Raw genomic sequence first — 53,317 nt, 5'->3', positions numbered from 1 at the left:
TCCCCACAGACCTATTGGCCAGTTGGCAGCATGGGTCCCTAATAAGCTCCCAAGAGACCTGGCAGGGACCACCGCTTCCTGGAAGCCTGTCCTGAAGAGTCCCGGAAAGGCGAGGTCCTCAGCTTCCTGCACGAGAGCTTGGCCCTGTCCGCACCCTGGTCCGGGGGCCCAGGCAGCAAAGGTGGTGCTGAGCTCCGGGCCTGGACCCTAAGGGCCCCAGACTTGGAGTTGATTTCTGCCTCCCCTAGCCTTGGGCTAGGAGTTCAGGGTAAGGGAGAGGGTCCTGGCTAGGCCATTAAAGTTCTGGTGCTCCCTTGAGGCCCAGCGAGGCCTCCCCTTTGCATTCCTTTTTATAAATTCACTGGCCTGGACATCCGAGACAAGCATGAGGGGAGAGGCTTTCTACCTGGAAGACCCATGAGCGTTGCTGTCCTGCCACGGGGGATGGCGAAGACGTCCTCAGGGTGGACCTTCTCTCTCCGACAGGCTCTGAGCCACACTGTGCAGAGAGGAAAGATGGAGGCTGGCGGAGGAGTGAGGGCCGGGGCTGGGGTTGGAACCCACGGGGCCACCTCCCAGTCCGGGGCAGTCCAGCGGTTGGCTCTGGAGAGAGAGTCCCTGGCCCTACCTATACCCCATGGAAGCCCAGGGCTGCTCTGAGATAACCACCTCTCGCAAGTGCTATCTCCTGGGCGCCCCTCAGCCCCCTGGAGAAGGTTCAGCACCTTCTCCCTCTGGTTTCTGTGGGGCTCCAGCAGGAGCGGCCACACTGAACTAACTCCAGAGTTCCTTATCCGGAAGGGCTTCCTGGAGGTGGTGGTGATCATGAGGCCAGGACTTTCATAGGATGGCAGGAAGGCAGCTGGGTCTGGACAGGATTCCAGTGGCTGTGTTTGTCCAGGTCACCCTTGCCATATGCCTACTCTGGGCTTGGCTGTGGGGTTGGGGTCGGGGGGAGGAAGAGCCGAGCGGGAGATGAAGAGGGTGGATGAGACATCGAGCTGGCCCGTGGAGGGCTCAGCCTAGGTGGGGAGACAAGCTCAGGCACTGAGAAGAATGACAGGGGTGCCATCCAGCAGTGTTCTGGGCCCCAGGAGACCTGTGGGTCTGTGGACTGGTGGGCCCGAGGGCAGGTGGACACTTGTGATTTGTGTATATGGAGGTGTGTCTGGAAAGGCTTCTTGGCTGAGAGGCTGATGCATAAGTTGAACAAGGCTTTGAAGGTAGGAGTGGGGGCATCTTTCCTTGGGGTGGGCGGAGTTTTGCACAGGCCAAGATGGAGGGCCTAGGACAAGAGGCATCCAAGCAGACGGGCTAGCATGAGAAGGAGCCCGGAGGGTAGAAGATGCCATGCATTTTGGGGGAGCACCCGCGGTGGGGGACAGTGCCTCACATCAGTGCCTTTGGCCTCACCCTGCCAGCAGCAGCTCTTCCGTCCTTGGAGCCCCTCCCTCTGCTCCCCGCCTCCTAGGCACCTGCCTTAGTGACTTTGAGGGTACTGGGGGAGCTCAAGATGCTGCTTCCACCTTTGACAGGAGCTGCCCTCCAGGCTTGCCCCTTCCCCCACCCAAGCTTGGAAAGGATGTGTCGGGGAGGACCAGTGTCCTGTCTTGGGTGGAGGGAGGCTCAGCCCCATCTCCAGCACATCAGTCATGCTCTGAAGGCCCAGGTTCCCTCCGCATCCCCTGGCTGTTCTGCAGAGGGGGCTCCTGGCTGTACTGGCAGGACTTCGGTGTCCAGGGTAGACCCCCCTCTATGGAGGAGTGAGGTCCCAGAATCCTGAGGGGTCCCAGTCCTCTGCCCTGCACGGATGCGGGCTGATGGCTCTCTGGGAGCCCTCTACAGATCTATTTTTATATGGAACTTGTTCACTGGACAGAGGGAGGTGGCCTGCAACCCTCCGGCTCCCGCATCTGAGCCCATTTGGGGAGGGAAGGGGCTGGTGGCGGGGAAGGGGTGGTTCCTTTGACTAATTCTGGAGATGTTTTTATATTTCGTGGGTTCTATATGCAGAACAAAGTAATAAAAATTTGTCTGTGATATGGTGTCTCTTTCAGTGACAATTGCTTACCCATTAAGATTTTATGTGGGGGGGTTTCCACCATCCCGCACCCGCCGTGGGGTGTCTCCAGAGTATGTGTATGAGGTCTCTCTGTGTAGACATGAACTGAACGGCCCTTGGCCATGAAACGTCTCCCAGTCTAGGGAGGGTGGCCTGGGAGCAGAGAGAAGGAGGTCTCAGAAGTAGTAAACCAAGGAAAGCTTCTCCCTAGCAGGTAGCACTCGGGCTGTGGTGCTGTTTTCTGAAGTAGACAGCACACGGGGAGGGGAGCAGGCTGGGTAGGCGTTGGGGCGAGGAAGGCGGGAAATGACGCACTTGGTTTTAGATGTGTTTGAGGCATGCAGGTGGAGAGATGCCTAGCAGATGGGTGGCTGCTGCCTCTGGAACTTGGCACCGACGCGGGCTAGAGACGGAGCTCTGAGAGCCACGGTGAGAAGGAGGTCGCCCTGGGCCAGCCCAGGGAGCAGAGGGAGCTCTGGGGCGATCTCCGGGTGAAAAAGAGCAGGAGACAGAGCCTGAGGGGAGCCGTGGAGAGATGCCAGGAAGCAGTCAGCCATCTAGGCGAAGGAGCACTGAGTGTGGATGTGAAAATCAGAGAAGCCTCGGGAGCCTGGCTGGGGGCAGCCGTCAGGGGGCTGTTATCTGAGGCTGGGCTGTTCCCAGGGAACCGCAGACTCCTGCTCCCCACCTCTGAGCTCATTGTCCCGAAGTCCCCGGGGCAAGAAGTCAGAGATCCAGGTGTTGGCATGGTTGGCTCTTTCCGGGGACTCAGGGAAGGACTCGTCCCAGGCCTCACTGCCAGGCACTCAGCCGGCTGGCTTCTCCCTGCACAGGAGTCGCCCCAGACTAGCCCATCCGAGTGACCACCCTTGAACTCGACGAGCCCTGTAAAGACCTTGTCTCGGAATAGTGACTTTCGGAGATCCCAGGGTTAGGACTTCCACACAGGAATTTCGAGGGGACATAATTCAAGCCCTAACAGTGGCCTTAATGGTGGGGGTGGGGGCAGAAGCCAGGTGAGAGGGTTGAGGGCTGGAGTGTGGGAATCTTTTGGGACCAGTGGCAGAGGGAGGAAGGTGGGTTAAGACCGTGAGGGGGTCAGGGTCAGGGGAAGCAGACTGAATGCTGGAGCGCTGCCTGAGGGCTCACACGTGTGAACGGTCGGGCACGCACACACACACACGCACCTGTACCTCGGAGCCCTTGCTGTTTCCGGCTTGCTAGTGCTTCCACTCTCCCTGGACCGGGCTGTTTGTGTTCACAGCTTGGAGGTGTTATATTTATTTGCTTAGTCAGGCCAGGGGGAGTGCTTGGGGCTGTGGCTGGGACGGGGCGGGGTGGGGGGATAACCCCCTTTTCCTCCATTGTTCCTGTGCTCAGAATCAAGTGAGTGCCATTCCCTGTGACCGATGGAGCACACGGTCCCGGCTCCTTGATAAGGCTGACTGCAGAATGTTGCTTACCACGTTTCTTCGAATCTAAGATGCCGTTGAGTGTGAGATGCGCCACGAAGAAAACATCACAGCCAATTCAACGGTGTCACGCCATCTGGTCGGAAGATGCATCCCAATTTCCGAGACGTTAACGTGTATGAAATGTACATCTTCGCTAAGTGAGTTGTGCTGTACTGGGATCCAAGTGCCTTTCCCTGCATTAGTCCCATCCGGTCCCAGGCGGATCCAGGACGCGGCCAACTTGCCCTGCCCCAGCAGCTCTGCGGGGACCCAGCGTCCTGTAGGGTGGGGAGCAGACCAGCCGGCACCCTGCTCTGAGCAGGCGCACCTGTGGGACAAGCCAGGGGGCGCCAATTCAAGCAGGTTATCCTGTTCAGTGAGTCACTTCTTCGCCAGCGTGCTGGAGGGAGTCAGTTGGGGCCGTTCAAGGTGTGGCTCTGTGGAGGGTGGCCTCAGTGGAGGCAGAGGAGGAGGAAGGGGGCCCCCCACCAACATTTCACACTGCCCGCACACAGTAAGTGCTCACTAAAAGTATGATTAGCAAGCTGTAAGGCAGCGGGTAGATGAGCAGTATGTGTTGAGGGGTTGGATGAACATTCCCGGCAGCAGGGCTGCTGACGCTGGGACCCGCTGTCTGGCCATTCAGGGAACCTAGCTCCTAATCTGTAGCACACACTAGGAAGTTAGGACCTCACGGCCTCATGGGGGAGTCAGTTAAGTAAACAGCAAGAAAGGTACAGCCATAGGGGTAAATCCTAGGTGTTGTGGGAGTTCAGTGGCCTTCCGCCAGACCGAGTCCCTGGGGAGATGCAGGAGGGCGCAGGGTGGGGCAGGGGGAACCATGAGATGTCTTCACTGCCCTTGCCAAGCATGACTGGGTTCTGGACTCAGCTCTTCCCCTTGCCCCCTTCACGCCGCTCAGGACTCTGGTCAAACTGCTCACTGTAAGGAGTGCTCCCTTTCAATTCCTTGGTGCCCTTCGCCATCTTGACTCAGGCTTCTGCCAGTATCTTGAAGGAACCCGGCCGGTCTCCTCAGGGTTCCTCCCTGATACCTACCAGCATCTTGCGGGCAGAGTATAGTTATCTCAAGCCTCGCTCCAAGCAATGTGCACTAAGACTGCTCGTGGACGTTGAGGAGAAAAACTAGAAAACCAAAATGAGATGTTTTCCCACAGCAAGTACCTCCCACCCCCTCCCGGACAGGCTGCACTTTGCCCCTTCCCCTCCCTTGACAGTCTGCTGGGGCGTGGGGAAGAGACCTGAGACACCGGACCTTCGAGGCCCATTTTAAAGGATGTAGCTGTGGACAGTGTCCTCTACCTCCACCCTGATGGCCCTTAGCCCTTGGTGGCGTGGGGTCCTGAGAGTTAACAGCTGGGGAGCTGGGCTTTCCCCAGGATCTTGGTGCGAAGGGCGTCTTCTGGCCTCCACCATCTGCATCATCTGTGGATCGGAAGATGCCTACTATAGAGACCGAGAGATCAACTAAGGGAAAGTCGATGGCAGAGTGTAGAAGGCAGATGCAGATTACAGCAGAGGGAGGGAGGGAGGGGATAACCGGCGAGGTGATGCAGGTGGGGGAGTGGGGGCTGGGGGGAAATGTCTCATCCTGTGATGGGGGAGGCACCCGAACCAAAGCAAATTGGATTCCAGACTCCCCTGGAGCACAGAGCCCAATGTGACCCCAATTCTGATCACGCTCTCTTCTAGTGTCTCCAGTGCCTCCCATTTCTGAAGCCTCAGGGATGATCTGCTAGTAAAACCTTCAGCAGGTGTGTCATGTTGCATTTTAGGTGCGGGTCAACAGCTGTCAGTGTGTGAAATTAGAAAGGAAAACACTTCCCAGAGCTTGTGCACGCGTGGGCACGGAGAGTTTTCCATCACACGCAAACTCATTGGTGGGAATGGGGATCGCAGGTCCTTTGAGCTACAAAGGGTGTCTGACGCTGTGAATGAGCAACACTTAGGTGAGGTCCTACCATTCACACCGCAAGAACTAGCTCTTCGTAAGAATAATTTAATCTAACTCTTTGTAAGGCCGTACATTTGGAATTCTTTCCACCAGAAGCCCCAGGTAGGGCTTCTGGAAATATCAGGAAGGATGCAGGGCAAAGAATGAACCCGGTATTTATCAGAACTCCAGGGCTCTTCGTGGCTGCCTCAGGTGCCCTAGTGAAGGGGAGGACTCGGTGCCCCATGCTCCCTTCAACCCAGAGCAACTCTGCTTTTCTTCCGAATACTTCATCTACACAGTAGCGGGTACAAAGTAAATTGTCTTCCCGGGTGAGGCATGTAAAAAAAGGGAAGCGATCTAGCAGGGGCTATTTTGAACGGGGAGAGGATTCTTCAAGGAAAGCTGCTCTCGGCTCCAGCTGGCTGTGTTACCAGATCTTATTTTTTTGGAGGCTAGCAATCATTTTTGTGAAATCTCATAATTTTAAAATTGTAACTAATTTGAAAAAACAAAATCCAGTGAATGTATATCTGTTTGGTTTGTGCACTGGCAGTAGAATTTAAATTTTCTTTGCCACATTACCCTCCATGCTCACCCCTTATATGGGACGAAAGACTTTTTTTTTTTTTTTAAGATTTTATTTGTTTATTTAACAGACAGAGATTACAAGTAGACAGAGAGGCAGGCAGAGAGAGAGAGGAGGAAGCAGGCTCCCTGCTGAGCAGAGAGCCCAATGCGGGACTCGATCCCAGAACCCTGGGATCATAACCTGAGTCGAAGGCAGCAGCTTAACCCACTGAGCCACCCAGGCGCCCCGGGACAAAAGACTCTTGATTTTCATCGCATGACTAGCATCTCTAAGGCACCTGCTGCATACTACACATGGCCTACACCTGGGTTCATTTCGGCGGTGGTGCTAGTGGGACAAAATAGGGTGAGGATGTCTCTGGCTCAAGCAGGTTGGGTCCTAAGTGTTTCCTTGATGCCAGGCTCTTCTTTTTTTTTTTTTTTTTTTTAAAGATTTTATTTATTTATTTGACAGAAAGAGATCACAGTAGGCAGAGAGGCAGGCAGAGAGAGGGAAGGGAAGCAGGCCCCTGCTGAGCAGAGAGCCCGATGTGGGACTCGATCCCAGGACCCTGAGATCATGACCTGAGCCGAAGGCAGCGGCTTAACCCACTGAGCCACCCAGGCGCCCGCTGCCAGGCTCTTCTTGACACCGCCCAGAGGATGAAGGAAAGGGGAGAAGCCTCAGGTTTGGTGACGAAGTCCCTTGAAATGAGTAACCTTTATTTCAGAGCTGCCACTGACCACGGGACCCCTCCCCATCCATCAGTGTTAGTGCCAGATGAAAGGGCTAGATAATGACCCATTCTGCTCTTCTGCCATCAGGTCCATGTGGATCATTTTCAGTGCAGAAAGAATTTTAGGCAGGCAGATCTGCCAGATCTGGGAAGTGAGAAGCATGAAAACTGTATTATCTGTGCTCCTGCTTTGTTCCTGACCAATAAGCCTTGACTCAGTGTGTGAACCACGCATAGCCTAGATTTTGTCCTCCCATGTGTCAATTTCTTGTGAACAAAGGTGTCGAGGGAAACCTACTTGGGATAGGTTACCTATGGCCTGCAGGCTGGGGTGAGGGGCCCCTTCTTCAGGTGTCACAGAGATTCTGCTACGGGAGAGGTTTCTGTATCTTCTGAGGGAAGCAGCTGCTCAGAGGCCCCACTCCGACAGCTTCAGCTCCCCCTAATTCCAGGTAGTGCAGCTTGCGGAGGACAGAGAGGCTGAATATTGATTAAAAACAAACCAACCCACAATTTATTGAAAAGGGGTACCTTTCAGTAGCCCTAATTACAACAGCTTAAAAGATGCCATTAATCAGGAACACAATATGCACAAAAGTCTCAGGAAAGGGAGAATAAAACAACTTGAAAGGAATACAACTGCGACAGGACTGGATTGCTAGGAGGGTCACAGAGCAAAGTGACACGGAGTGGAACACATAGCCACACAGGAGAACACGGGGCCCTCGAGCGTGGGGCAGGAACTCCTTGAGTTTCCATACTTTTGGACCACATCTCATGATTCGTTGGGGCGGAGGTGCAGGCTGGAGCACAGGGACCATGGGGCGGACTCTGAGTTAACTAGCCAATGCCTGGAGCACAGGCCAAACATGTGGAATGAGGCCACCAGGCAATTCACACCTGCCCCCCTGTGAACCCCGTAAGAGGAAGTGCTCTCTGTGAAGTCTGTGGACCTGGCAGGGACCACTGGACCACGGAAAGCTTAGATAGTTTCTCTGCAGCTGGTCACGTAAAACCCTAGACTAAACTAAGCCCTAGAATTCTCTTATCCAAATTCCTACCATCTAGAGAGGTAGAGGTGCCAGACATGGAAGCTGCCTCCAAACCAGTTTTTGGTCTTCAGTAAAGAGATAAATACAAACCCCGGTTCCACAGTCAGCTTGGAAAAACTACTGCGCACAGCGGGTGTAAGATCCTGAAGCCCCACTGAGTATCCACCACCGCAGAAAGCAAGGCTGGGGCTGGGCTGAGATGGGCTCTGCTGTGGCTACTGCTGGGACACGTCCCATTCTGCCGTCCTGTCCCCATTTGCACGGTTCCTCCCATGGCCCAGAGCTCTCACGGTTTTGAGCCTAAAACTCCCAGCCTCAAGCAACACAGAGCAGAAATGCCAGATGCAGAGGGTACTCTGAGGAGGGCAGGTGGTCTTCCTGGGAACCTGAGGTTCTCTCCCGTCACCTCCACTGAAGTAACGGCAGGATGGAGAGGAGGCTGGGTTACGGGAGGCAGACGGCAGCAGCTCTGAGAGCAGGAAGGAGAATTCTGCCAGGAGAGTGACAGGAAGTTTCGACTGCATGGATGCAGCAGGCAGTCGGGTTGGGAGGCGTGAACAGCGAAGCTTAATCTAACCGATGGGGGAGCAGTGTGTCTCCTCGCTTCCCGAATTCTCCCAGAACACCAGTCCCTGCTCTGGAGCTTCACACTCAAACAAACAGTAAGCCGGAAGGGAAGAAGTCTCTTCAGGGTCCCGGAAGGGCCCGCAGAAAGTCCATCCCGTCAAGCTCGGTTTCGTGGGACAGCAGCCTCATTTGTGAGTCCGTATGCTGCTGCAGATCTGGGCTAGGCGGCTCTACAAAGGAAAGGGGCAGGTCACTGAGAGAAAAGGCCACTGACCATGTGTGCCTGGTAGCCACTTGATAGTCACCTCGGGAGACCCGGGATTTGGGGTGGGCAGGTCTGAGTGGATCTCAGCCCTCCGCAGCTCTAGCTGGATCACAAACTAAGTAACTGTTCTGAATGCCCACTCCTCATCTGAACGCGGGAGTAAAACAAGACCTCAGATGAGCCAGTCGTGCTATGGGTGCACACGAGAGGATGAGCGTCACTGGATCTGGGCGGCTAGGTATGTGTGGGCCCTTGACACTGGGCCGTGTGCCCTGGATGTACCCTTCACAGATGCCCCCAGAAGGGGGGTCCCATCCACCGCCCGAGACGGTGCTGACTGGACCACGGAGACCCATCTGACCAAAGCTGAATCAATTTACTTTCCCTTCTGAGAACTGAAGGGGCGACAAGAAGGGGACAGTCAGTGCTGGGCATCAGAGCAGCGAAGTCAGAGTTGGGAGTGCGGCTGCTAGAAGTCACAAGCAAGCCAGTATTGAAGGAGAAGGAGCAGGGACCCAGGGCCCCCTGGAGGAGGTTCTCTGCCAAGAGGGAGGGATGGAGGAGCGTCGCAGAAGCGCATGTGTGGGCTTCAGACAGAGGCTACGGGAGCACCAGAATGAAGCTCCACACACTGTCACTGCCGGTCCCATGGCTCCAGAGGCCTGACTGTTCCGCGGTCTCGGATTCTGTGGGACTCCTCGGAACAAGCCCCTCCCTCTCTCCCTCCAAGAAGCTTCCTTCCCTGGCAGTCAACCACGTCCTTGCATACGGCACAAACTGCCCCAACTGAGGCAGAAGTCTGAGTCTGCCGTGGAACTGCAGCCCGGGAGAGACTGAAAGGCAGCATCAGTCCAGGGACGGAAGTGCTGCGGGGTAAGGAGAACAGCTACAGTCCCTTGGGGGAAGAAGACAGCACAATGCTAAGTGTGAAGCCCAGGCAGAAAGACAATCCTAAGTACAGCTGAACTGAGCAAGCGGAGAGACTCACAGAGAGTTTCTTGATGTTTCCCAAGGCCTCGGGGTCCAGCTGTGCGATGTCCATCCTCTGCAAGTCACTAGCCAGCAATCGCATGCTCTGTGTGGAGAGCGGGATGCGCTCAGTTGCCATGTCCCCCGGGGCAGGATCCTGCACTCAAGGTCCCACTGTGCCCCAGGGGTCCCCTTGATACCCTGCACTTTGGGCAGGGGGAGCGGGGAGGGGGCAGGCAAGGCAGGCTTGCCCTGAGGAGATAACAACAGCAGTGTTTCTCACTGGCCCGAGGCTGGCTCACCCAGGCGGGGACTAAGGACAGGGACATGAGCTTAGAAGTGCCCTGCAGACACAACTGAGACACACCTTCCCTCCCTCCTGGGAGCTGACGTCTGCAACTTGTTCCACTCAGCTCAGGGCAACTGGGCTCAGCCCGAGTCAGAACCCCTCTGGCTTTTCCAGAGTGGGAGACACAGTTCATGCTCCCCTTTCTAGAATGCACACCCTGATGCTGCCTTCCTCTGCACTCCCTTTAGGGTGTCCCTTACTGTCCATGTCACGTGCCACTAGACTTGACTGTGAACCTATCTCGGCTACTGAACACATTCTCAAGAGCAGGAAGCACGTTGTCTACACATGGGGGGAGCCACAACGCAGGTGGGCAAATGTCAGCTGATGAACAAAAGGAACACGGAGCCTGGCAAGGAGCCCAGCCTGGGCGAGAAACCTGGTTCTGAGTCCTGTGGAAGTGTGCGCATCAGGACCCATGCAACCCAAAGGACTGTGGGGATGAGGAGTGGGTGATGGGCCAAGGAAAGAAATGCCCAGGGAGCTGCTCATGGTGGCCCAGCCGCCCTGTGAGACGCTCACCTCTCCACCGCCCACCGGCACCGTGAGGAAAACCTCTCTGCTGTCAGCAAGGGGGCTGCCATTCACAGAGACGTTGTAGATCCGCTCTCTGGCTGCTGGGGTCCGTAGGCCCGGGGTCTTGAAGACCCTGTGAAGTGGGAAGATCTCTGTCAAGATGGCTCGGCAGAGTGAGTGACACAAGGCGCCATGAGCTCTTCCAACCCCCATCTGGCCTCAAGCTGTAGTTTTCAAATCCTGCATTTCTAAGAAGGCGAGTTCTAAATTTAGGGCAAAAAGTCTTTTTAAACAGTAATGACTACACACAGCTGGAGAAGGGAGCTTGTAATGATCAAACACGCATCTAGCCAAAGTCAGTTCTTATCCATGGAAATCTTAGGTCCCAAGCTCTGCATGGACACCAGTCATCCATCCATCCAGAGCCAGAAATAAACTATGGTTAATGCACTTCCAAGAGTGGCTAAGTGCTTCCAGCAAGAGGAATTTTCCAGGGTCAAAAAAAGAGGATTCAGGGATTACATCATTATATTAATTCCCAAATGAACTTTCTCAAGACAGTTAAAATCCTGCTACCTGTTTTTCTCTAAATGTCTTTTGCTTTACGTGCATATGAAAAAACAGTTCAAGACTGGGAATTAAAAGAAGTCTTTCTCCCTCCCTCTCCTCACCCCAGAGATTCTGACTTTCAAATCCTTAATGCCTTCCAGAAACATCCTCTGTATAAACACAAATGGGATCACTTAGGACACGTTGTCATACAGCACGCTGGGAGGTGCCCGTGGCCGTGGCGCTGCTCCGTCAGCACATAGAGTCGCCTCTTTCTGGCCCCAGAGCATCTCCTGTCCAGTTGACCAGCCGGTGGAAGAGATTGGCTTCCAGCCTGGGTCACGTCAGTTTCCCCAGCGTGACGTGGTGCCCATCCACACTCTCACCAAGGGTACAGGAGAGTACCTACCCATTTCAAAAAAGGCTGAGCAAGAGTCCCTAGAGGCCTCCTAGTCCTCAGACTCTGCATCTCATCAAATAAAGACTTATTCTGTTGCTGAAAACAGGTGAACCTGCACTTAAGGGAGAGGCAGATGCTCAGTTACCCTCTTCCAAGAGGCCTTGTGGGGCCAAGGAGCCGTGTTTTCCCACTAGCTCTTCTTATGGACTGAGGCGAACTGGTGGGCTCCCATCAGACGCAGGGGCTGCCCCCATTACTCACCTCGAGTCAAACCTGGGGGTTAGGCCTGGGGTTGGCTTCACCATAGACAACTCCAGCCGGCCCACAGCTGGGGTGACAGTGTTATAATGGCTTGACCTGTGGGTAAAAAGTGGCCATTAGGGGTGCCCGGGTGGCTTAGGAGGTTAAAGCCTCTTCCTGCAGCTCAGGTCATGGTCTCAGGGTCCTAGGATCGAGCCCCACATGGGGCTCTCTACTCAGCAGGGAGCCTGCTTCCCCCTCTCTCTCTGCCTGTCTCTCTGCCTACTTGTGATCTCTGTCAAATAAATAAATAAAATGTAAAAAAAAAAAAAATTGGACTTTACATCCACAGGTCACACGTGGAGGGCGCTGACCATGTGGCTATGTCCCGAGTGCCTCGCGTACACAGCTCGTGCAGCCCTCCCAACAACCCGAGACACACAGCTGGGATCCTCATTTTCAGCCACAGAACTCGAGTGTACCAATTCCAGCAACTTGGCCAAGGTCACAGAGCCAGTGAAGGGGGAGCCAGAGCTCTGAAGCTGGGCAGAAAGCCTCCAGAGTCCGGCCTCTGCGTCAGGATGATAGGAGGAAGGAGACCCCTTCGCCACACCCCGAGGGCCCCTCAGCCGGAGCTCCTGCCCTCTTGCTAGGCAGTCACTACTGCTCAGGGAGTGTCCTTCACAGACACACGTCCCAGCCACTATTTTCTAAGCTTCTTGAGATGTGGCCCCCCGTTCCCCATCCCAAATGGTTTAGCAGGGCCCAGCATAATCAGTTCAAGTCCACGGTGATTCTTTACTGATTAGGAAACAGGTGGACCATCTCAAGGAACAACTGTAGGTAGGTGAGTCACTTTGTGACTGGCCCCAGGGTTAGGGGGTGGTGATCTGCTCGTGGGCTGTCAGGCAAATGCACAAAATATACAGTCCTTATGATAGGTTTCTGGTCCTCATTCTCCCTGGTGCAATTAAAACAAACAAAAAAGGTAGAAGAGGATAGAGAACATGGGCAGAACTGGAGAACATGTTGGGTCAGATCATTTCTAGAGGCCCCTCCGGCTTGGAGATTCAAGTTCTATTCAAGCACAGGCCACAAAAACCCTTGCACCCCGTCTCTGCCATGATGGATGGGGCTCTCCAATAAAACCAAAACACACACGGACATTAGGAAAAGTCGTCACCTTTTGCTTTTGCCTCTTCCTTGTATGGACTGGGTTCTCTTCTTGGATGGAGGACACCTTTTGACCTGGATTCACAATCAAATGACACTGTGGTTATAAGAAGCCCCAAAAAAGGGAAAACGAGGACAGGTAAGAAAAGGAGGGGAGGGGGGTCAAGTCTGGAAATGTGAATTGATGAATATGAGCTCTATCTCTCGGAAGTGAGTGCCGTAAGTAATCTGGAACATGGCGGGTGAACTAAGGATGTCCACTGCTTTGGTCTTCAAAGTGGACAGTTTTGGCCAAGATTAAAGGTATATCTCTTAAACTGACTGTAGCCTGGCCAGCCCCCATCATTCCCCCATGTAATGCTGCTGTGAAGGTCACTTGGGCCATCCTGGGGTGCCCAATCTTCCCCGCTGCTCTGGCTGTCCCTGCACAGGCTGCTGTGTAAGCTTCCCTCCTGTCCTCAGCCTCCCCCTCCATGCCTTCCCCATACGACCTCATCGATGCCCACACTAGGAGTCAGTGTGCCTCTCAACCTCCTACTTCTCCCTGAACTTCAGGCTGAAATTTCAGAAAAGGATGAACCCCTCAACGTGTCAGGTAATTGGCACCCCGGCTGCTTGCCTTCACCGGAACCCAGTACCCTCCTGTGGGCCGCCTTCCATGGATGAGGGACACCTAGGCTAGAAACCTATCGGGTATCCCTGCTTCCTCCCTTCCTCTACCGGTCCTGCTCACATTTGTCAAAACTATCCCTTCTGGGACGCCTGAGTGGCTCCGTGGGTTAAAACCTCTGCCTTCGGCTCAGGTCATGATCCCAGGGTCCTGGGATAGAGCTCCGCATCAGGCTCTCTGCTCAGCAAGGAACCTGCTTCCCTTCCTCTCTCTCTGCCTACTTGTGATCTCTGTCAAACAAATAAATAAAAATCGGGATGCCTGGGTGGCTCAGTTGGTTAAGCAGCTGCCTTTGGCTCAGGTCATGATCCCCGTGTCCTGGGATCGAGTCCCACATAGGGCTCCTTGCTCGGCAGGGAGCCTGCTTCTCCCTCTGCCTCTGCCTGCCATTCTGTCTGCCTGTGCTTAGTCTCTCTCTGACAAACAAACAAATAAATAAATAAATAAAATGAAATTTTAAAAATAAATAAAAATCTTAAAAAAAAAAATCCTTTCTCTGTGTATAGCATGAGGGCCTCAGTTTAAGAATTACAACAGCCTCCCAACTAGTATCCTTATCTCCGGTTTTTCCCCTCATCCTTTTGTCACTCAGTGTGACCAACCTGATGAAATGCAAACTTCTAAGCTCAGCACACAAGGTCATTCATCTTCGGGCCCTCCTGTAGGCAGATCACCCACAACGTATAGCCCTGTCATCCCCAATGGCTTCCTGTTCTTTAAATGGAACTTGAGGGAATGTTCCTATCTATCTCCTCCTGGGCTTCCCCGCCCTTTCTTCTTCAGCTAGTGAAATCCCCCTCACTTTTAAAAGCCTGGGTGTAGGGGCGCCTGGGTGGCTCAGTGGGTTAAGCCGCTGCCTTCGGCTCAGGTCATGATCTCAGGGTCCTGGGATCGAGTCCCGCATTGGGCTCTCTGCTCAGCGGGGAGCCTGCTTCCCTCTCTCTCTCTCTCTGCCTGCCTCTCCATCTACTTGTGATTTCTCTCTGCCAAATAAATACATAAAATCTTTAAAAAAAAAAAAAAAAAAAGCCTGGGTGTACTCTAAGCGGGGAGGTAAAATTTGATAACTTCCTCTTTTGCCTTCTCTGTGCTGTGTACCCACTTCTCTGAGGGCTTTCGTATGAGCCATTAAAGTGGTTCTTCTCTGCGAAACAGTGAACGCTGGTGGGTCAGGGTGGGGCACCGGGGACGTTAGGTATTTTTGTGTTTCCCTGTCCCCCGTCAGCAACCAGCCCCAAACACAAGTGGCAATTTACTCTTGAAGTTTGAAGATTCTTTTTCTTATTTTCTTCTTCTTCTTCTTCCACTATCATTTCATCCAATTTCATTATCTTTCGTGCTGTAAGAAACAGTTTTAACAGAGTCATCTTTCTCATAGGAGTAAATTTTCATGCATTCATGTTTCTTGGAGGAAATAAAACGTATGAAATCTTTGGCTGTAATCAAGAAATAGACTTTGAATATAAACAAGATGACTTTTTTTTTTTTTTTTTTAAGAGAGTTTAGACAGAGAAAACTAACCAGACTGATTAACGAAGCCCACATGATGCCCAGCATCCCGCTGAGAGTGCAGACGCTGGACTCGGCTAGACTTGAGCGTGAGGCCTGGTCCTAGCACCACCCAGGTCATGGGGCTTTCACTGCGCTGCCTCAGTGTCCTCATCTATAAAAGGGAGTAGTCACTTCACAGGGACAGTGAGATCTGGAACGCACTCCGCAAGAACAGCATCTTTGTTATTTTTTTCCTATTTCCCCAAACCCTAGAATTGTGCCTGTGAGTGTTTAAGTGTCTGTGGAATGCATGAACATAGAGCTCTTTTTTTTTAAAAAAAAAAAGATTTTATTTATTTATTTGAGAGAGAGAGAGCATGAGAGGAGAGAGGTCAGAAGGAGCAGCAGACTCCCTACAGAGCAGGGAGCCTAATGCGGGACTCGATCCTGGGACTCCAGGATCATGACCTGAGCCAGAGGCAGTAGCTTAACCAACTGAGCCACCCAGGCACCCACAGAGAGCCCTTTGACAATACGGGATACGTGTCATAAGAATTATTTATGGGGCACCTGGGTGGGTTAAGCCTCTGCCTCTGGCTCAGGTCATGATCTCAGGGTCCTGGGATCAAGCCCCTCATTGGGCTCTCTGCTTGGCAGGGAGCCTGCTTCCCGCCCCCCTCTGCCTGCTGCTCTGCCTACTTGTGATCTCTCTCTCTCTCTCTGTCAAATAAATAAACAAAATCTTACAAAAATTATTTATTACAATATTATTATTTACATAGATTAGAAAACTTTCTAAGCACCATAGCTGTTTAGTGATGAAAGTTAGTGTCTCACTGCTAGCTCTATACAAACCCGAGCCAAACAATCTTGAACAGGGATTCCAGAGATAATTCAGGCATCTGATCATGGGGGGTACGGTCTCAGACGGGACAGCTTTTTAGCTTTTTACTTTATGACACATTAAATAATATATTTATCTTTTTTTTTTTTTTTTTCCTTTTTGGAACTAGCGTATAATGTAGACAAAGCCCAATGGTCAAGAGGGCACAAAGTCAAGTTTTACTGTTGGTTGACTTGGATCCTGTGTGTCTGTTCCCACAGGTGAGATCAGAAGACCCCCTCCCCCACCACTTGAGCAAGACTGTGGAATCCAGAAGAGAAATCAGTTTTCCCCAAATGTGGAGACAACCCAAACTGAACTAACACACTATAAATATGCCGCCAAGGATCTCCAGGAACACTCGAGCCCAGTTCTGTCGTAATCTCACCAAGGCAGCACTGGAGTGTGACACCGGCAAAGTGAAAGCTCCCGCTCTCTTCATGCTACGAGGTCATTTGACGGAAAGCAAAATGGACTAAGAACTGGGCCTTGTTTCTGGCCCTCCCCCGGGTCAAGATCCAGGCCCTGGGTCAGGCCTCGCCTCACAAGAAGTGGATGCACTGAGCTATGAAAGCTTAATGACAGTGACACAAAGTCTGTAGTAGGGCTCATCCTGTTCCTGCTCCATGATGCTCACGGGTCACGACCGGGTTTCCCAAACATGTTCCCTCTGGGACAGCATTTCTCAGAGTGTGGGGTGTGAGGGAGGGATGATTTTCCGCAGCAGGTCACTGAGTCCAGGAATGTGGATGGCGCCCGGAGGATACTGGTCCTTTCACAATTCTCTCTCAACCCTTCTGATCACATGGGCGTGCCTTGGCGGGCCTCACCATGTCCCGTAACGCCTCTCAGTCCTGCCACCCTCTAACTGGCGGAGCCAGGGGCAGTCATGCTTCCCACACAGCTTTCCCTCTCCTTCCACTCCCACTCTTGCCCCAACAATGGCCGGCAGTTTGCTCACTATCTGTCCTGCATATGATGAACTCAATGCAGCGGCCAAAACCACATTATCGGATTTGCAAGACCGAGGACCAGGCATTAGAAGGAAGAGTGCCTACCACTGAGGCCTCCCTGAGCTGCCGGCCTGCCATCTGGCCTCCACTCTCCCAGTTCAAGAAGGGGTTTTGAAAAGTACTCACTTTTGGCAGATTTCAAGGGTGTCTGAATAGCTTCTGCTGTTAGTCGGTTTATTTCTGTGATATCCAGGTCTGCCTGTTGCCAACACAGCCAGAAAACACCAGGCATATTCCATCAAATATCGGGAATATTTGAAGACTCAAAACAATTAATTTCAAAAACACATTTATTACTTATAAGACTATTACGTATTAGTTATAACATGATTTTAGTGAGCTCCTATAAATGCACTATACAACCCAAGAGCTAAAACATTGCTGATTACTTGCTTCTAGCTCTGTAGTCTTTCCTGTTCTATTTCCTCGTCTTCTCCCAAAGGTGACCACTATCATTGCATCTGCTTAAAAGAAAGCATGTTTGTGTGGGGTTTGTTTTTTTTTTTTATAAAGGTATATGTGCTTAAAAAACATTTTATTTGGTTTTGCTTCTGCCGCTTCTGGCGTAGTTTGTTTTCACTGTCATGTAGCATCCCACTGTGTGACTCTTTCACAATTAATTTCTCCAATCTCCTGTCAACAGTCTTTTGCTACTCTAAACAACTTCTTCATGTGTCTGATGCACATGTCCAAGTTTCCTCTTGGCTGTACACTCAGGGAAAGTGGTTGCATTTGATTATGTCCCGTTGGCAAACAATACAGGTTGCTAATGACTCACGTTCTCTGCACTTGGTGCTGTACTAGACTTTTCACTTTTTTAAAGTCTAGAGAGTCAATAAGGTTTTCTGTTGCACCTACAGGCCCTTCAAAAAGGCTTCTAGTTATCACCGTTCTAATTAAATGTGCTCCCATTGGTGACCACCTACGTGAATGAGAATAGCTACGAGCAGGCATGATTCTCTGCCTTTTCCTGCAGGACACATGTAAGTATCAGAGGAGGTGTTACAGACTAGGGATGACAGGTTTCATCTCCAGACTGGTAGGGAGTCCAGGGAGTGCTCGGAGGAGCATTCTGAGGCTGTCCAATCTTAGCAAGAGACAGCGCTGTAGGAGCTTAGTAAGGTCTGGAGTGGTCGATGGAGTGGATAATGGCCAACTAGGTGCCATCTCTAGAAACAACTTGCATGTTATGAAGGTGTCAGTGGTGGCAGACCACTGATTATCTTTGTGTAGAAGAGTTAACAGGCCTAAGACTGATATCCATAGAGAGGCCCATTTGCATGCATGGGCTTGCAGCTTGCAGGAGAACTTGGATTTAAAGATTCCCACCATTTCCTGGTTAGAATGGCTGTCTGGGCCTAAGCTTTGTACAAACAACATGGCTTATGCTGCATACCTGTTTTACTCCTGGAAGTCTGGAATTTCGGTACATGCTAGGCAGACGATGCCAATGTGACAAGCCCCCAGGGCTTGTGAAAATCCTGGGTATTGAGTCTCGAATAGGCTTTTCTGGTAGACACTGTTTCATGTGTGTTGAATTAAGGTGTCACATGTGACTCCACTGGGAGAGGACTCTTGGGAGCTTACACCTGGTTTCCTCTGAACTTTGGCCCAGGCACCTTTTCCCTTTGTTGATTTTGCTTTATATCCTTTCACGTAATAAATCACAGCCATAAGGAGGACTCTATGCTCAGATCTGTAAGTCTTCCTGAGAGTGGTCTTGGGAGACCCCCACATACCTAATCATTATGAACTTTTGTGCCAAAGTATCATTCCTTTCCTGAGTTCTAATGCATATTAGCTAAGGCTACAATTCTCTTGACTTGGTGTGATGACACCGGCTATTTCATATTACACTAGAAGCTCTCTGATTTGTAGTTCTGTATGTCTAATTAATTAAGATGAGGGTGATGCATTAGCTAACAAGTATAATTCATCTCAGAGGTAAGGCATTTGAAACACCAGATCTGGGTGTGTGGAGGCGGGAACATGTTACAAAGAAAGAGAAAGCCAGAACTAAGAATGTTTTCCTAGCTCTTGATTTTACTTTTCAGTGATTCCCACTCCTCTCCTATAATATTCATCTCCAAACCCTTTCCTGACTGAACAACTGACTCTGAAACACCTTTAACTTCTGAGGCAGGTGGAGATCTGCCCTTCAATGCTACCATGTACCCTGTGTAGTCAGGTCCCTTCAAACCCTGAGATTCCAAGAGATCCTAATAACGCAGAAAAGGAGGTAGATTTTGGGGTTCACTCTGTAAACCTGATGAAGGTCATAATTAACATTCTCTCCAGAAAGATAGCAAATGCATGTATGTATGTGCATTGTTTTTGTCTGATTTTAGAGTGCCTAGGGTCTCTGTGAAGACCATTATGGACTAGTTCCCAACACTGTAAAACAAAACTTTCTGTAAGGGTAGAAATGCTCTGTTTCTGGGCTACCAATATGTAGTCACTAGTCACTTGTGGCTGGTCAATATTTGAAACGTGATTAGTGTCTCTGAGGGACTGAAGTTTTAATTTAATTAATTTTAATGGACTAATGATTTATTTAATTAATTGATTGATTGATTTAATTAATTCTAATTGATTGATTAATGGTGGCTATTGTATTGGACAGTCCAGATCTAAAATGTGAACTCTTTATTTTGCTTCCCCATCTAACTGTCTTCAATCCTAACGCTGATGCTGGGATGAAAGAGGTGAGACAGGGTGAGGAATCCTGAGAGTCCCAAATAAGAGCGAAGCTTCTAGAGGATGACGTGATAAAACAACAGTCTCAGGGGACCTGGGTGGTGCGGTGGGTTGAGTGTCCAACTCTTAATTTTGTCTCAGGCTGTGATCTTGGGGTGGTGAGTTCGAACCCCATGTCTGGCTCTGCGCTCAATGCGGTGTCTGCTTGAGTTTTTCTAACCCTCTCCCCCTCCACCCTTCTCTCTCTCTCTCAAATAAATAAATCTTTATAATAAAATAAAAATAAAACAACAGTCTCTGACACCTAGCAGACCAGGCTGTCAGATAATGACCCAGGGGCTTAGAGGGACTGGGCTTGAGGCTTTTGCTTTGCCTGAGAGGTCAGGGCGGAGAGCTACAAGGAACCTGCCCAAAATAGAATGCCTCCCTCTGCAGAACTTGATAGTATTTGGGCTTCACAGACTCAGCCTTTGACAACCATAGTTTTGCAGTTGGCACAAACAGGTCATGTCCCCTAGGAGCCCTCTTCCATGGTAAACACCCACTGGTTGGATTTTGCGATGGGATTAAACTTAAAAAACTAACCATAGTTCCAAAATAGGACAGATCACTTACTGTTGCGGCCTCTTCCAGCGCCTGTTTGCTTCCTCCAAGGGCTTTTAAAAGAACATTTTATTTAGTTACTATCAGATCTTAATGATAAACCATCTTCCCATTAGCTGTCTAAAACTGGACTAGATTAAGCCCTGGCTTCAACACTCAAGGCCCTTTGTAACCTCTTTTTTCTCCACACCTGACTGGCTGCCTTATAGCATATTCTAGGTCCCACCACACACATCTTATTTCCCAGATGTGCCACCGTCTCTCGTGCCTCTACCCCTCCTCGCTTATTATTATTCTCTTTACCGGAAATGCACCTCTGCACCCGGAAAATTTCTAATTTGTCTTTTGAAACTCAGTTCAAACCCCAAAGTCTTTATTTTTCTATGACAACAGGTTGCGGCAAAGTGCTGAGCTAGTTGCTCAATTCTCATCATACCGAACAACTACTCAGAGCTGTTTAAGCATCCCCCCATCTGCTGCCTTGAACTAAACTCCTTGAAGACTGTTTTGGGCAAAAATATGGCATAGGTGGTTATGCAGCCAGTGTGTGTTGAACGAAGAGGTCTGTGCAAGATTTAGATGTAGAATAAAGTTAGGTTAATCCTCCTTCTAGAAACTCTCATAGTGTCCTGTAGAACTGTTAAGAATTCACGCTTTGAACCAGACAGAGTGCTTGGGTTTAAACACCCTCTGCTACTCACTAGCTTATGAGACCCTGAGCAAAGTAACTAATCTCTCTGTGCCTTAATTCTGTCACCTGTAAAAGAGGAGCAATATTAACAATGAATACCTTTGTTGTGAACATAAAGTCAGTTAACATATGTAACACACTCAGTACAATACCTGTCTAGCACATATAAACGTACAGCACTAGATAAATGTACCTACTGACCCCTACACTTTCCCTTTTATGGTACCTACGATTTTGACTATCTAATCACATGTGCATTTTTAAAACGACCCTCCTCTACTAACTTGTAAGTTCCTGGGGTAGGCAAGGTCTGTGCTATTTCCCAAAGCACTTTCAATATTAATATATTAATATTCATATTAATGAATATTAATATTCATTGTTAATATTCACTGAGACATGCTCAGTGAATATTTGTATAAGTGTGCAAATAAAAGGGCAAGTCAAAGAATCATTAAATATCTATTATTTGAACAGAACATGCATTTCTATTCAGGAAGGAGTTGATATAATAGATAATAATTAGGAAAAGTAAGGGTAACCCAGCAGAAAGGATAGCCTCTTGCATGTCCTTGGACGTTTAACAAGGGAGTGGAGAACAGGTTGCAATTTTTCTCTGGCCAGAAAAACTTGAGCCCTTGCATGTCACAATTTGATTTGCTCTTTTTTTTTTTAATTGACAGGTTCCGTAAGATGCAGAAAGCACTGCTTGGGGGTTATCCTCCCATGTCAGCTCTGGAAACAAACCAAGTTGTTCTTTTATTCGTCTTTAAATGATTGTATAATATAAAGAGAGAGTGTTTTGTGACACATGAAATTCACACAAAATTCACATTTCCATGTGTCCATAAATACATGTTCCTTGGACACATACCTGCCCATTCATTACAGCTGTTTTGGACCTAGAACAGCTTGAGGTGAGTAGCTGCAACAGAGAACCCTCTGGCACAGAAAGCCTAAAGTATTTACTAGACAGTAAATTCTCCTTTGGAGAAGACGTTCGCCTACCTGGGCGGTGTGTGTGTGTGTGTGTGTGTGTGTAGATGACGTTAAGTTCTATGCACAAAGGTAAAGCAGGGAAGAGAGATAAGGAGCGGGGGAAGTGGTAAGGCTGCAATTTCCTAAAGTGATCATGAGGACTTCACTCAGGCGACCACAGAGGCGCCCCAGGGCCCAGGCCTGGGGGGACGGCAGCAGCTCTTACCGAAGTAGTCTAGCCAGTTCATCTCGCGCAGCGCCTTGGGGAGCCGCAAGATCTCGATGTTGTACAGGTTATCCATCTCCTTGAGGAGGTTCTGCCTGTCCGACTGAATTTGCTTGGATCGTATTTGCACTGCGAGAGGGCAGAGCCGACAGAACACGGGTCACCGGCCGGTGAACGGGGCCTGGAACCCTGCTGCCCGCACCCCCAAGCCCCCGGCACCCAGCGATCGCCCCGGGCTCCGCCCCTACCTTCGCGGTCGAAGTCCCGAAGAAAGGAAGCGAGCTTCCGGCTCCGAACCGAGTTCGTCTTGGCCACCCGACTGCCGCCCTTCCTAGCCGGAGCCATGGCGCTTGGGTGGAGACTGCGGGGAGCAGGGGATGCAGCCACTGGGAGGTCAGCGGCCGAGGTCGGGGAGGGAGAGTAAGGAGGCCGCCGAGGAGCGGGAGAGGGCGGACGGGCACCCCACGGAGCTAGTGGGGACGCCCTGCCTTTGAAGGCCCGAGCATAAAGGTGTCGCGAGGCACGTACCTGCGGGTCACCAAACGGGTTGAGAAAGATCTCGCCGCTCCAACTGAGGGGAGGGAACAGCTTCGTGCCTAACCGGACGTGCGGCCGCCGCCACCAAATTCAAACTGCCACAGGCTGACCAATGAGAAGTCGCCGTCTTAGGAGGGTCCCACAGCATCCAATCACAAGGAAGCTCCGCGGCCAGGCCGCCGGTGCACACGTAGGACTACAGGACCCAGAAGACACTGCGGTCTACGACATACGTTCGCGACTCGACAGCCGTGCTGGGGGCATGCGCAGAGAGACCGTGGCTCCTGGTGGCGGCCCTGACGGGTCCTCGGACTTTGATGGCATTAGCTTTAAGTTTTCCTGCTGGTTTAGGGAAAGCGACTGGCAGTTTCCAGGAAAGGAGACAAGAGTCCGGCTCTGGAAGTGCGGGTTCGGAGACAGCGCTTCGGCCCGGGGAATCCTCAGTCTGAAACTGGAGACTGCCCGAGCCGCGGGCGAACCGCCTCCGAGGTCTGATCAGGCAACCCTTCAGGAGGTGGGAAACCGAGGCCCTGCCTCCGGAGCCCCCCTAAAGGTAAGACAGCGCCTCGCGTTAGGACGTCCTGTCGGAAGGGATACACAGCCCCCATCGTGAGGAGACCCTGGTTTGGCGGAACTTCACCTGCGCGCGGTGATCACTGGACTCGCTACTTCCCCTGCCGAGTTAAGACCCTAATGCTTCCCTCCTCCTCCTTTCTGTTTTTATCTCGGCAGATGACTCAAGACCAACCTTGGCTTGCTGTGCAAGAGGCCCTGAGGAAGTGCTTTCCCGTGGTGGAGGAGCAGCAGGGCCTGTGGCAGAGCACCCTGGGGGACTGCCAGCCCCTCCTGGCCTCTCTCAGCAACCTGGCCGAGCAGCTGCAGGCGGCACAGAATCTGCGATTTGAGGATGTGCCTCCACTTCGAGCCTTCCCGGACTTAAAGGAACGGCTGAGGCGCAAGCAGCTGGCGGCTGGCGACACTGTCTTGGACAAGTTAGGGGAGAGGCTGTAAGAATTCAATGCCGCTCCTTCTTGGCGGAAAAATTGAAAAACTTGGTGTTTAATAAGTAGCTAGGATCCATCAGAAGAGTATTTTTCCCTTTACTTGAGAACACGGTATTTGGAGGTGTCTCAGCCTTGCCTCCTTTCCATTTGTTGCAATGGGACCTCTTATCAAAAAGTCATTTCATGGGGTACCTGGATGGTGCAGTCAGCTGGCCTTCCGCCTCCTAGTTTTGGCTCTGGTCGTGATCTCCCAGGGTGAGTTCAGTCCCTATACTGGACTCTGCACCCAGTGCGGAGTCTGCTTGAGACTCTTTCTCTCTTAATTAATCTTTCTTTGAAAAAGTTATTTTATGGCATTTCCCTTGTCATGTAAGGCATAACAGTGATGGTCTCAGTAGAAGTTACAGTGGAAAAAAGAAAAGCAATCGAAAAAGCGAATTAGTCCTCTGTAGTCTTCTTTTGTCAAAAGCAGCGAGGAATTGTACTTTAAACTTAGTAGTGCTAGAGCTAAGGGTTTTATGTATATTCTCACATAAAATATTTTCAACATCTCTGATTTAACCTCACTTAATCCCATTTTGCTGGTGAGGAAACTGAGGCTCAGATTGCCTATGGTCACACAGCTAGTAAATGGTAAAGCTGGAAGTCTAACTCAAGTTTGCCCGACGCCACGGCCAGAGTGTTCAACCACCATTCTGTTCTGCTGTACGTTGGTGTCTCTGTGCCAGGCACAGTACATCTCTAAACTCTTAGTATGCCTAAATGAGACCCTCTTTTTTTTTAAAAAAAAGATTTTATTTATTTGTCAGAGAGAGGGAGAGAGAGTGAGCACAGACAGACAGAATGGTAGGCAGAGGCAGAGGGAGAAGCAGGCTCCCTGCCCAGCAAGGAGCCTGATGTGGGACTCGATCCCTGGACACTGGGATCATGACCTGAGCCGAAGGCAGCTGCTTAACCAACTGAGCCACCCAGGCATTCCAGACCCTCTATTTTAAAATTATAAATATTGAGGATAGACAAGAGACCTGGCACTTAGGCTTGCTCTTTCTTTCTTTCTTACTTACTTATTTATTTTAGAGAAAGAGCACCAATGGGGACGGGGGCAGAGGAAGAGAGAATCTCAAGTAGATTCCCCACTGAGCACAGAGCCCCATCTGGGACTTCATCTTATGACCCATGATATCATGACATGAGCCAAAATCACAGGTCAAATGCTTAACCAACTGAGCCACCCAGACGCTCTGCACATAGGCCTTTCCTTGACCAGAACAAAAGAAGTTTCTGGTGTATATAGTCTGTGCTGTAGACTAAGGGGAAATGGGTATATATGGGGACTTTGTATATTCATTTGTACAAAATAAGTACCCATGGGATGCCAGGCACAAGGTGCTGGGAATATAACGATGAACCAGACTTAGTTTCTTAGTTAATTAGAAGAGAGATGATTAGCATCAATTAAATTACGTTGCAGTATGTTCTGAGGTAGTGAACTCTTATTTCAGTTGATGACCTGTTTTTGTGTGAGTATTGGGCCGTTATTTTGTCTAATTTTTTACCTGTGAGTCAAAGCCACACATTTTGAAAGTTACAATTATAGGTTAGGGAATGCTTTGCCCTTTGGGAAGTTGTGGCCTTCTTGGTGGCTGGGTCCCTTGGAGTCACCAGTGGAATCATAACTATTGACCGTGAGTTAGGCACTTCCCTAAGCACCTTATGAGCATTATTGCATTTAATCTTCATAAGAACCCTTTCATTGATTCATTCATTGTATTTGTCATTCTATGTGTCAGTCTCTGTGTTCTAAGTACTTAGGGCATGCAGTGAGCAAAACGGATCATTTTTATACATGACTGAGAACAAATAACTTTCCTAAGGTCTGCAGTAGTTATGTGCACCCAGAGCAGTTTTTCCCATTGGGACATTTGGCAGTATCTGGAGACATTATCGATCGTTACAACTTGGGGAAGGTGGGGGTGTGGTGTGCTCCTCTCATCTAGTGGGTAGAGGCAAGGATGCTACTCCGTGCCCTAAATGCACAGAGTAACCTCCCACCACAAAGAACCATCCAGGTGGACATGTGAGTGTGCTGAGGTTGAGGAGCCCTGCTTTAGGCCTTTCTCATGATGTTGTCTAACAGGAGACTTTTCCCCTCAGAGCCACCCTCCTCAAGGTGCGGGACACCGTCAGCAGGCACGTGGAGCAGGTGTTTGAGATCTATGAGCAGCACGCAGACTCGATCAGCATTGATGCTGTCCTGCAGGCTTCGGTGCTGAGCCCGTCTGTGGCTGACATGTTGGAGTGGTTGCAGGATATCGAGAGACATTATCGACATTCGTATCCTTTGCACACGTTTCAGACAGTGTCCAGAGCTGCTTCAGGAAGTCTTTTTAATTTCAGTTTTCACGAGATACAATTGTATGGTAGGGGTCAGTTCTCCTTGGTCTCTGAGCTTAGAGAAAAATAAAGCAGGCCGAGTGGGGAGTGAGGGTGGAGTTGTGATTTTAAATAGGGTGGTCAGGAGAGGCCTCACAGATAGTGACATTTAAGAAAAGACCTGAAGGCGAGGGAGAGAATCCGGTGTTTTTTGGGGTAAGTGTGTCCCAGGTAGAAGAAATAGCACATGCAAAGGCCCTGAGGTAGTAGTGTGCCTGAAGTGTTCTGAAAATAATGCGGATGCCACTGGGCTAGACTAGAGTGAGGAGGGGGACCATAATAGGAGACATGGTCAGAGAGACAGGGCCAGACTTTGTAGGGCTTTGGAGGTCTTTGAAAGGATATGACTTCTGCTCTGAGTGAGATGGAAAGCTATTCAGAGGTTTTGAGAAGAGGAGTAACATAATCAGCCTGTGTTTTTCACAGAGCTGCAGCCAATAATACTGAGCACTGACTACATGCCATGCCAGGTGCTGTTCTAAGAATGCCCACATAGCCACTTGTGAGGTGCTTTGATTCTGTTTCCTGGGTGCTTCTTGGATTTTCCTTCTCTATCTGCACTGCCTCTTCCATAGTTTCTCGCCTCTCATGTGGCCCATTGGTCTGTGCAGCATCTTGATGGTGTTCTCTGTCTGGCTTCTTTGCCTCTGAGCCAGCTCCAGCTAGTGACCTCACTGCGTCCTGCAGACATCTTTTTTCTGCCTGTCGCTTACATTGAGTTTGCAGCAGCTTCCATGGCTCATAGGCCAGAAACCCCACTTTGGTCTTCAGTGCTCTTCCTGTTCTGGTTCAACCTGCCTTCTCAGCCACCTTTCCTACTGCTCTACACACTGTTCCTTGCCGGCCAGATTGGAGGATTTCCTCAGCACTGAAACCAATCCATGCTTCCCCACTTCTGTGCCTTTGATTATGCTCTTCCTACCAGCCAGAATCTTCCTGCTGCTCTCTAAGTGGGAGGTATGCATCCTCTGAACTGCCACACGGTGTCCTCTTTGATAGTCATTGACGTTCTCTCTTTTCAGTTCCTGGTTTTTCCCTCACCGCAGTGAGGTGGTTGGGCAACTAGGTGGTTGGGGCCATGTCTCATCCCTTCAGCCATGGAGCACTGGGAGTGAGGAGGTGCCCAGTAAAGATGGGTGGCATAGGTGAATTCTGCTGCCAGATAAATGGGATGATAGCCCCTCTTTCGTTCCTCGAGCTTCCTATAGCTCTCCCCAGGGTATTTTCCCCCTTCAGCATAATTGCATTTGCTTATTTTTTTTTAAAAGATTTTATTTATTTATTTGAGAGAGAGATCATGAGCGGGGGGAAGGGTAGAGGGAGAGGCAGAATCCCCACTGAGCAGGGAGCCTGATGTGGGACTCAGTACCAGGACCCGGGGATCATGATCTGAGTCAAAGGCAGATGCTTAACTGACTGAGCTACCCAGGCACCCTTATTTGCTTTTTGAGCAGTCAGTCCTTAATTTCAAGGAAGTTACCTAAAGAGAAAGTACCTCCTGTCTTCGGTCCAGTGGGGAGACTTGGCAAATATCCAAGCTTTGCCCGAGGCCTGGAACCAAATTTCAGAAGATGAACACCAAAGCCTTGTACAAGGTACTGGTTTTCATTTACTCCATGTCTGCGTTCTGTGTGTCTCACTTCTTTAGAAGCATTACAAAGATGCCCTTGCAGTCCCCCTGTATTTTTTTATAAATTGGGTGTTTTATGTTCTCTGGAGAGGTGATATGCCAGTTTTTCTCTCTTCCTATTCCAGATACCCTGTTGAATGTTTCCTTCTTCCTGGAAGAGTAAGGAAGCCACGTGTTGATCAGCAGACTAGGGGGACACAGTTGAAGACCGACATTGGTGCTTTCTGGTATGGTAACCTGACATACTTGAAAATCAGTGCCTAGAGCCTGAGGACTGCCTTCTGATGCTGGGGCCTCCCTGTGACGTCACGGCTGAGGGCACATGGACCACCCCTTGCCCTTTCGATGCTCGGCAGTGGAAGGAGGTAGAGAGAGAATGCAGGAAAGGTGGTTGGTGCAGGAGAACAACGGGGCAGGAGCCACCGCCGCAGAAGTAGTAGGGAAGGAGAGGGCAGGGAAGGGAGTGTGGCACCACGCTCAGCACCATCCAAAGCTCTGAGCTTGGTTGACACCCGGGCCTGTTCTGTGTATTTGTGCCCATACCTGATTACTTGATGGAAGGTGATTATTCTTGATGATTTAAAGGAATAAAGGTGATAATTGATGGAAGACAGTACAGATCTTCCTGGACTTACAGTGAGGTTACATCCTGATAATCCCTTTGTAAATTGAAAATATTGTAAGTCAAAAATGCATTTAATACCCCTAACCTACCAAGCATTAGCCTAGCCTACCTTAAATGTGCCCCAGAACACTCACATTAGCTTACATTTGGGCAAAATCATTTAACACAAGGGCTTTTCATTTTATTTATTTATTTTTTTGAAGATTTTATTTCTTTATCTGTCAGAGAGAGAGAGCACACAAGCAGGCAGAGCGGCAGGGAGAGGCAGAGAGAGAAGCAGGCTCCCCGCTGAGCAAGGAGCCCACTGTGGGACTTGATTCCAGGACCCTAGGATCATGACCTGAGCAGAACGCAGCGGCTTAACCCACTGAGGCACCCAAGCGCCCCAGGGGCTTTTCATTTTACAATGAAATGAAATGAAATGTTCACTATCTCATGTAATTTACTGAAAACAGAACAGCTGTTCGGGCTTCACATGGCTGTATCGGTCATTTACCCTTATGATCTCTGGGCTGACTGAGCTGCGGCGTGCAGCATGCCCTGTTGGTGCCCAGCGTCATGAGAGAGGTGCACACTGCATGCCGCCAGCCCAGGAAGAGATCCACATTCAGTATGTGAAGTATGGTTTCTGGTGGATACGTATTGCTTTTTGCACTGTTGTAAGAGTTGAAAAATCCCACGCCCAACCACTGGAAGTCCCGGCAGCGCATCCCTGTTATCCAACTGCTGTGGCTCCGAACCCTCAAGTCGACTTCAGTTTCCAGAGCCCGCCACCAGGGGGAGGTGGTGCAGCATGAATTACGCTCAGAGCTTTGTCTTTGAGGAGTTGTCCCTCTCTTCCCCACCCACCTCGTCTGGGAGTAAGTGGCTGGGGAGACTGCTGAAATGACAGGGGTTTTAGCCAAAGCTGGCGCCTGATTTGCCACATTCCTCTGATCTTGGAGTAGCTGCACGGTGGGAGAAGACCACCCAGAATCGGGCCATCAGGGTTACGTTTCTGAAGCCCAGGGCCTTCAGCTGTGAAATGGTCGGGCACTTCCAGACCTGTCAGCTTTGGGGCTGTGGAAGAATCTGGGTCACTGGATGTAAAGAGGCTTAATAAAGAGTATAGATATTTTTAAAATGAAGATGACTTTTTTCTTTTTTTCTTACTATAAAAGTGATATTAATGCTTTTTAAAAAGTCATAGGAAAACTGTAGAAAAAAATGTAACTTTAGAAAAGTATGAAACAAGCTACATCAGAGATATTTTGATATATACCCTTTCAATGTCCATAATCGCACATTTTAAAAGACCCATATATAGTATCTTTGACATACAATGTTACTTAAATAATCTTTTTTTTTAACACAGTTTGTCCATCTTTTCATATCTGTAAAAATAGCTCAACACAATTACAGTAGTTGCCATTACACACATACACTGTTTTATGAATGTATTAGAGCTTATATTTTTCCAGATTTTTATGTTTCTACCTGTAAAGATAATACATTGTGATTGTGAAAAACGAAAGGATTACAGAAAGTGGCAATGTACACTGTCTACTGTTTTTAACAATATGATAGGTATTCTTCCAGGAATTTGAAAAAAATGTATCACATCCGTAATAATTGTAAATAAAACTTAAAAACATTTGGGTATCAGGCCTTACGATGTGCTCTGGGGCAGATGAAGGAGATCCCCAGAAAGGTTTATAGTTCAACCAGGGAAAGATTTAAACTGGTGTCTCGTAAGTTTTAATGTGCATGGAAATCACTGGGCTCTTGTTAAAATGTCGATTCTGATTCTGTAGGCCTGGGGTGGCAGCGCCCTAGATTCTATGTTTCTCACAAGGCCTCGGGTACTATTGATGCTGATGATCCTGGGACCAGACTGAGTCGAAGAGATTGAAATTGTAAAACAATAATGAAAGTATTTTCTGGAGGGCAGCGTGGAGGGTGGACAAAATAGATGGAAGGGAGTAAAGGGTACAAACCCCCCACTTATAAGTTATAGGAGGGTAAAAAAATAATGAAAGTGTTACATTTGCCATTAAACAAAAGAGAGGGGACATGTGGGTGCCTCAGTCGGTCAAGCAACTGCCTTCAGCTCAGATCGTGATTCTGGGGTCCTGGGATCAAGTCGCGCATCTGGCTCCTTGATCGGGGGGAGCCTTCTCCCTCTCCCTCTGCTGCTCTCCCTGCTTGTGTGCTCACTTGCTCCCACTGTCTGATAAATAAATAAAATCTTTAAAAAAGAAGAAGAAGAGAAGTGATAACTGCTTGTCAGAATACTTCATAGTGACAGTGACATCTGAATTTGGACTTGGGGATGGGGAGGAGTGTAGGGCATTCCATGCTGAGGGGACAATCTAATAAGCAAAGGCAGTGTTTGAGAAAGATTGGAATCCAGCATGGATCAAAAGCTTGCTGTGTACCAGGCACTGCGCTTGTTTGCTTTTATCTCCTAAAACTGGCAAATATTAATAGTCCCACCAAGCAAGTCACTACGGTTCTTAAAGGGCTGGAGGAATGGCTCCCTAGGGTGGCCTGGAGCCCAATTGTGAAAAGCCCGAAAGGCCTGGCTTGAGAGTGTGTATTTTGTTCTACAAGTGGGAGGGGTTTGTGTGTGTGCGTGTGTGTGTTTCAGAGCTCTTTAAATCCTGACCATAAATAGATAACAAGGATTTACAGTGCTTCATAATAACTATGTATTACTTAAATATCACTGTTTCTATTTTGTTCATGATTTTTTTACTTTTAAAATACTATCTTTTTTAATTATCCTTTTAAAATTAAAATAGATTTATTTTTTGAATAAGTGACACATTCACACTGTGCAAAATTCAAAAAGAGTACAAGAGCACATTCAGTGAAAAGTTCTCCTCTCCCAGTTACTCACTTCCCTTCCCTGGAGGCAACCAGCATGAAATGTATTCTTCCAAAAATATTCTTTGCTCATATCCACACAATGGTTGGTGTCCTCTAAGATAGCCCCCAAGTGTCCCACCTCCGGTATTCATGTCCTTGTGTACCCTCCTCTCCTTCAGTGTGGGCTGGCCTTACAGATTTGCTTCTTTGAAGAGAATATTGCGGAAGTAGTGTGGTGTTACTTCTGAAACTAACTGATAAAAAAGGACTGCAGCCTCCAGTGTGAGCCCATCACTTACTGTCGGATTCCTCACCCTCCAAGAAGTCAGCTGCAGGGCTCCAAGGCAGTCCTGAGGAGTGCTCACGTGAGAGACTGAAGTCAGCCAGCCACCATGTGACTGAGCTTGGAAGCAGACCCCCAACTGTCCATGCTCCTGCCCTCTTGAGCCTTCAGTTGAAACCACAGCCCCAGCTAACAGCTCAGCTACAACTTCATGAGGACCTCAGACAAAGGCAACCAGCTAAGCTGTGTGCAGATGCCTGACCCATGGAAACATAATAAATGTTTGTTTTCAGTTATTAAGTTTTGGGGTGAATTATCCCACTGCAATAGATAACTAATACAACAAGCAAGTGGGTTTTTTTTGTGTATGTGTTTTCTCCCTGATTTTGCTACAGCATGCTACAGACTCAGCTTTGCACCTCCCCTACCGCCATTACTGTATTTTTTTTTTTTAAGATTTTACTTATTTATTTGACAGACAGAGATCACAAGTAGACAGAGAGAGAGGAGGAAGCAGGCTCCCGGAGGAGTAGAGAGCCTGATGTGGGACTCGACAGAGAGGAGGAAGCAGGCTCCCGGAGGAGCAGAGAGCCTGATATGGGACTCGATCCCAGGATCCTGGGATCATGACCTAAGCCGAAGGTAGAGGCTTTAACCCACTGAGCCTCCCAGGTGCCCCCCAATTAATGTATCTTAGAGATCATTCTACATGAATATAAAAAGAGTTTCCTTAATTTTTTCTAAAATGGTTCCTTATTTCTCTGTTGTTTGGGTGTACCATAGTTTATTTAACTAGTCCCGTACTGATGGACATTAGGTTTCCAAAGGCTTAGTGTCCTATAGGTTCCTGCAACCTTCCTGTGCTCCCACCTCCGTCCAATATGCCTGTTTTCCCGAATTTTTCAGTTAGCTAATCATACCCCACCCACTCATCCAGTGAAGAAAGAACTCTGTTGGTATTTTTACTGGACTCATATTTATAAAGTAAGGAGAATCATCATAGTGAGAAAACTTTCAGTGCTGCTGCTTTTTTGTTAAAGATGTTAGCAAGTGAGTGGGGGCAGAGGGAGAAGGAGAGAAACAGAATCTCAAGCAGACTCCCTGCTGAATGGAGAGCCCGATGTAGGGCTTGATCTCACAACCCTGAGGTCATGACCTGAGCTAAAATCGAGAGTCAGACGCCCAACCAACTGAGCCACCCAGGCATCCCCCACCATGCTCCTTCTTTAAGCATGCCACAGCTGTTAGATGTGAACTCTTTTCTATCTCCCTCTATTGGGGAAATAGATTCCTGGTGGTCAGAACCCCTTCCCTGCTGATTTGACAATCTGTTGGGATGAAGTGAAGAATTTAGTTTTTTTTCCTTCCTGTCCCTATGCCATCCACGTTTAGAAGTTCACCTCAAGGGTGCCTGGGTGGCTCAGTGGGTTAAAGCCTCTGCCTTCGGCTCAGGTCATGGTTTCAGGGTCCCAGGACTGAGGCCTGCATCGGGCTCTCTGCTCAGCGGGGAGCCTGTTTCCCCCTACTGCCAGCCTCTCTGCCTACTTGTGATCTCTCTTTCTCTGTCAAATAAATAAATAAAATCTTTAAAAAAAAAAAAAGAAATTTCCCTCAAAATTCTCTTGGCAGAGTAGCAGTTTTTCCAAATCAGTGAGATCCTAGGCTCCAAAGAGGAGGAATTCTGCCTGCCCAAGGAGGGTCCAGATTATGTGGTGACTGTGTTATGTCTAACTTTAATCTGAATAATGGGGGCCAGGTACCATCTTCACCTGTCCAAGTGTTCAGTTGTTTACGATGCCTCCACTCTGCAAATTTTGCATGGGAGGGTGCGCATTTGGAGGAGGTTCAGGGAGGAAGTACATTGACTCAGGAAAACTTGCTAAATTGCAAGTACCCAGACCTGGGTTCAAGTCTCAGCCACTTACCAGCTAAGTGACCTTGGGTAAGCCATCTTCCCTCTCAGTTTTAGTTTCTTCTTGTGTATTGACGGAGATGATGTTCTACCGCTTACAGGATCGTACGGTTTAAGTGAGGAGATATGTGAAAGGTTTTGGTAAATTTGGAAACATGGAGGGGTTGACATATACTCCAGACTTACTGGTCACCTACTAAGTGGGCAGCCGTGCGGTGCTCTTGGGCACCGTCAACACTTAGCAAGCAGTGCAGCAAGCGTGCTTCAGGAGACTGGGTTTCCTATGCGCCCACAGCTCATCAGTGACAACGCCACAGTTTGTACCAGGGTGTTTGTGGTTCTGGTGGAGGGAGTCTTTCCCTTTCACCAGTTTCCTCTCTGCATCCTTGATGCCCACTCTGCTGTGAAAAGAGTTGGGTTTCCTAAAGATCCAGTCCTGCACGGGACAGGGTTCCTCCAAACACAGGTGAGTGGAGCGTGGCCCCCATCTGGCAGTGGCACAGGTGGGGCTCTCTCGGGGCAGCTGCAACCTTGCCAGCTAGCTTCCCCCTTGGGTCCCATGCCACAAGGGCTGGAGTGAGTCCTCAGGCTGCCTGCCAGAGTCTCACACCTCTGCTCTTAATGCCTGGGCTGGGAGGAGATAGGCAGTCCTTCTCAAGGAATGACAGGGGTGCCCTTCTTTGCAATCTCTCTCCCCTTCATTCCTAGAATGTGCCTCAGTTTCTACAGAGTGTGAAGGAAAGCCATTTTTTTTCTGAGACTGGGACCTGGTCCAGCGTTTGAGGCCCCAGGCTCAGAGATTCCAATCTGGCACGTTTGAGGAAGGGCTGGATACCTGCGTTCTTATCAAGGACCCTCATTCTGTTGCAGGGCATAATCCTAAGAAAAAGCAGCAGAGAGGGAGCTGGTTAGATGAGCCACAAAGATCGCCCTTCTCCGGGGAAGAACCTAGACTTAACAGCTCCCGGATTGCCCCTCTTCTTCCCTCATTGTTTCTCAGCATCTACTCAGTCCTCAGTCCCGACAAGCACATCAATTCTCCTCCCCTAACCCCTTCGTACCATTTGGAGAAGGGTCGTAGTCACTTCTGTACGGGGCACCTTACAGTCTGCCACATTCACATTCATTCATTCAGAGACCTCCCCGTGTGCCCCGCACACAACTGATTCTGGGGGATTCAAAGACAGATAAGAGGGACGCCTGGGTGGCTCAGTTGGTTGGACGACTGCCTTCGGCTCAGGGCGTGATCCTGGAGTCCCGGGATCGAGTCCCACATCAGGCTCCCAGCTCCATGGGGAGTCTGCTTCGCTCTCTGACCTTCTCCTCGCTCATGCTCTCTCTCACTGTCTCTCTCTCTCAAATAAATAAATAAAATCTTTAAAAAAAAAAAAAAAACAAAGACAGATAAGAGAAGTACACGGTCTGGCAGGCCAGACAGACACGAAAGCTTAGGTCAGAACTGCTATCATAAAGGACGTGTGGGGAAGGCGGTGGATGGAGAGTAACAGATTCTTTCTGTGGGTTTTTGTGGGAGGCAAGGAAGAGGAGTGTAAGAGTAAATCTGCGGCAACTGAATTTCGGGGAGAATCTTCCTCTGGTCTCTACTGGAGAAAGAAACAGGGCATGGGTGATCACGGGCTGCTTGCCATCCTGTGAGCAGGGAGCAACCCCAGGTGCTTGCTCGGGCTCTTCCCTCCCCGATTCAGACGTGCGCACTAGTTCTTAATTTGCACAAAGAGCCCAGGCCAATAAATCCACCACTCAATTGAATCCCTGCAGCGCGTTTATAGGCAGCAGCCGACTTTTATCAGCTAGTTTGTTCTTTCCTCTAAGCAGAGTTTTATGAGGGGTCTCCTGAGCTGGCTCATAACGTGGTGAAACATCTACAAAACTTTGACCATAAATCCCCAGCGCCCGCCAAGCCAAGGACGCTGTTCTCCAGGCACATTTTGTCCAGCTGGTGGCTCTGTCCCCTTGCCCAGTTTGCATTTTTGCACTTGTCTCTTTAAACTTGGATTTGTTTTCCAGCTCTCTGCGGCCTCTTTAAAGGCAACTGAAAAATGAGGGGTAGGGAAAAGGAACTAGAAAGTTACGTCTGTGCTAAAAATGACCCCTGGCTTATGTTGCTCTGAAAGCTGGTTCCGATCCCACTGCTGAAACAGAGACATCAGGCTTCCTGGCCACACGAAGCCCAGGGTGGGGGACTGGAGGCCAGCGCCAACAAGGCCCATTATTGATACTTCGCCTCTTTTCTGGGCCATCACCCTTTGTATTGCCATCCTCGGGTGTCCCTTCCATAAACGAAAGGAACAGCTCCAGATGCCTTTTCCCCAGATGGGCTACAAGCACAACATCTTTGCCCAGTACTTTTGAACTCCCCCAAGACAGGGATGAAAGTCGAATGCCTCTGTCCTCCAAATAAGGAAGGACCTGGTGTGTGGGTGCTGGTTGGCTGAGGGGGCCTGGGCACTTGGGGCCGCAGATGGAGAAAGCTGTCCGTCTAGGAACTGTTAAGCATGGCCCCCGAATTTCTTACCTCTGTATTTACAGGTTCTCTTCGCTTTGGTCAGGAGATGATGAGGGCCCGGAGAAGACCCCTGCAGCTGCCCTTCCTGGGACCTGAGCCTTGGCCTACTCTCCCCTAGATCCCTCTTGAGGATGGCCTTTCCGGCCTGTGACCTGCGCTTAGAAGGGTCGCCCAGCTTGGCTTCATGCTCTGCCATCGCCCTCTTGACATTCTTAATAGTTTGGGAACCAGAGGGAGGATTTCCATTTTGCACTGGGCCCTCCATATGTGTCGCGGGTCCTGCCCAGCTTCCTTCCGGACGTACTGCAAATGGCCACCCCAGAGCTGGGAACAGACACTCTCTCCTCCCAGGTCCCAGCCTGCAGATGACTGCAGAGCCAATGACTTGCCTGTGGGTGAGGACGCTGGCCTCGCTCCACTCACAAAGGCTCTGGTTGCCATCCCCATCATGCAACCATGTTTCGAAAAGCCCTGAAGAGGTGCCTCCCAGTCCCGACCCATGCTGTCAGCCGCTCCTGACACAGGATCGCCTTTCAGACCAGACTTCTGGTTTGTGTACGCCACCAGGAGGAAGCTGGAGTCTAGGAGCCGGGTGGGGTGATGGAAGCCAAACAGGGCAGCAGTGGACACCCACCCCCAACGGAGAACCTCAGACCAGGCCAACAAGGCATCCTCCCTTCCCTAGCCCTGCCTGGCATGGGTTTCCAGATCCACCCGGCGTTGCTACACCAGCGGAAATGGCGGTCACTGTCCCAGCCAAACCCTAGGACTGTGGTGACAACCCTGAATGGGCCCAGCCACCACATCAAGGACACAGCTCCACCCTCCTCTTGGCGCTCCCTCCCACCTCGGGCTTCCCCTGCCTCTCCCCTTCCCAAGAACCCAGGGCGTAACCTCTGCTCGGGGCCAGGGTCGGTCCTGGGCCTTTGCAGTTGCTATGTTGGGAGAGAATATTCTAGACACCTCGGGAGTCGGGACATCTGCCACTCACCCTTGTGGGATCTGAACAGGTGACTTGACCTCTCTGGATCCCACTGTCTTCATCAAAAAAAGCAGAAATAAAGTGGGGTGGACAAAAGTTTCAACTCATAAGGCCACTATGAAAAGTAAAGGGGTTGATATGTGTGAAAGGGCTTTAAATTGTATAGAAAGAATTTTCCTCTGGGAAGGGTCAGGGCACGATGGAAAGAAGGATTTGGGAACCAATAATAATAATAATAATAATAATAATAATATAATGACTACTTATTGAGCAACTTCTCTGCTTCATGCTTATACCTAGAGCTTTTATACCCATTACAACAACCCTGTGAGGTAGGCACTATTTCCCTGCTTCTGCAGATATGGAGCCCAAGTTAGGAAGGTCCTGTGACCTCTCCAAGGCCACAGCCTATCTTCAATTTTAATCTTCCATGAGCTCCATGTCCCGACCCACTACGTAACCATCTAAGGCAGACATGGCAAGGTGTTCCCAGTCAAGTCATCTAAACCTCTCTGTGGCTTAGTTTCCTCCCCTGTGTAATGAAGACCACGATGTCCCTTTGACAACCTCCAGGATGAAACCAGCCCATGTCTGGCACAGTTCTGGGAGCCTTTTCTCTCCCTAGCAGCTCTAGCCTTGAGAGCTGCTTTGGCCCAGATGGTAGCCGACTCCAGGCCGGAGCAGAGGTTCCCAGCCCAGGTTCAGGTTCAGGTGACCGCTCAGCGAGGGAAGCACTGCTCACGTAGGAGGCAGGAAAGTAAGGTGTGGCATTTCCTGGCTGTGCCTGGCTATACTTCAGAGGCAAGGGTGGGGGATGTGAGACTTCCCCAGGCCCAGGGCAATTTGGGCACATGCCCCATTTCTATGTCTACCCACTGAAGTCACCATCAATCTCCATGAGTCACCAAAGCACCAGAATCCCACACCGCTGTATGAGAGCCAGTGTGCCCAGTGCAGGCAGCCCTGCAGACGACTGTGAAAGTAACCAGCACTGCCAGTTCGAACTGTGGACCCCATCACTTTGATCCAAGGTCTGGGATCCGAGGAGGGCACTCCTCCCCCAAGGACTCTGGCCTAAGAGCTTCCTCCAACCTGTTGCTCCTACACCTGGTGTCCCCAGGCAAGACAAGGAGTTTCCATGACTTCTACCCTTTGTACCTCTGACCAAGGAAGGAAGAACCAGTGTCTCCATCAGTGAGGATTTCAGGATTTAGACCAGTGATTCTTATTCTTGGCTGCACATTGGAGTCCCTTGGAGAGCTTTACAAAGCACCAGTGCTTGCATCTACCCCAAGATGCTGATCTGTCAGGGATTCGGGCATTTTAAAAGCACACACCTGGCCCCTTGGCTTCAGTATGTAGCCAAGGTTTGAAAACAACTCATTCTTTTAGAATGTCTACTGTGCATCAGGCACCATGCTGGGCTCCGAGCTGAACAAGAGTCTGGATTTCTCCCTGCAAGAGGTTGCATTCTAGTAAGGAACAACAAAGGGAGCAAGAAAATAGGTAATTTCAGATGGTCACAGGACGGGGATAGACTGCCTTGGGGAGGGAATAAAAGGGGCAGAAAGGGCTTTCTGAGAAAGTGATGTGTGCACTAAGACCTAAATGAAGAGAAACGGACAGATGTGTATTACCTCATGCAGCAGTTCTCAGTGTTGTCTGGGGAATTCCATGACCCTGTCAGGGGATGTGCAGGTGGAAACATTGTATCACACGAAGACACTATGTGTCATTTCTACTGGTGTTCTCTCAAGAGTGTACAAGGATTTTTGCCACACCCAGGGATAGGTAAGGACAATATTGCTCTGACCGCTAATAAGACAGGTGCTTGTGTACTCTAATGTTTTATTTTTTTTCCTTTGCCAATATGGTTTTATTCATTTATTTCTGTTATGTTATACATATTGCATCATTTATATCATATTCATTTATATTATTCATTCATTAATCATTCTTCATGGCTTTATTTATTTATTCATTCATTTAATAAATATTTACTGGTACTCTAATGTTCCAAAACATTCTTAGATTTCATTTCTATATTGGCAAATATTGATAGATATAACCCATGTAAATACGAACAGAAGCTCTTTCAGGGCCTCCATTTTAAGAATGTAATGGGGTCATGAGACTAAAAAGTTTGAGAACTGCTGATCTGGTGGAAAAGCCTTTGAGAGGGTCCCAAGGTGGAACAGGAGCAGGAAGGCCGGGGGGACGGTGGGAGGAGGGAAAGGTGTCAGTGGCAGATGTGGTGGTGGGGAGGGAGGCCAAGGCCAGGCATACAGGGACCTGGGGAGAGGACTACCCCAGGCAGAGGAGGACAGAGATGTCTGGTGTGAGATAAAAGACCAAACCAGGACTCCAGCAGGGGAGATGGAGAGCAGTGCATTCCAGAGAGATTTGGAAGGAACCTTGTAATAAATGTAGGAAATGAGGAAGAGAATGGCTTCAAGTTGCTAACCATCCAGCAAGGTAGGAACTAGAAGAGTTTTGGGGTAAGCGGTGGGAGACAGAATATGGGTAGTGTCAGGGGTGGGGGACATCCGGCCGGTATCTGGACAGATAGGTTTGGATGTCACCAGAGGCATGGGCACCAGAGTGATAAAGCTTTGGGAGAATGTGTGCAAAGAGAAGAAGAGGCATCTAACAGGTCTTGCTAGGGATTCTCATCCCACATGTCACGGTCCAAGTTGTGTCAGAAAGGATCCGAGGGGCGCCTGGGTGGCTCAGTTGGTTGAGCAACTGCCTTTGACTCGGGTCATGATCCCAGGTCCTGGGATCGAGCCCCACATCGGGCTCCCTGCTCAGTGGGGAGCCTGCTTCTCCTTCTCCCTCTGCTGTTCTGTCTGCTTGTGCTCTCTCGCTCTCTGTCAAATAAATAAATTAAAAAAAAAAAAAAGAAAAGAAAAAAAGAAAGGATCTGAGCAAAACCAGAAGGTCCTGGGGGGCAGGAGCCAAGGAAGGAGAGTTCCAAGAAGAGAAGCAGGTCTGGTCTGGTAAGAGCGCAGAAGGCTCCGGTAGGGGGAGGACGGAACCATGCAGGCTGTGACCTCTGTAAGAATTTCCTGGGCTGTGGGTGAACTAGCTTGCACGTGCTGAGGGGTGACATGGGATGAGGTTGTGGAGGGATGAGTGCAGATTTTCGAGGGGGGGGAGAAAGTAGAGCTTGAAGGAGATGTGGAGAGTCTTTCAGCCTGGGGAACATAGCAACCATTCATGAAGGCTGAGAGGGGAGCCCCAAAGCAGGGGTGGAGAGGATGGCACAGGACCGGAGCAGGGCAGGATGGAGGAGGCAGTCACAGCGGGTTTGGGGGGAGCGTAGGAAGTGAAGGGAGTGTCATCTGCGTGGCAGGAAGGAGGCAAGGTGGTGTGCTGGGGGGATCAACCAAAGGGAGCTTGAAGAGAGAGGGAAGTGGACAGCCACCAAGGAGGCTGGCTGAGGAAGCTGACAAGCCTGGCTCGGGACTTCCCTGTCCCTGCATCCAGAGTGGCCCAGGGGGCTCGGGAAAACACCACAGACTGGCTTGAAGAAGTGCTTCCCTTCAAAGAGCTTCTGGTACCTTCCTTGAATGTTTCCCAGTTATCTGGTCCATGCTGGGAGGAAATGGATAGAATAGGGAATGGGGTGAGAATTAACCTCTCACTCCATGTGGGGCAATGGACGCTGAGGGAAGGCAAGTCCTCACAGAACTTCTGAAAGCAGCCAGGGCTGTAGAGCAGCTGTCCAGGTTCCCCAAGTGGGGACGACTTGGCTGTGGGGGTGGTGTGTATCTTCAGCAGAATCCTCCTGCTCCCTCCCCCCAGGGCCCCTTTCCCGGGCTCCTCCTCTTTCCTGCCTCCTTATTCCCTACCCCCACCCCACTCCAGTTTGTGGTCCCAGCGTGGTGATGGCACTGTCCATCCTTGTCACAAATCTGTCCTTTCCTTTCCTGCTGCCTCTGCCCCACCCCATTCCCCTCCTTCCAGTCTACTCTCCACCAAGAGGGTCTCTAATATAGAGCTCTATCCATGGGGTCCTCTTACCCCTGAAGTCTTTCAAAGATTCCCGGAGTGTCAGGTAGAGACCTGACACTCCTCCTGAAACCAGCATGAAATTCACAGCCCCTCATTAGCTTATGCTCATCTCCCAGCACACTCCTCAGGTCTCCCCTGCCCCCAGGCCCCTTTTCACATGGTTTCTGTTGGGAAGAAGCTGAGCTTCTCTCTGTTTCCCCCCAGGAGAGGTTCGATTCGCTTTCACGGCTCATTTGAAACCTCACCTCCTCCTTGAAGCCTGCCTTGACCACACAGGCCAGGTTGCTTCCCTCATCGGAGTCCTCCCAGTATCACACACTCCAGGAGGACAGCCCATCCCACCCTGCAGTAACTGGCTATTGGTACATCCATCTCCTTTCCTTGGATTGTGAGGTTCTCCAGAACAGGCACCAGGTCTGATCCTCGGTGATGTCCCAGCAAGAGGAACCGAGCTGGGAGGCTCCTGGGTGCGGAAATGAATGAATGAATCAATCGATCAACCGATCGTTGTTCTCATGGATCTTGCGTCATCAGTGTGGGAAGCACTGCTAACATCTTGTCTTTATCTCAAACAAACCCAATGTGTTATCGGGTTTTTATACAATCCAAAAATATCTAGAGGTCCAAAGACCCCGGGACGGGACTCTGCAGAAGGCATGGGGGAGGCCTCGGGCCCTGGGGAGCGGGAGCGTGTACAGAGGACCATGGCCGCCTACTCCCAGGTGCACCCACCACACCCTCCCCTTCGGAAACCCTCCAGGAGGCCATTAGCCAGCACCCCTGCGGAGTCACACCCGGCCTGCTGGGCCTCAGGACAGCGCAGGCCCAAGGAGCGCCCATGGCCAGGAGGCCCTAAAGAGCCAGCACTCCCGCCTCCACTCAGGCTGGCACAAGTCTGTTGGGCCCAGAGGCAGGGGGCTGCACAGAATGAACCCTGCCCTGAGAGGCCCTGGCTCCCCAGCCTGCGTGACAGCCCGGACAGTTAAAATGGTTGTGCGCAGTCACATCTGCAGGTAATTTCTACATCCATCTGCATTGGAATGGAGTGCAGTCAATTAATTAGAACAACACCCTCTGTCCCTGCGCCATCTCTCGGGAGAAAGGGGCCCCACGTCCCCTGGAGAGCACATTGCTCCGGCTCTGGGTTGGAACCCACTGTCTCCTAGTGGGCTCTAATTGCATTAGGAGAAACCGTGAGGTCAGCGGGCATGCTCGTTCCTGGCGGCCTGGCCTCCAGCCGCCTGGGTGCGTGCGTAAGGAGCTCCCCGGCCGTGCCGCCTGACATTTGCAATCGTTTAATCGGAACAAGTTCCATCTTTGAGCTCTGCTCAGCCTTTCATACAGCAGCCAAACTGTCCGCCCTGGACAGGACATAAATCCTGCCGGCGAGTCACTGGGCCAGTTCTCCTCCTGGAGCTGCTTCATTCCCGGAGCTCACCAGGGGCGGCTATTCGCACCCCAGTTTGGGAAAGGCCCCAGGGAACAGATGGGGTGCAGAGGAGAGAGCACTGTGTTGCGAGCCAAGGACAGCACGCCAGGCTGGGCAAGCTACTTCACTCTCAGAGCTTTGGTTTTCTCGTTTGTAAAAGAGGATGATAACCTGCTCCTTGGACTTGTTCTAAGAGCGAGAGGCCCCCGCTGTGCCCGACGACCTGCAGAACACAGGAAGGCCTTTCTGTACGTCCTCGCTGTGTGACCTTGGGTGAGATACATCACCACTCTGCGCCTAAACCCCCTCATTGGCAACACGAGAGACTGTGATGGGGTCCCGCTCATACGGCGGTTGCAAGGCGAGCTGCGAAGGGCAAGCAGGGCCTGGCACGTGGCATACACGCAGAACACGTCACTGTTCGCTCAGCACAGCTGTCGCTGTCTTTACTCCTTTGCAGGACACAGTGCCAGGAGAAAGACCTGGTAAACACATTTCTTGGGATGCCTTAGAGGTTAATCCTCTCCTGGTGGGGTTCCGAGTTGAGACAAGTTGCAGTTTTGGAAGAGAAAGGGGGCCAGCAGGAGGGCTGAGTTCCAGACTGACCAAATGTCTCATTCATTTAACAAATGTTGATTGAGGTCCTACTGTGTGCCAAGCACTAAGCTAAAAATACACAGTGGAGAGGGATGTCTATCCAGGTTACTGTCAATCAGATGATCTGGTGATTTCATTTTTTGCTTTGCAGGGCTATCCATTTTTTTTTTTTTTTAATCACCCATGAAAGGGGAAGTTTCCCTGACACCAGCCCAGCAGAGATTTTGGGTGTGTCTCAGTGGGCCCATGTCCCAGGCTACAGCATTCAGCGTCTTCCTCTGCTTGGGGCCTTCCCTCTTTTCCAGCCCAGTCTCTCTTCCTTCAGGAAGTCCACCCGGTTCCCCTCTCAATGGGCTCACATGTCCTGTCATTAGCTACTGATCCTCTATTACTGACAATGTATATCTCGAAATTGTCCCGTTCCTTGTCCATGACCTGGGACAGATAGTCTCCATGTCTCTCCTTCCCTGCTCTTCTCCAGACCCTAGTAATGCCCAGCACAGAGCAGATAATCCACAAATATTTATCAAAGGCGTGAAACGCAGCCTTTGGGCCTGTGGCCAGGTGTAGGTCTGGGGCCCCTAAGAGGTGACCTACCTCCACCTTAGGCAGCCCCCCAGCCTTTCCCCACACCCAGCCCCCATAGAACGTCTCCAGAGCCAGTGATTTCATCATCTTCCTCTGGCTTCTGTTCCAGCTGTGAAGCCCCTGTTGGTCAGGAAGTCCTTCCCAATGTCTGCCTGAATCTCCAGGAATAACTTAAGCCTGTTGTCCCAGAGCCAGGCAGCATGGAGGCAGACGGGTGTCCCCCTGAAACACCTCTCCTTGCTCCCCCAAGGAAGAGACTGCACCAGGGACCAGAACAGGAAAGCGAGTGGGGGTGGGGGACGGGGTGGAAATGGAACAGACGAATGTCAAGCACATGTTCCTGAGGAAATAGAATGTAGCTGTGGTTAAGTGGGGCTTGGCAAAGCAGTCCAAGCACACTCTTAAGGGCTTCCCTGTTGGAGAAGGCCTTGGCACTGAAGTGGGGCGAGCTCCTGAGCCATGGGCAACCGCGCCTCCTGGAGCATGGCAGGTGCTTGCTGGGGGCTGGTGTGCCGCAGCAGGGATCTGGGACCGCCTATGAGCCTGGAGTGCAGGGAGCCGTGGGGTGGGGGTCTCTAGGACCTCAGCCTTCCCAGGATGGGGCTGAAATGAGAAAAGCAGCCTGGCCTGGGCAGAAGACTCCAGACCCTGGGCCAGGACTGCTCCCCACCTGGCAGGCCAGCACAAAGGGGCCTCAGGCAGGAGTGGCTCTGTAGGCATGAGCAGCTCCGTCTATCGCTCGACGTAGATGGGCCACTGCATGCTCCCTGCCCTTCACGCCAGTGCCCACTGTCACCTCTTCAGTGCAGGCCTTGTGCCAGCCCAGAGAGAAGAAACAGCTCCACAAGGGCCGGGAGTTGGGCGGGGGGTTCATGTGTGTGTGACTGCAACCCCCACTCTCCTTCCCACCGCCTCACTCCTAAAAGAAAGATTTGTGTCTCTCTGGTTTTCCTGAAGTCCTGGTGGTTACTCCAGCAGAGTGTGGGGGGACAGCTCTGGACCAGGAGGCAAGCAACTTGCAGTCAGCTTCCGGTCTGCGTAACCTTGGGCAAGTCTCTTCTCTCCGGGCCCTGGGCTATTTCAGCTGCACAGAGTGGGTGAGGGCAAGGACTTCGAAGTGCTTTTCGTTTCTTACAGGAGTGCACACTTCAGTATTTGGAGAGAAAGCCGAGGCCGTGTGTCCACAAGAAAACCAGTTAAAGGGGAGCAGCTCTGGTGGGAGTGGGGGAGACTTGGGGTCCCACTGTGCCCCTGTGCATCTCCCCCCAATCCATGGCCAGGAGCCATGGGACTGTGTGGTCTCTAAGCTGCTTGTTCTCAAGCTCAATGGGGCTTCTAAGCAGTTGAGGACGGGAGGTCTAAGGGCAATGCTGTGGGCTGGAAAGATGTCCACAGCCAGCTCAGGAGTGGGGACAGAGGCATGTTCACCAAGAGGATATATATTTTTTTAATGTTTTAATTTTTTATTTGACAGACAGAGATCACAAGGAGGCAGAGAGGCAGGCAGAGAGAGAGGAGGAAGCAAGCCTCCCGCTGAGCCGAGAGCCTGATGCGGGGCTTGACCCCAGAACCCTGGGATCACTACCTGAGCCGAAGGCAGAGGCTTAACCCACTGAGCCACCCAGGCGCCCCAGCAAGAGGACATTTCTTACATGGGACTAGGTGCCTGGGGATGGTCCCTGCTGCAGCGGAAGGAGGAACAGGAACTGCCTCTCTCCTGACACTGTGCGTGGAGGGAGACACGGATGTTCCTTAGGAGGCTACTGCAGGACACACTGCCCAGAGGCAGGAGGCCGATTCGATGACCCCGGGAAGCCTGCACCACTGTGGGCAGGCACAGTAGGGAGCAGGTGTGGAGGAAATCTCAGGGCGTGAAACAGCCCCCCACTGGTGCCCCACCCCAGGTCTAGAAGTGCCTTGAGTCCTTGTGTCCAGCCTTGCTTTCTCCTGGGGGAGCTAATTTTGAGAGCTCCAGGCCAGCCCCTGCTTCCAGCCTCTGTCTCCAGCCCCTGCCTCCAGCCCCTGCCCCGGAAACCCCCTCATTCCACGCTATCTGCTTAATCCCTGTTAACAGCGGGCTGACCTCCCGCCTCTGTGGCCTCACATTGAGCCTGCCTTGGTCTTCACAGACCTCCTTCGAAAAAATAAATAAATACTTTCTCCATTATCCCATTAGCAGCTTCACAGGTTTTTCTGCTATTCCCAACTCCAGTGAAAGTGGAAACACGTGTCCTGAAGAGCCTCTGCTTGCTCACCAGCCACCATGGGGCTGGCGCTGAACTCCAGGTGGGAGCTGGGCCTGTCCACCTGCAGCTGCCCTCTTGGGAGAGACGGGTTCCCAGCCAGCCTGGCTCCCCATAAGTTCTGCCAATGCCAATAGACACAGGGGGTGGGGGGTTCCACACCCAGACAAGGAGCCAGGAGAGGCAGCTTCTGCACACTTCTCCTTACCGGCTGTGTGCCTTCAGGCAAAGCTCTTTACCTCTCTGGGCCTGAGGTTCTTTCTTCAAGTGGAGAGTATGATTCCTCTCTGCAAGGACTGGAGGACCAAAACAATCTGAGAGGACAAGGGTCTTAAAAGGCACGAAGTGCTTTGCCAGTGGGGGCGGGTGTTTGGGAAATATTTTACTTTACTGGCTTCTGCGCCTGCAGATTTTTTAAAAAAAGATTTTATTTATTTATTTGCGAGAGAGAGAGAGAAAGAGAGAGCACGAGAGCGAGCACGAGCCGGGTAGGGGGCAGAGGGAGAGGGACAAGCTCTCTCCCTGCTGAGGGCAGAGCCCCTTGATCCCAGGACCCTGAGGTCATGAGCTGAGCCAAAGTCAGATGCTCCTGCAGATTTAGAAAGGGATTCAGCCAGGCCTTCCCTCACCCCGCTGTCTGACAGCCCCAGAGAGGGGCCTGTGGAAGCTCACACGCTCTGTGAGTTGGCCTGTCTGCCTTCCACTCGGTGCCTACCTCCACTTATCATGGCCACAGCTCTCTGAGAAGGTTCTAGAATGCCAGACTGCTGGCTCCTCAAGGTGGGGCGGGGAGCCGCCCCACAGGCTCGTCAGTACCCACCGTGGGCTCTGGCATAGAGCAGGATCAGCCTGGGAGCTGCGGGTGTGTTTGTCTCCCCACCTCGTCTATCTCTTGGCTGTTTCTCCCTTCCTCTGCCCATGGCCCCAGGCGAGGGGCCCAGAGAAAGGCAAGGTGAGCCCTTTGGCCCAGGTGTGCGGGGGTGTGGGCTGTTTCTGGCTGCCCACTGGGCACCGGGGAGGCGAGATGCCAGGCAGGCAGGCAGGTGGGCTGCTCTGCTAGCCTGAGCACAGCCTGACAGCAGCCGGGATCAGGATCTGTCGACAGTGTCTGTGATGTCACCATACCACTGCTCTGCCTTCCTGCTTCTCATGAAGGTGGACTAGGTCCCAGCTGAAGCCATCACTGAAACCCTCGTGTTCTATCTTGGCTCCCACCCCTGTGCCCCTCCCAGTCCCTCCCAGAAGCCAGTTCTACTTCACTTCTGCTCTGGCGCGTGAGTTCCTTGAGCCTCGTTATCCCCGCTCAAGCAGCGTGCCCAGCCCTTGGAGTCAGCCATGCTCCAATCAACACCTTTCAAGGCCGAGCTTGAATTGTGACTCTTCTTCTTTTGTACGGTTTTATTTATTTATTTACTTATTTATTTGAGAGAGAGAGTGTGAGAGGGAGAGAGAATCTGAAGCATACTCTGCACTGAGCACAGAGCCCCACGTGGGACTGTGACCTGAGCCGAAACAAGAGTCGGACCGGCTGTGCCACCTGGGTGCTCCGAGTGGTGACTCTTCTTGATTGGCTGTGTGACCTTAGATAAGCGACCTAACTGTATCTGTATCTCTGTTTCTCTCCCCTTTAAAGTGCAGACAGAGTGTGACTTTGCTTTGAGAAGCTAGTGAGACGGTGCATTACTGCAGGGCCGGCCGCTTGGCAAGCCCTGCAGAGGAGAAGCTATGGTTAGGATGCTCCCTCTGTTCCTGGGGGGCTCAGCTGCGGAAATGGCAGAGTGAGCCAATGAGTGAGTCAATGCATGCTCAGTCCTGGGCCCCAGCCCTCGGCCCCCCTTTCCCCCAGCCCCTCCTTTCTGTTCCTGGCCAGGTGGGAGACGCTGTCAGCTTTGCCAAAGTGCGGTTTCCCGATGGACGATGGACGAAGGGCTGTCCAGACACCTGGGAGCAGCAGGATGACTACGCCTGGGCATCCTCAGGGCCCTGAGCCTCCCTGGGCAGACAACACCCTGGAGCACATTCCTGGCTGGCGAGCTGGACTTGCCCACCTGTGCGTTTGGACTTGGCCTCAGTGTTCTGTCTGATGAGTTAGCCTCATCCTACCAATCCCGCTGCTCCTTGCTGTGGGTCCGTGTCAGCTGCATGCCCGCACCTGGCCTTCCTTTCCCGGAGAAGGAACAGGCTGCCAGGCTGTCCTTCCACCCTTGGAGGGTGAGGTGAGGCTGGGGGAGGCCTGTAACCTATCTTGGCCAATGCTGGTCCTTGAGGGTGTGGAGGGAAGGGCCCAGGCTTCTGCCTCCTGGGATCTTGGGCTCTCTCCTGTGGGGGTTGGGGCATTTGGGGAGGGTCTTGGAGTCAGCTGAGCACTCTGGCATCAGGTTCCTCACAGGATGGGATGGGGGTGGGCTGGCCCAACCCCTTCTTGCTAGACATTGGTGGGGGCTGGGCACAGCCTTGTGGGGATCTGGCCTGGACACGGCAGGGGGCTGGACTGCCTGACCTCCTGGGAGTCCAGAGGCTACAATTCATGAGAGATTCTCCCCTCTGAGCAGCTCTGCTGGGAAAGCAGGCAGGTCTGGGTCAAGGGGAGGGAGTCTGGTATGGACCATATTCAGGGGCGGATTAGCTGGGGGAACTGCTCCCACCAGCAGGGAGGGGAGAGATAAAGCCTGTGAGCTGGAGAAGGGGGCCCAGCACGGAGACATTCCCTCCCCTGACCCCAGGCCCGTGCAGAGCCGGTGTCTGTGGCGGGGGAGGGAGCCGCCCCCTTTCCCAGGGTACTGGCCGGGGGAGCCCAGCACTTTCTCAGGCCCTTTATTAAATTTCTCAGGAGCAAGAGGGGAGGTTATCCCTCCCCCTCTTCCCTGAACTCCCCTCCTTTTGTCTCCCTCCCCAGGAGGGTCGGAAAGGAGCTTTTCTCATTATTGTGGTTATTAAAAAATAAATGAGCCAGAGACACACACACAGAGACAGAGACAGAGACTGAGGCAAGCAAAGAGAGACAAAGAAAGACAGGCAGATAGAAGAGGGAGCTGGGAAGACAGAGACGGAAGGAGGTAGACTAGAGACTTTGAGAGACAGAAATAGACGATGGGCCATTGGAGGCAGCTTGGCAGACCGGGAAGAACGGAGGCAGCTTTGGACTTTCACCTGTTTGTAAAGCCCACCCGGTGTGCAGTTGTGTGACCTTGGCCGAGCTCCTTCATCCACTTGAATCTCTGTTTCCTCATCTGCAAACTGGAAATCATAATTCTTACTTCGTAACATCACTCCAAAATGCAGGAAGAAGTCCTGTACGAGGCTGTGTGCAAAGTCTGGAATGTAATAGGTGTTCAGAACACAGCTCTAATATACACTGTATATTGGGAGAGAAATAAATAAATGGATGTACAGTCTAATCTACCTGTGGGGGGTGGGGGGGCAATGGCATGGAGTTTGGGCAGGGCCTGGGGACACCTCCACTGCCCCCTACAGGGAGGGCAGCAGCCCTTTTCTGGGGAAGAACTGTTTTGGGCCATTCCCCCTCCTTGTTCCTTGTCTCACTTCTGCGTTTCAGCTCTTGGCTACCTAGTGGAGAGCCAACGGGACTCAGAACGCCCTCTCGGGTTGTCTGTCTGTCTGTTTTTTATCTCCCAAATGAAAGGACTTGAATACTAGGCTTTGGAAGCAACCAGACCTGGCACCGAATTCCAGAAATTTCCTGTGAATTGTTCTGAGCACAAAAGGGATACTAATGTTCATCATAGAGGTTGTTTTTTAAATGGCTTTTTTGAGGTACAAAACTCACTTGTAAAACCCACTGGCGTTAAGCGTACAATCCAAGGATCCTCAGTGCATGTACAGAGCTGCAAGATCAGCACCACAGTCCAATTTAGGATGCGTCCATCACCCCCAAAATACACCTTGTGGCCCTTTGTCGTCCCTCCCTGTTCCTACCCTGAAGCCCAGGCAACTACGCATTTGTGTTCTGTCGCTATAGGTTTGTTTCCCTGGATGTTTCCTGTGAGTGGAATCCTACGAGATGTGGTCTTTGGTGTCTGCCTCTGTCCGAGGGGCCAGAGGACACTGAGGTCCGTCCCCGCCGTAGCAGGTCACCTCACCTCCCCGCTTTCTAGAGCTCAGGCCCACTCTGCTACAGGGGCACCTCCTGTTTGTCCCTTTACCTGCGGCGCATGGACATTTGGCTTGTTCCTCTGGCGTTTGAAGTGTTAAATACCATACTACATATAAAGTGATTAGATCAGGGACGCCTGGGTGGCTCAGTTGGTGAAGCGAAGTGTCTACCTTCCACTCTGGTCATGATCTCAGGGTCCTGAGATGGAGTCCCTGCTCAGCAGTGAGTCTGCCTCTCCCTCCCCTGCTCATTCTCTCTCTCTATCTCTCTCTCAAAAAAATAAAGGGGCACCTGGGTGGCTCAGTGGGTTGAGCCTCTGCCTTCGGCTCAGGTCATGATCCCAGGACCCTGAGATGGAGCTTTGCATCGGGCTCTCTGCTCAGTGGGGAGCCTGCTTCCTCCTCTCTCTCTGTCTGCCTCTCTGCCTACTTGTGATCTCTGTCTGTCAAATAAAGAAATAAAAATCTTAAAAATAAATAAATAAATAAATAAATAAAAATCTCCCCCGCAAAAAGTGATCAGTAAATACCAGATGGCTTTGAATGGATTGAGAGAGAGGGAGAGAGAAATTTCTTTTTGGGCTCGCCCAGGGCCAGGCATCTTCAGGAGCCCTTTATGCTACTTTACATCTGGGGTCACCCCTCTGTGGTAGCTAGGGCTGGGATCCGCTGCACTTTACAGAGGAGGAAATCCCGGCTTGGACAGGGCACTGGCTCCACCATGGTCACACCTGGTCACCACTGGCAGGGACGGAGCAGTTTCTCCGGACCGCTCCCTGGTGGAGGGGTCAGGACCTGCCCATCGCCCACAGGGAGCCTGGAGGACACAGCTGGATTTCCTACAGGTCTCCTGTCTGAACACCCAGCACTGGCCTCCGCCCACAGGGCCTGCTGCTTCACGAGCTAAAAAATAACCCCGATACACACACACACCCCTGCCTCCTTCCCCTCTTCTGTCTGTCCGCATCCCCACATCCCCACATTCCCCAGGTGTCTCCTAGCCTAAAGCACCTCCCACCTCAGCACGGCTTAAGAGTTGTGGAGTCCATGATCCACTTTAATCCTCCGGCAACCCCTCAGCCTGGTGGTGCTGGCAGAAAGGCTCAGAGAGGTCCAGAAACTCGCCCAAGCTCGCACAGCTCATGTGTGGAGCACAAATTCCAGGGTATCCGTCTGTTTGGTTCCAAAGGCCATTCTCCATCTCTCTCCCTCGGTTCCCCTCCCTCGCAGAGGCTGGAGCTCCACATCTGGCTCCCAAATGACCCTCCCCTCCCAGGAGAGAAGGCAAAGGCCTGGGGTCCCTGTTGCTGGGGGAGGGGGACGGGGAAAGGGGGCTGGAGGATGGAGGGGGGGCACTGGAGGGGATGGGCAGAGGAACTGGCTGGCCTCCTTCCCTCTGGCTTGGAGGCCCTCCCCAGGGCAGCTGGGTGCTGAGCTGCCCTCTCCTCTCCTCCTAGCTTCTTCTGGGAGACAATGTGCTTCTCATTAGGCTGGCGTTGGGTTTTGCAAACCGCACATCTAATTGTGAAGGTTTGGGAGTGTGAGTAACTGTGATCTCGTGTGAGGGGAGAGCCGGCAGCCGTCAGGCCTCTCCCACTTCCCAGAGTGAGTCGGGGCTGTGCCCCCAGCCGTCGCAGCCCCAAATGCTTGACCAGAGGGCCAGGGAACAAACAGGCTTTTTGAGGGGAGTCCTTTAAAGCATGGTGCTGGTCGGATCTGTGACCAGGTCACACTACTTTCATCCTTTCGTCCTTTAGGGGGACGGAAGAAACATCCAGCTATAGGCATCTCTAGTACCCACCCTCAGATTAGTGCTCCCTGAAGGCAGGGCTGGGGCCCCTCATCCCTTTCCAGGACTCCCTCCCTCTGCCTTTCCCCACACCCCAAAGGAGGACATGGGGGGAGGGGCAGTGGCTTCGGAGCTGGTAGGGGTGGGGGACAGGCATCCTGCCCCACCCCCACAGGGTTGGGTTCACAGCAGAGAAGCTGCGTAATGAGCGTAATGAGCGTGTAACTGAGTTAGGCCCACGGGAGCCTCCAAAGGCTCGGGTTTCTTCCCCACCCAGTGGGTCTGTCTGGGTGACTACAAGGGGCCAGGATGCCGCCTTCTCAAAAGGTCCCAAAGCCTCTGAGTCCAAGCCAGGCTTCCAGAGGCAACGGGGCAGGGTGTGAAGGTCAAGTTGCTGGAGCTCCTTATCCCTTCCCAGGGCAGACCAACTGGCCCCATCAGAGCCCCGTGGGCACACAGGGACTTACGTAGACACTTGGAGTCACTTACACCTTCAAACACGCTTCTGGAGTCATGTGCTCAGGCTTGCGCACATAGTCACACTTTAAGACACACGTGCTGATGCCTGTTGCAGACACACTCAGACGTGTCCTCATTCTTAGAGCAGAGCTACGTGCAAGGAACTCTAGGTTCCAGTGCTGGAAAGAACCTTGAAAGTGTATCATCCAGCACCCCCGCTGCTCCCCCCCTCCGGCCCCCACCTCGGCAGGCTCTCCCCAGGCGTCCCCAGTGGCAGCATTACCCAGGCAGAGACCAGCTCTTGGTCCTGGTTCCAAGGTCAAGGAGTTCTCATGACATGAGAACTTGGGTCAGATGGATCTTATTGCTCTGGTCCTTTGGGAACCACCTCCAGTGACTCAAAACCTCAGGTGCTACAGCCTGAGGCTTTCAAAAAAGAGATGGGGCTCTGGGGAGGGGTGGGCGTGTAGGAAGATTCACAGGGAGCCCTTGCCAAAGGGTAGCATTGGTTTGGATTAGGGAGGACACCTTGTCCAGTCCAAGCTGAGAACATTTGGCTTCTTTGTTTGCTTAAACAAAGGAGGAGGGGCAAGAAAATCAGGCCTCTGTCCCTACGGTGACCATGACCGATGGCTAATGCCCTCAGCAGACAGGGAAAATGTGGGGGCGGGGACCAAGGCAGGGTGGGTCAGGAAACCCCAGCAGAATAGCCAGTTTGGCCCCCCAAGTCTGGGCAGGGGCTTAGCAGGGAGGAGCAGGGCCCTGGGCTTTGAGGTAAGGGAGAGGCAAAGGACGAGGGTCTTGTGAAGGAGGTGGCATCTTACCCTGTCTGGGGCCCAAGGGACCAAAATGAACACCTTGAGAATGAGCTATAACCAGATTTACCTCTACTGAGCCTAAGACCTAAGCTCCAGGTCACCCAGGTTCCATTAATTTACTCCCCTCATTCATTCCTGGGTTAGAGCTTTCCTCTAACCCAGGTGGGAGGGTGGCGGGCTTGGCTTCTGGGGCTCATTCATTTATTTACTCATCGTTCTTACTGACTGTCTAATCTGTGGCCGTCAGTTATCTCCTCTAAAAGCTAGATAGTAAGAGCACCCTCCTCAAGGATTGTTAAGATTGAGCGAGCTATTGTAGGGAAACTCACAGCACAGCAATGGGCACACAGTCAGGGCCAAGTAGATGTTAGCT

At 51.3% G+C, this 53,317-nt stretch overlaps 2 protein-coding genes across 6 annotated transcripts; one reads left to right on the top strand and one right to left on the bottom strand.

Moving 5' to 3' along the window:
• Positions 1–7,263: 7,263 nt before the first annotated feature.
• On the bottom strand, positions 7,264–22,736 carry CDCA8 (cell division cycle associated 8). Of its 2 annotated transcripts, XM_044237834.1 has the most exons (11): positions 22,637–22,736; positions 22,357–22,469; positions 22,109–22,237; positions 20,226–20,266; positions 17,040–17,112; positions 14,783–14,865; positions 12,867–12,931; positions 11,705–11,800; positions 10,501–10,627; positions 9,649–9,735; positions 7,264–8,625 (listed from the first exon to the last, which is right to left on the bottom strand). In XM_044237834.1, exons 2-11 carry the CDS (start codon positions 22,451–22,453, stop codon positions 8,581–8,583), a joined length of 843 nt encoding a protein of 280 aa, XP_044093769.1. In that variant the 5' UTR covers positions 22,454–22,469; positions 22,637–22,736; the 3' UTR covers positions 7,264–8,580. The 2 variants fall into 2 exon arrangements, with proteins under 2 accessions (XP_044093769.1, XP_044093768.1); XM_044237833.1 differs by having other exon boundaries at positions 22,357–22,736.
• Positions 22,737–22,877: 141 nt separating this feature from the next.
• Positions 22,878–31,782, top strand: C2H1orf109 (chromosome 2 C1orf109 homolog). 4 transcript variants are annotated; one of them, XR_006383139.1, is made up of 6 exons: positions 22,878–23,198; positions 23,378–23,652; positions 25,804–25,983; positions 27,556–27,677; positions 27,838–27,939; positions 31,367–31,782. XR_006383139.1 is itself a non-coding variant. In XM_044237831.1 (5 exons), the coding sequence occupies exons 1-5, from the start codon at positions 22,908–22,910 to the stop codon at positions 27,873–27,875; spliced, it is 903 nt and encodes a 300-aa protein (XP_044093766.1). In that variant the 5' UTR covers positions 22,878–22,907; the 3' UTR covers positions 27,876–28,325. The 4 variants fall into 4 exon arrangements, 2 of the variants coding, with proteins under 2 accessions (XP_044093766.1, XP_044093767.1); XR_006383138.1 differs by lacking the exon at positions 31,367–31,782 and adding an exon at positions 28,563–28,583; XM_044237831.1 differs by lacking the exon at positions 31,367–31,782 and having other exon boundaries at positions 27,559–27,677; positions 27,838–28,325.
• Positions 31,783–53,317: the final 21,535 nt, after the last annotated feature.

The sequence above is a fragment of the Neovison vison genome, chromosome 2 (genome assembly GCF_020171115.1).
Source record: "Neovison vison isolate M4711 chromosome 2, ASM_NN_V1, whole genome shotgun sequence".
Taxonomy (NCBI): Eukaryota; Metazoa; Chordata; class Mammalia; order Carnivora; family Mustelidae; genus Neogale; species Neogale vison.
The sequence above is the reverse complement of the archived record's forward strand: the minus strand, read 5'-3'. Positions and strand labels throughout refer to the sequence as shown.

Bases quoted from the DNA above. Each gene is read 5' to 3' on its own strand.
- CDCA8 (XM_044237833.1), bottom strand. From the start codon at position 22,453: ATGGCTCCGGCTAGGAAGGGCGGCAGTCGGGTGGCCAAGACGAACTCG. The intron at 20,267-22,108 runs GTAAGAGCTGCT...TTCTTTTAAAAG, and splicing joins GAACTGGCTAGACTACTTCG to CCCTTGGAGGAAGCAAACAG. The intron at 9,736-10,500 runs GTGAGCGTCTCA...CTCTCCACACAG, and splicing joins TGCCGGTGGGCGGTGGAGAG to AGCATGCGATTGCTGGCTAG.
- C2H1orf109 (XM_044237831.1), top strand. From the start codon at position 22,908: ATGCGCAGAGAGACCGTGGCTCCTGGTGGCGGCCCTGACGGGTCCTCG. The intron at 23,199-23,377 runs GTAAGACAGCGC...TTATCTCGGCAG, and splicing joins CCTCCGGAGCCCCCCTAAAG to ATGACTCAAGACCAACCTTG. The intron at 27,678-27,837 runs GTACTGGTTTTC...TTCCTATTCCAG, and splicing joins ACACCAAAGCCTTGTACAAG to ATACCCTGTTGAATGTTTCC.